This window comes from Petromyzon marinus, chromosome 21, assembly GCF_048934315.1.
Source record: "Petromyzon marinus isolate PM22_M1 ecotype Great Lakes invasive population chromosome 21, UKy_Petmar_22M1.pri1.0, whole genome shotgun sequence".
Classification (NCBI taxonomy): Eukaryota; Metazoa; Chordata; class Hyperoartia; order Petromyzontiformes; family Petromyzontidae; genus Petromyzon; species Petromyzon marinus.
In genome coordinates this window covers 12,397,162-12,461,405 of record NC_133687.1, presented here as the reverse complement: position 1 = coordinate 12,461,405, position 64,244 = coordinate 12,397,162, and the positions used below count along the sequence as shown (strand labels likewise).

Here is a 64,244-nt window from a genome sequence, read left to right as displayed (position 1 = left end):
GCCCGGGCTGCAATATTAATAGTAGCGGTCATTACATCTACACCGTTGGACCCACATTTTTATTTGCTTTAATTTTTATGCTACTTTTGCTAGCTAGCATTACATATCCTTTAAACAACATAGTAATATACCTTTTTAAAAAATTAAATAAATAGGTTTTAACGAGCAATAACATCGCACTTTTTTATTTCGTTTGTTCAATGAAAACGTATTCGCACGCGCGGAAGTGTTTGTGCCTTGTGAGACGTCACTTCCTGCGGGTCGGTTCCTCCCGGCACGTTGAGGAATAAATCAGCGCGTGGCTCCCGGGGCCCGCAGGGCGGGCAACGCAGAGCTGCGTGGGGTCGTCAACATCACCGAAAGAGTTGTGTGGGTTGGTCGTATCGGTGAAATCACCATTCACGTTCCTTCCGTCGACATCCTCTCGCCCCCCCCCCACCTCATTCTTTAAGCGGCGTGTCCTGCACAAATTCCCACTCGCTTCTCCTAGGTTTGAATGATGTCAATTCACCTCGCCTGTGTTGTGATCTCCAAATCCGTGGGGTTTGTTCTTTTCTACCTCTGGGTTACAATATGATGCGTGCATCTGCCCAAACATGTTGCATTTATTTATTTATTATACATTTATTGGGGCACCACGGTGGCTAGGATATGTTAACTCCCTCGCTTGGTGTACAGGAGGTCGTGGGTTTGACCCTGACACCTGCTGCTGTATATTTGGAGTTTGTGTGTCTCTCATCATCATCACGGTGGCTAGGAGATGTTAACTACCTCGCCTGGTATGGAGGTCGTGGGTTCGATCCCGACCCTGACGCCTGTTGCTGTATATTTGGAATTTGCGTGTCTCTCTCATCATCACGGTGACTAGATGTTGACTACCTCGCCTGGTATACAGGAGGTCGTGGGTTCGATCCCGACCCTGACGCCTGCTGCTGTATATTTGGAGTTTGCGTGTCTCTCTCTCCCCGTAATCGCGTAGATTTCTCTCCAGGTCCTCCGCTTTTTGCCTCCACATTTAGAATCAACATCACTCGTTTAGGGTATTTGGCTGCTATACATTTCCACATCATGATAAGCCACTTCGTTGAGCTATTATAATTATTTGTGGCCAGGTCCCTTCTGAAAAAATAGCTAATAGAGAGAGCTCAGTGGGCATTACCTGGTAAAATAAAAACAAGTTTATTGAATTGCCATGTTTTCTGCATTATATTATGGAGTTAACCACTGACTTAAAACGCTGCATATGTGTTTTTTCCTGCCTGTTATTACATTGGAATAACTTAGACAACTTTTATGAATGTACTTATTAGTATGCTAAGCCAATTACATCAGTCTTGTTGGAACCCACGTGTACGAGTTTGAACTGTACTCGCAGTGTTACTACTCGGATTGACTTCGTTTGCAGTACTCGACCGCCACCTGCAGGCCTTGGAGCTTGATGAGGAATTGCATTTTAAAACATGACCAGTTTGTAAATTAGCCTACGAATGATTACATATATGTAGCTATTGAGTAACAGACAAGCAATTTTATAGTAACAGTAAAATAGAAATGTTGCTCGCATATTTGTGCCTGTGAGCACAAGGTGCAATGGTCCATCAGAGTGCAGGGAAAACCCCAAATACCCACACCAGGGGATAATTAATCTGCTTTTGTAACTGCCCTGATTGTGTTCGGAGCCACTTCTGTAACACCCCCGGCTTGCCACTTTGATCGTCATTAATAGCTCGGAGTACACTACCGTGTTATCACACTCAATGGGCCTGACCCGATTGATTCGATAATACATTCTGTTCTCCCATCTCCTGGCCATCTCGCACCCCAAAGCCTACATCACCAGGGTTCACTTGGCTTTGAATTTGCACCATGGATCGCACAAGGAGTGACTGCAGTATTCTCATATTTAAAAACACAAGCAGAGACAGAGAGACTCATGGAGAGATCGATTCTTCTTCGGTTCCCGTCTAAGCAGCAGCTGCAAATCCAGGCGAATCTCTGCAGGCAGAGTACAGGGGGATACTGCTTGTCTGCTGTGTTGTGACGAACAAAGCTGAAGTTGATTGTAATCTGGTCTACCCTGTATCTCGAATCCACGTTTCCTCTATCTTAATGTAAAGTATGCAGCTCTCCATGCTTATTTTGTGCACTCTTCAGCTTTTGTTCCGAATAGGAGGTAGTGTGTAAATGATACGCTACTACAACTTCCATTACCATATCATTTATATTATTGGCATAACATTAAATACATCAGCTATAAACATGAATTGATTAGTTGAACTCCACCTCCTTACAGCTGTACCCCCACGTAAACCTCGTGCGATACGGCGAACATAGTTTCGGGGCCTCCGGCCCAAAGATCTGAAACACGCTACCAGCTCTGAGTCTGAGCTAGACCTGCAAGAAACTCAAAACAGTGTTTTTTTCAGAGAGCCTACTTCAATATGTGATCAATGCGCACTCGTGGTGTATTATTCTTACTGGTGATTACCCACTCGTGGCTGTGCATGGCCATTGTAGGCTCGAATGAGATATTGGGGTATATATACAATATACTGTATATATGAAATACTATTGTTATGCTCTATGCACTAGGGATTAGTTTTGGTTTTAAAAAAATTAATTCAGATTTTCAATCTTTGAATATTGTTACATTTTCTAAATTAATGTACTGCTGTATGCTAAACTAAATACCTTCGGTAGGCCACACATGAACACACTTTAGCATTGTCCAATAATGACATTTAAAATGTGCACGTCAACCAAAATACCGCATAGAACTTTGGAGTGACATGAGTGAGTTAAAAGTGTTACCAGAGTGAGAATATTCCACCCGATTAATGCAGCCAAGGTGCATGCAGCAATGGATGTCATTTGTGGATCGTTTCAAAGTTTTATGCCTCAATTTGCCGCGGGTGTATGAAGTGAAGTCACAGCCCGTATTTCGATCGTGAGCCGGAGATCCTTCCTAGTAATATTGTATCGAACATCCTCATTTGAAAAACGATTCACAATGAGGCAAAAGACAAAATAAAACAAGTAATCTGAAACCACAAAAATCACGGTGAATTAAAGTACAGTATGCTCTTAAAATGAAATGGCCAATGAATAGAACATACATAATTCTGTAAATTCATTAGAAAATATACATACAGACCCGAAACATGATTTGAGATAGGAGCAGGATCTTCCTGTCTCCTCTCTGAGGATTTGTAATACCCAGACCTGTGGTTTGAATATTCATGACCCATGTGCATTCATGACCCATGAAACTCACGAATCCTCACCTGCCATGGACACAGGACAGACCTTGTGAGCAACATAGTGGGTTTCAGGAAATTGTATTTATGAATGTAATAATCCTGTGTTATTTGTAACACTGTGACAAAATGGTGAATATGAATTCACCATTGTGTACCAATTAACACAGGATTATTGCAGGTCTATGGTGTGCGGTAAATGTTTTTCACATAGATAGCATGTAACAACTCGACACATAACACATAGATATTCACACAATCCATGGAGTGATATTTCAGTAAATGGTAATGTTTTATTTTGATACCCACGTTTGTACTGCAGAAATAATACTGTATTAATGAATTGTACATAATAAACATAAGACCACCACAATTAAGTGTGTTTTGTGGTTGCTTTATGTTTAGTTTGTTGTCCCTCCTCCACATCTCCAATGAACACGGATGGCTATGAATGGTACGAAAGAAGTCCAACATATGTACAAAGACAAAAAATATACCAGCATTGGGTTTCCTTTTGCTAAGCGCTGTCAATTTCTAGTGTATTAAGTGTTGCCATTTAGAGACATCTCACCACTTGCAACAGTAAATAAAAATTGGTTAAAAGGTATGAATACCATTTTTGTTTACTATGTTTCATCCCTTGTAACCTTAGAAAAAGCCCACAACTGGTAAAAACTAATGCGAGCATAACTGATAAAAACGTAAGATAAATGTTGGTGAAGGAATCCTGACACACCATTGTAATGTTCAGCTGGAAATGCCCACGCTGGATGTAAAGGCTCTTTAGTGCTCTCAATCTATCATTCCTCCAGAGACGAGTACCACTTTGTTGATAATCACCTGGATTCCCTATTGCAGGGGTGGGCAAACCATTCCTTACCGAGAGCTGAATAGAACTTTGACATGTAACTTTTTTGCATCACATTAACACTTCAGTCACTGCAAGATGCCATCGGGAATGTGGAATTACATGGGTTTCAAGGAGATCGTCACATATTCACCCCCATTGCTTGCTTGAGCAAGGAGACACTTTGTACGAGATTTACATCTTGGGTGTCAGTTTCTCAAATTTCTAGCAGTGGAGACATCAGAATGTTTTCACAAAAAATTGCACAAAAAGGGATGTTGACCAACACAAGAATTGAGCCCTTTAACCTCCAAGTGCTCTTAATGGCAAGAATTCCCACGAATAAATGAAGAAATCAGCTGCTTATTTGACTATCCTATAAAAAAGTCAATGCAACGGCACCACCCATTATACCACTACTTCGATAAGTAAAATGTGCAATATGATGTGAGTAATATTATTGTTCTTAGTAAGAATTTGAGCTCCATTATTTCAATGAAAAATATTGATTAAACTGTAAATCTCGTTCAAAAGTACATACACCTTAAAAAGCCCATGATATAGGAATTGTCTTCTATTCCAAGTGTTAATAGAGCAAATTTGACTTGCTGCAAAATCAGAATTGTTAAACATGGGGCATCTGGATTTGATGCGGCCCCAGCCACCACCATCCTTCAGCCGCCCTCTTCTCCTCCTACAGCTTGCGGAGGTCATCCTCCACCTTGGTGAAGAGGCCACGCATCTGCACAGGAGACACGAGACACAGGGCGCACACGCTCACTCACAGCGACACTCGGCACAGCCGTGCAAGGTGGACACCATCACGGGGTGGATGCCACAATGACGTGGACTGTCACGAAGTGGATGTCATCACGAGGTAGAGCGTGTGCTGTGCACCAGGGCTGTGCGCAGAGGGCTTGCAGACTTCAAGGTTCGTTCTATCATCCGTCAGCTCATGTCAATGTAGATCTCATTCCAGGCTCAGATGATTAATTCCATGGCACAGCTTTTAGGCTGCCCTTTTGGTGAACCCAGCGCTGGACTGAGACCCAAATCAACCCAGTTGGCAAGAGCAGCCCATAAGCAGTGTTGGAAAGTTTATTTTGGCAATGATTTTTAAACTTTGAATACCTTGAAATGTATGTGCATTATGTACACAATAGCAATATGACAATGTTATATTCAATGGCTGCCGTTTTAAATTAAATTACTAATTTCTGATTAGTTTTGTTTAAGTGAAAGTAATCAGCTCATATAAGCAAAATAGCTCTAATCTAATTACACTCTGAAAACAGAGTAACAAAAGAGTCATAAACCAGCCTGGGGTAGCCAGATCACATGACTGCCTGTGGCCCAGTGCAGGCTGGAAAAGAGTGTGGATTAGTCCCACAGGGGTGCGTGGGTCATCTCTACGATACACACAGCCGCATGGCGGACGCCCTCGCGCGGGCACGGGGACGGCGCTAACGAGAAACGCCCCGAGCCGGGAGTCGCACCTCCTGGTCGACGTTCAGCAGCTGCAGCAGCCGCTTCCCGTCGAACTTGGCGAACTTCTCGCCAAACTCCTCCAGGCCGTTCACCTTCAGCCAGAGCTGCACGTCGGCCCTGCTCCAGCCTAGGGGATGGGGGCAGCCATAGAAAGATTATCCCAACCATTGAACAAAGATGGTCACTGCATCGCGAGCTTTCAAATGCACTTCTGTGGCCGTCCGGAACGCTCTTCCTATTTTATTTCTGGGACACTTTTTTTCCAGGGGTGTACTTAACCTCGCGACTGGGGTACCAATCAATCTGAAATCAGTGCTACTCCGTGATGTTGCAATGCCAAACAGCATGAAAAAAATTCTGTTATCGAAAAATTCAACTTTGAATCGTGCATCGTGTACAGTTCATGGAGATGAGTCGATTGCCGCATTGCCGACCATCAACGGACTAAAAATTACTGCATCACGGACATTATCCTATGGTACCACGGGGTACTGCCATAAGGTTCATATTCTCTAAGAAGATTGCATTTTAGACTTGGAAAGTTTAAGGTAAAAACAAATTAAAGTTATAATCACGAGGCTCCAGTAAAATCGATGGATAATTCACAATGCACAGAGGCAGTAATTGCATAATATATTTTATGTAAAAAACTAAGTTACTCAACATGTACGTACAAATTACGATGCCAATACTTGAGTTATCGTCCAACTGGAAGTTACTTTGATCTTAAGATATGTATTGCAACCCAAAGACGCCTTGTAGAGAGGTACTTAGGCTGCATGCTCTGGGCATGTTCCCAAATTTGGCTTTCACCCTTTAGTCAATCTCGACCACCAGCCGTCATCCCTTACAATAAATAATGGCATGCCCTGCCCTAGACCACTTCATTTTGAAACTTGTGTATGCTCTCTAATCCATGTGTTCCTCTTTTTGTTTCAGTGTTATCAGTATATCCTTAGTTCTTTCGGTAAAGTCACGTTGAAGGGAAACAACAAAATAATAAAATATATATAAAACAATAAAAAATTCTCACGACGCTTCGACCATAACACAAACCTGAAGACGACCGTTTGTGTTATGGTCGAAACGTCGTGAGAATTTTTTTATTGTTTTATATATATTTTATTATTTTGTTGTTTTCCCTTCAACGTGATTTACCAAAAGAACTAAGAATATGAATTACTGCAGTCACGAAAGCTTTAAATCAGTGTTATCAGTGTCATTCTTCGCACGTAATTTAGCTGTTCCATTTTTTTATCAATGTCCACATTTTACAAGATGTACCCCAAAATCTATATGAGACAGAGAGTCAGACAAGGAGACACGCTTTTAGAAAAGCTGATACGCGTACTTCATGGAGAATAATCCCTTTTAAGTGTCGTTCTGGCACACTACAGTAACGTGTTAAAATGTAAGATCGAGATTGAGCAGTGACATCACTACAGCACATCTAACTGTAACTTAAAATTATGTTTTACTCACTCATGAAATGTATAACCTCTGCGTAGACAGACTGGGACACACAGCATAGGTACATATCTATCAAGTGAAAAGTCCGTTTGTGTTTTGACTTGTGTCTTTTAACAGGGCTATTAACTAACAACGCTGTGTAATTCACACTATTACCAAGCTAAGCTTTGCTCAATATTTGGCATGAAGGGAATTATTACCATTTCCAAGCTTGAGGAGTTGTCTCTTCCCATCTGTTATTTAAAGAAAGTAAACACGTATGAAAGGGCAATTAAAAAACATACAAATCAAACAACACTCAACGATTAACCCAGCTCAATACTGTGATTACCATAACATCGCTTTGAAGTATATTACCAAAGCAGAATAACTCGGGAAACTTAAAAAAAAACATGTGAATATATTTTTCTGATTATTTTTTACCTGGAGACAACTTTAGATTCTTGTTGGCAAGATGCTTGAGTTCATTTTTCTCAGCGTCTCCTTTGAGGCACTACAGTGAAACATCAATCAGCTCATTTAGACTTCATCGCTGGCAACAAAGTTGTCTGCATAAGCGACTATGATCTGGCGCCTACTCAATGTGGTTCTTAGCCTTGTGGTGTGTACCTGGGCTCGTCTGTTTTGGAAAGTAATGGTCACACCTCAGGATTGGACTCCGTTTCTCTTACTCGGCAACAGTGCTCAGCTACTGCACTGTCCGAGGTGTTGCTTTAACTGCCCTCACCTGGCCCATGATGTCCTGAGAATTGAGACCTCTACTTTAACTCCCCATACCTATTCTTGGTTCTTTCGGTAAAGTCACGTAGAAGGGAAATAATGAAAATAAACACTAAAATTCTCACGACGTTTCGATTGCAACACAAGCAATCATCATCAGGTGTGAAAACCACAGCAAGCACTCCTGATGATGATTGCTTGTGTTGCAATCGGAACGTCGCGATAATTTAATTGTTTTATTTTTATTATTTTATTATTTCCCTTCTACGTGACTTTACCGAAAGAACCAAGAATATGAATCCCTGCAGTCACGAAAGCTTTAAATCCCCATACCTAGCTCATGATGCCCTGAGAATCCACAGTGCTGTTTTACGCTCCCTCACCTGGCCTGCACTTTGCACCATCGACACGGCCGCTCTCTTGAGCCTCGCGAGCGGCCTGGGCTTCGGGTCATCCTCTCCTGAGGGACATCACACGCACGGACAAGGAGACACCACACGGACGCCATAACAAATATCAATGAGGGGAGGGAAAGGCGGCAAGTGACGTGTACTCATTGTAAAACCAAATGTAAATTGCCATACAACTCATGGCTCGCTCTCATTACGTACAAATGGGCTGAGTTAGCACGCGGCATTAGGAAATGTCACCACCCGCACCACCTCACACCTTACTGATGGAGCCAGAGTGAGAATGCAAACAGGCGTATCCGGGTTTTGACAGCTTATAAATATAACACGGGATTGTGACCAAGAGTGGCGATGCTGATCTCAGTCACTGGGGTTAACAGGGGATGAATCACACAGCATGATGATGGTTGTGGCAAATAGAGAAAGAGACGAAGGCAACTCAAGATGCAGATGACAAGCACAAGAGAAGATGCAAGCAGTGACTCGGAGAAAACTGTGGAGCTGACGATAACGAAGGAGCTGGACACGATGATTTTTAACCCGGCCCGACGTGAACGCTGCTCGCGGAGGATGTGCGCAAGTGCGGTGAATCGGGGCCGCGTCTGCCAACCTCCACGGATGATCTTGAGGATCTCGCCGTCCTGGGCCAGGTTCTGCAGGATCCGCGTCGCGTGGCTCTCGGCCGCCGCGTCCTCGCATTTCCGAGCGACGCGGCTCACAACGGGGACGGCGCCCGCCTCGTAGGTCTACATGGGGAGAGTCGCGACAGTCTTCTCTTCTCTGCACTCGACACACGGCCCTACGCTGCGTCCTCAAAATACTGGGCTAACTCTCAGGGATTGGGTGCCCTGTGCTGTTTTATTACCATAACCCCGTTACATCCATTTATAGCTTGTGATTATCTTTCAGCTCATCAATGTATATTCATAATACGCTTGTGTTTCTGTCCGTAACGCACCGGACGACATCACGCGAGATTGAGGTGAGGTGGAGGAGAGGGGTTCATGATGTCAGATACACTGGGGTGTTCAGAAGAGGAGAGGGATGAGATTGGGGTGATCTGAGGAGAAGAGCTTGATGATGTCATGAGACGTAGGTGGTGAGAAGGAAGGCGTGATAACGTGACACGACACTGGTGAACTGCAGTGGGGTGATGACATCACGCGAGATTTGGGTGAGTTGGTGCGAAGGGGTGATGTCACGAAACACCGGAGTGGTGAGGAGAGGGGGCGGGTTATGACGTCACGCGACAGTGAGGTGTTTCATAACGTGGTGAGGACATGTTGATGACGTCAAATGCAATATGGGGGAGAGATTAATGACGTCACACGGCATTTGTGAATTCGAGAGGGGTGATGACGCCATGCTAAATTGGGATAAGGTGAGGGAGAGGAGTGATTACATAACGCAGGATTGGGGTGATGTGGAGAAGAGGGGTTGATGACTTTAAGAGACGCTGCGGAGGTGACGGGAAGTAATGACGTCACGCGAGATTGGGGGGTAACGTCACGAGACACGGAAGGAGCAAATGGGGGTGATTATGTCACAAGACCTAGGGTGGTGAGATAGAGAGGGGTGATGACATCACGCAGCACTGAGGTGGGGGAGAGGTGTGATGACGTCAAGAGACGCTGGGAAGGTGAGGACAGGGGTGATGACGTCCTGTTCTTTCTGAGATAATAACCTGTGTGTTGGCCGTGGGACCACTGCGTAAAACCAAAAATAAACAAGTTTTAACACGTTTGGTCCTGTTTCTTCTGACAAACAGAAAGGCTGTGCGTCCATTCAGTTCAATTGCAGTGTCAGTGGGTAGAGCGTACAGCTTCAGTGTTTCCTTACGTTGTGTTGCATCCTACTCGAAGATTCTTGTTCGTGTCTGTTTCTCTAGTGCTCTTTTTCAATGTTTACTGAAAACAATTGGATGTTTTGTTTTGTTCTTGTTTACATTTTAAGAAATACAATATATTTGAATTTAAATACAATCTTGCATAATTGTAATTTATTTTCACCATATATAAATATGAAAAGTCAATATTCGAGTTTATGAACTCATCAATCTCTGTACATATTCGCCATTCCTTGTTCAATGGACGTTCCGTGGGTTCTTGCTTGTTCATATTCCTGTAAAAGGTAAGTAATTAGCAGGAACCCGCGGGACTTCCACCGTAAAAGGATGGCGAATATGTAGACCGATGATTATCAGATAATTTGACATGGAAGTATTATTTTTCATATATATAAAAGCCAAAAATAAATTACAATTTCGATTTAAAGCTTTCGTGACTGCAATGATTCATCTTCTTTGGTTCTTTCGGTAAAGTTACGTAGAATGAGAATAAAATAATAAATTGATAAAATAAAATAACACAATAATATTCTCACGACGTTTCGGCCACAACACAAGCGGCCTTCATCAGGTGAAGGGACGAGACTGTCTGGTAGGACAGCGCTGGAGTGAAAGAGCCACGTTCAGATCACGGCCTTTAAGCTGTGTGAGAGGAACAAAGCGCCTTGACAAAGTAATTAGCATATAATTTAGCATTGAAATGGCTGAATGATTAGCTTGTGACTGGTCACAGAAATAGCTATGTTAAAAGTTAAAGCATACACATCCGCAGAGGCACCCCTTGATAAAGGAATTAGCATAGAATTTAGCATTGAAATAGCTAAGTTAAAGCATACACATCCGCAGAGGCACCCCTTGACAATGGAATTAGCATAGAATTTAGCATTGAAATAGCTGAGTGATTAGCCTGTAACTGCTCACAGAAATAGCTACGTTAAAGTCAGAGCATACACATTCACCGAGGCACTTAGTACAAATCAAACAGGAGAATTTAGCATTGAAATAACTAGGCGAATTTAGCATTGAAATAACTGAGTGATTAGCTAGTGACTGGTCACAGAAATGACTATGTTGAAGTCAAGGCCTACACATCTGAGCTATTCACAGTACTATATAGTGAACCAATAAAAAAAACTAAAATATAAATTACCTTAATGTTATCAATAAACTCTATGAGAATAGGTTTTACCCTTTTAACTGGCACAAAAACTGACACCTTTATTCAAGGCATCATGTTTGCAATAACCACAACACAAGCAGTCAAAATGCAAACAAAAAAGACAACTCTGATAATAATATGCACTGTCCTTGAATTTGATTGGTCCACACCCGAGACAGCTTTTCTTAGAGCCTAGTCTCCATTGGTGTTGGACCAGAAGACGCCAAAAGGCGTACAAATCAAAAACAGCGCACTATCAGAGTAATGAGGGCTCGGGGTGAGCATTAACATTATGAGACCTCCTTAATGCTCACCCGAGCCCTCATTACTCTGATAGTGCGCTGTTTTTTATTTGTACGCCTTTTGGCGTCTTCTGGTCCAACACCAATGGAGACTAGGCTCTAAGAAAAGCTGTCTCGGGTGTGGACCAATCAAATTCAAGGACAGTGCATATTATTATCAGAGTTGTCTTTTTTGTTTGCATTTTGACTGCTTGTGTTGTGGTTATTGCAAACATGATGCCTTGAATAAAGGTGTCAGTTTTTGTGCCAGTTAAAAGGGTAAAACCTATTCTCATATCTTGTTTCTGGCAAAGGAGGTCTCATAATGAAAATAAACTCTATATTCTCCAATCAGCTAAGCTACCAACAATAAGTCGTTATATATCACTGCAACCCTCAAAAACGCTAAGTTGCCACCCAGCAACATCAGCAAAGACGAACGTTTTGAATTATCTCAATTAAAAAAGAGGGATGATATTGTCGTCCTCTCAGCCGACAAAGGCAATGCCACTGTCATCATGGACAAAACAGAATATAACAACAAAATTCAAGAACTACTCAACGATGGCAGCTATACAAAAATAAAAAGAGATCCCACCAACAGCCTGGTCACCAAAACGAACAAAATCATCTCTGATTCAACGGCATTAATTGATGAGATCAAACAGTTCTCGTTGAAACCCTCTGCTGCCAGACCACCAAGATTATATGGCCTTCCAAAGATACACAAAGAAGATACACCCCTTCGTCCCATCGTCTCTACTATCAACTCCCCCACCTACAAACTGGCACGTTTTCTTGCTGATATACTGCGACCTTTCACTGGAAAAACCACCTCTGCGGTACTAAATTCTACTCACCTGGTATCGACAATCAAAGGCATTTCCCTGTCCCCAGACGACCTGCTTGTCAGTTTTGATGTGGTGTCCTTGTTCACCAAAGTCCCGGTACCTGACACCATCGCTATCATTGAAGACCTGGTTCATCAAGGACTGCATACTGATGTACCCCCCCTGGTGAGACATTGCTTAACCAACACATACTTCACCTGGAATGGAACTTTCTACAAACAAACTGAGGGCACCCCAATGGGCTCCCCCCGATCTCCTGTTGTAGCCAACGTATTCATGGAAAAATTTGAAACTGACGCCATCCAGACTGCCACTCTACGCCCGACCTTATGGAAGAGGTACGTTGATGACACCTTTGTCATCTGGCCACATGGCCAGCCTGCTCTAGACCAATTCCGCGACCACATCAATTCCATACACCCAGCCATCAGATTTACCATGGAGGTCGAAAAAGATGGCAAACTACCCTTTTTGGATGTCTTAATTAAAAGGAGACATGATGGTTCAATGAGCCACTCTGTCTACAGGAAAGCTACCCATACAGATGCTTACTTGAAACCGGATTCCCACCACCATCCATCCCAAAAAAACTCCCTCATCAAGACTCTATACCATAGAGCCCAATGCATTTCCGACCAGGAACACATTACCAGTGAACTCAAGCACGTACACCAGGCTCTCAGGGCTAATGGCTACTCCGACTACACAATCCGCAAAGCCATCACTCCAGTCATGAAGAAGGATCCTCTTGTGGAGCCACTCAAAACTATCACCTTACCCTACATTGCAGGGGTCACTAAAAAGATCTCCAAAATCCTGAATAAACACAAGATCCAGGTCCGATTCAACACAGTACATAAAATCCGTGATTTAGTTCCATCTGTAAAAGATGCTGTTCCAGACATACAGTACCCGGGCGTTTACACACTAAAGTGCCTCTGTGGTAGTAGCTACATTGGAGAAACCAAACGACATATCTCGGACCGCATCCGCGAACCTAAAGCAGACTTGAAACACGGTAGGACGAACTCCTCTGCCGTGGCAGATCACTGTTATAATTCAGTGGGCTCACATGACATTGACTTCTCCAAGACGGAGGTTCTTTGCAAACCAACCGGCTACCATGAGAGATTCGTTCATGAGGCCATTCACATATACAAGCACAGAGACAATTTCAACCGAGAAGATGGATTCTGGCTTAGTAACCACTGGAAAGATGTTTTAAACCATTTCTGTTCTTAATTAATTGTATTTTTACGATGACCTTCAGACCGCAGCTCTTTTGCCAGCATTGACTCTTAATACCTCTCACACCACGGTTAATGGTATGGTTTTACAACATGGAGTATAATAGCGCCTCACAGCTGTCTCTCTCCCCCTCCTCTGTTCCGACCATGGATGAACTCGTCCGTCTGAATGGGGCCCGTAGCTATCCGTGGTGCTAAAGTTGAGAGTAAGAATCCACCCATTTTTTCGCCATATAGCATTGTGATATATAACGACTTATTGTTGGTAGCTTAGCTGATTGGAGAATATAGAGTTTATTGATAACATTAAGGTAATTTATATTTTAGTTTTTTATTGGTTCACTATATAGTACTGTGAATAGCTCAGATGTGTAGGCCTTGACTTCAACATAGTCATTTCTGTGACCAGTCACTAGCTAATCACTCAGTTATTTCAATGCTAAATTCGCCTAGTTATTTCAATGCTAAATTCTCCTGTTTGATTTGTACTAAGTGCCTCGGTGAATGTGTATGCTCTGACTTTAACGTAGCTATTTCTGTGAGCAGTTACAAGCTAATCACTCAGCTATTTCAATGCTAAATTCTATGCTAATTCCATTGTCAAGGGGTGCCTCTGCGGACGTGTATGCTTTAACTTAGCTATTTCAATGCTAAATTCTATGCTAATTCCTTTATCAAGGGGTGCCTCTGCGGATGTGTATGCTTTAACTTTTAACATAGCTATTTCTGTGACCAGTCACAAGCTAATCATTCAGCCATTTCAATGCTAAATTATATGCTAATTCCTTTGTCAAGGCGCTTTGTTCCTCTCACACAGCTTAAAGGCCATGATCTGAACATGGCTCTTTCACTCCAGCGCTGTCCTACCAGACAATCTCGTCCCTTCACCTGATGAAGGCCGCTTGTGTTGTGGCCGAAACATCGTGAGAACATTATTGTGTTATTTTATTTTATCAATTTATTATTTTATTCTCATTCTACGTGACTTTACCGAAAGAACCAAAGAAGATAAATTACAATTATTCACCCCCTCGCCCCACCTCACCCAAATTCTGCATGACGTCATCAACCCCTTGTGCTCATCACTCCCTCTGCTCCACCTCACCCGTGTCGCGTGACGCCATCAACCACTCTCACCACCCCCGTGTCTCGTCTCGTCACCCTCTCTCCTCACCAACTCACCCCGAGCTCGTGTAACTAACGTGTCTGTACAGTCACCAACTGGAGCTGCATGCCGTGTGATGTTTCTGCAGCGAGTGGAGATGTTGCGAGTGGCAAGTGAGCACCTTTGCGCGCTGTTCATGTTGAAGCTTTGGCAGCGCAATTTCCACGTGTTTTCAAATGAATTATTTCAAAATTTTAGGGCCCCCCCCCAAAAAAAAGCCGGTTAAAGTTAATGCGGGACGTGGTATATCAACTCACGTTATTTCTAGGGGAAACTTTGTAACGACAGATATCCAATGTCATTTGTCCATTTAAATAAACTCACTTTGTTAAAGTGGAGGTTGTGTATTTTGGCCTTTCTCCAATTAATAAAATATGAGCTGCCTTGGATTGTGGGCAATAATATTGCAAGGATCTGTTTGACTACCAAAATAATCATTTAAAACATTTAGGTTGTCTATTGACATGCTGAACCAATTTTTGTTCCAGCGAAATTTGTTTGAACCGCAAACACTGTTCTACGTGTGAATGAGCGATGTTCAGTCAAGGCTTTTAATTAAACATTGAACAACTTCTACACAGTAAGCAATTAAACAGTTATAATACCACATGAGGGTTGTAAATGTGTGGCACATTCAAAGGCTAGTTGATGATAATGCACATTCTGCAGTTATACCTTGGGTAACGAAGTAGATGAGTTTCATGCTGTAATTTCTTTATTAGAAGCCTTCGTTACCGGAGGTAAACACAACATGGGAGGCACAGCGATGGGCTCCATGACTTCAGAGAAGGGGGTACAATAGGAAAACACTGCTGCACAGCAGCCTTCACTTTGTCTGCTTGGTTTAAAGTGGTCTTTAAGGTGGACTGCGCTAACCCTAACGGACGCACCACTTCACTCTTCATCTTTTCCGCCTCTGGCCCCATAATCTGCATTTTCGTTTCCAAAGAGACGGATTTACTCTGCACTTCTTGGCCAGTAAGGCCAGCAGCACTGGATGATCGGTTGGCTGACATAACGGGGGTAGTAAAATCACTTTATCACTGCAAAAAACACGATAACATTTTTCAAACACGAGGAACTCGGGCAATGGCAGGCGGGAAAAGGGAGACCCGTGAAGCTCTTCGCTGATTGGCTACCGATAATGTATAGTAAACAAACCCCATTCGGTTGTGTTTACAGGACCTGTGCAGCGTTTAAAGCTTCTCTTTTTAATCGATTTGCATCATTCCCGAATATATTTTGCATTTTTGTTGTTGCAGAAACAGGGGGGCGAAGGGGCCCTCCATGGCCAACTTTGTTTCCAGAGGATTTTGTTAACTGAGGTATGACTATTTCACGGTAAGATTTCTCATACCGACGTGATTGACTCTTGCTTGCAGAAAGCAGTGTAAACGGATGCTGATCGTTCACTTGCCTTCAAGCGGATGCCAGGGATGGTGCTCAGGACGGCCAGGGTTTGGTAGAGGACACTTGTTACGTAGATGGCATCCTCTATTGGAGTCCACATCTTGTACGTGGGTTTATTCACTGCGTCGATCAACCCACTCACTGCATCTGTGATGGTACACGTGTAATATTACACTATACATGCACACATGTTTACATTATCTGTATTGCTTATATAATCGTGCGAGTGCATTTAGTTCAAAAGTAGTGAACTGTAAAATCACTCAGCAGCTCATGTAACCGTAAAAACTTTCTAAGATATTAACACAATAAGATATTAGATACTAGAGTAAAACACTCAGGAAAAGGAAGAAATACACATGATAGTGTCATATTTTATTATATTAGAAATGCACTAACTTTATTTTCATTTATTGATATATGGAAAGAAATATTTTAAAGTTTGTGACTGAAAAAAAACACTAGAGGCATCAACAAAGTTCAACAAGATTGTTTTAATTTGAAAGTGAACTGTGAGGTAAACACATCCACCTCCACTTACAGCAAACATCTCAGTTTAGCTTCCCCTGTTGAGGAATCCTCTTGGCCTGCAGAGCAGTGCCACTGAAGAGCCAGCGGAGACAAAGCGTGCCTCCTCATCCACATGGGTACCTGCGTTGCTGTTCAGCAGGTCCGTGTCCTCCTCGCTGACGATGCGAGCGAGCGTCTCGATACAGGAGATTCTGCTTGTCTTGATGGGGGCTTTAGCCACAGACACCAGCATCGCCGTGGCCTGCTCCTGTCTGAAGCACGACTTGAGGTCTGGATAGCCACTTACGTTGCCCAGAACACAGACTGCCCATGGGACAATGCTCCGTCTTTCCTAAAACAATTACATGCAAAATTATTATTTTGTATAGCTTCAAACAAGTGTCTACAGCAGTAAATATTTACATGTAGATATTTTATAGCCTGGCTAAGAGAACGTTTGCTTGTCTGTGATGGGGGTCCCCCCACTTCATAGAGGAAACGAGGAGTGTTGCTGGATCAATAAGTCACTTCATCTGGAAGTGGAACGCGTGTGTAGTCTATTTCCTAATTCTGCACCTGGCTAACTTGTGTAGTCAAAGATGATCGTACTCAGGATGTTATTTTAACAATAAAGCTCTTTAATAGTATTTTTTTAAAAGCGAACAGCTACAAAGCACGGCTCACTCCGCCTCACTGTCCAACAACGGCGGGAAGAAAACGGCTCCGCCGCTTTTAACATGACAACAAATGTAAGTTGTCTACACATGTTACATGGGCAAAGGGGCTCACATGTGTGTATTACACGAGTGTGAGCATGTGATTGTTCAATTAAAATTTTTTGGCGCGAGTTTTGTTTTTGCGTGTGAGCCAACACGTGCGTCTGTTCGTTTCTGTGGATTGTGTCTGTGTGTGCGTGTGTATGAGGCCTGGCACAAGCGTCAGCGTGACTTTACTGCTACTTAGTGGCGAATGGCGGTTGTTGTTGTGTATTGTTATGTTTTAATGTATTGTTATGTGAACAGTAGTGTGCGGTAGAGCCTGGTGTGGCTTACTGTATAGTGTTCGGTAGCGTGGTGTACTGTAGCGTGTGGTGTACTGTAGCGTGTGGTGTACTGTGACTTGTATAACTTTAGTGTGCGGTGCACTGCAGTATGAGCAGTACGGCGCAGGCGGTGTGCGTGTGGGGCAGGCGGTGTGCGTCTGCTACAAGCTGTGTGTGTGTATGGTACAGGTCGTGCTGGAGGCCTCATCCAACGGGCGTTTTAGAATCACGATATTTATACTGGAGGAATCCGATGAGCTATAAAGCGCTTTTGATAGATGACCAGTCAAGGCGGGTAAGAACGTTACAACAAACAGTACAAAAACACGATAGGAGTGAAAAGTACAAGCGAGGTAAACAAATCACCCAAACAAATACAACAAACCATCCCCAGCCTAGTAGGTAAATCCCAGAGGTATTAACTTATTTTTCAAAAGCGACCTGGCCACAAATGATAGCTCAACAATGGCTTATCATTTGTACATTCATAGCAGCAAAATCATCTAAAGTCTAAACGCACGTTTCTAAATATGAAGGGGAAACCGGAGTACCCAGAGAAAAAAAATCCATGCGACCATGGGGAGAACATGCAAACTCCAAATATACAGCAGGCGTCAGGGTCAGGATCTAAATACCGACCGCCTGCATACCAGGCGAGGTAGTTAACATCTCACCACTGTGGTACCCCTTAAACAAATAAAGTATATAAAAGTTCAAACTGCATCAATTCCACAGCTCTGGAAAGGCAGTAAAACCATAGCAAATACAGTCCCAGACCACAAGACAACACACAGTCACTTAATAAAAATTGTACATTAAAAGTGAACTCTCAATACAATACATTGCTAAGGATTACATTTAGAAATCATATTTGCAAATGTGGATGTATCCAACACTAATCTTCTATTTCAGATTGTGTCGGAGCAAATAACTGAAACACTCAGCGACAGTGGAATGCAATTGAGTACAATGGGGCTGCAGGTTGGGAAAACGAGATGCATATACACATAGATGCAAATGTGTGCACACAAAGATCCCCCATATAGCCTCTGCCGAACTGTGGTTGGAAAGTGCTGTTAGCAGGCACCTATGAAGGCCAGCACAGCACATGATTAGCATGGTTGGCTACGTATGGTGCAAAAAAAGTTCAACAACATACATACACACATACATGAGGATGGGTTGGCCTGTAACAAGGATGGCAACCTTTGTTTCCCTAATGCTGATACCTACACCTTGCACCAGGTACTCATTTAAATCTGAGTCAAGCTAGGGGAGCCCCAAGACTAGTTCAGATTTAACTTGCCACTGATGTTAGCTGTGGCCATGCTCACTGTCCAGTGCGCTTACCACTACGCCACTGTGTGTTACTCTGAAACACAAACACATCTATACAAACATCGACCGGGTAACAAAATACAACATGCACATGCATTGACACACGTACTCTGTTACACATGTGTAATAAGAGCGCCATCTCCTGTATTATTGCGGGGCGTACATTGTTTATACAGTTACGGTTTATCTATAGTAGGCATTATATATGGGGTAAAGGTGATGGGGTGGATCCACCAGGGAAGCCTCCGGAACGTTCCCGAAGGTTCCAGGAGGGGCGTGACCAGAGGTGGGGCTTGGTCGCCAGGGAGCGAATATAAGCCGGGGGTGCAGCAACATGCGGTTCATCATGGTCCGTCTGAACGGGGCTCGTAGCGGTCCGTGGTGCTGATGTGGAGGGTAAGAATCCATCCATTTTTTTGCCATATAGCATCGTGATATATAACGACTTATTGTTGGTAGCTCAGCTGATTGGAGAATATATAGAGTTTATTGATAACATTGAGGTAGTTTATATTTTAGAAGAATATATTGAGTACATTTATTATATTGATGTAATTTAGACTTGGGTTGTTTCACATTGGTTTACTGTATGATAGTTGAGTTGTTGCAGCCCCTTTGGCGTCCATGCACTAGGTGCCTCTGTGGATCTGTAGGCTTTGACCAATCACAAGCTAATCCCTCAACTGTTTCAATGCTAAATTCTCCTGTTTGATATGTAAACCCCTTTGTCAAGGTGCCTCACTTCTCTCAACCAGCTTAAAAGACGCTGCGAACCTTAGCAGCGTTCATTGTAGCTCTGTCGTCCCGACAGGTTGTTCCTTTCACCTGAAGGCCACTTGTGTTGTGGCCGAAACGTCGTGAGAATTTTATTGTTTTACTTTATTATTTTATTCTCATTCTACATGACTTTACCGAAAGAACCAAAGAAGATGAATCCTTGCAGTCACGAAAGCTTTAAATCGAAGTTTGTAGTCACTAACTCACTCAATCATTGAATGACCCTTGGATTGCAATCATTCCAAATGGAAAACTTAAGAGCCCAGGTAATGCGTGAAACCACAGCATGATCGATGGCATAGTAATGCAATCAATTGCCCGTGATAGAATTGCACCTACCGAATTCACTGGAAAGGCATAGAGTGCCTTAGATCAGTGATAAGGGAACCGACAGTCCATAGGTCGGAAACGGTCACTGACTTTATATCATAGTGCCCACGGCCATATTAAGGCCAGTCACTTGAAATGGCCTGGAAATAATATTTTTCCATCACTGAAAGCATCTTATTGGGTGCCAGAGAGGAATATTTCCATCCTGGAAACTGTGTTTATAATTTTAGTGTGCTCAGTCACTCCTGTCATTGCCAGGGCCCCTTGCAATAACAGAAGTGTTAATGTGTGGTGTGTAAAAGGTATTTACAGTTATATTCCTCCAAGGAAGGAAAAGTTCTCCACCCATGGCTTAAACCTTAAAAACTAACAAATTTAAAATGACATAATTTAAAGCAAGTATATTATCAAGTAACGGCCAATAATATAACATTAGCTATAGTAACAGCTATATGTGAAAAGTAACATTACCATTCTATGGAAGAAAGTTCAGGAGCTAAATACCAATGTCGAGGTCTGCTGGCCACAATTGGGCTTCACATTAATGTTAACTCGACGCATTCCTGCATTCAGTATTTGAATTCAAATGTTCAAAGTTCTCTCAGCATTACTAACAAGTTGATCTGGTGATGTGGTTAAGCCAGCTTCTCTGTGGCCGTGTGGTGTGACCCCTCCTCATGCAGGAAGCGTCCGTCTCACCGTCAGCTGATTCTTCTCCACAAGGGATCTCAGCAGATTCACCATTAACTTAATGGCTCCGAGTTCCGACAGCTTGTGATCTGAGAGGGAGTATGAGTTAGAGAATCTCTACTCCATCCAACTCAGCATTTAGTAACTGACAGACAAACGAATGTGATTTATAACCCAAACCAGTCGGAATTACTACCAAAATTTTTGGTTAAAAGTTATTTCAATTGGTTGCATTTGTGGCTTATACATCGCTATTTTAGATTGCAGAGTTATGCATGAAATGAATGAGCAAAGTGCATCTTAGTTACAACAGTTCAGAGCTCATGCAATTATAATGTTCACAGAGAACATTATATTGTGATACAATTCCGTCTGTCTTGGCAATTTCACCAAGTTTTCTAAATCTGTGTTAGCTCAGCACCTAGATTATTAAAATGCAGTTGAAAAATACATCTCATAATTGTTCGACGATCAACAAGTTTTTCTCTTGATAGGCCTAATGTGAGTGGCTTACCTAGATCATGATACCATCCTGTGTAATTTTGCAGAACTTTCACGCTGAACTCCACCACGCGGACGTTGTCGTCTCGGATATCAGATCCGCCCGGGCACACAGACTCCAAGATCTTCATGAGCAGCTCTGGGGAAAACGACACAGCGGTGCCTCCTTGTCTCAGACTAAATACCTTACACATAAATCAAATGTCAGATGTACAGACAATATAAAATTCGAAAAACAGTCTGTTAGCCTTACTGAACTCCACAATGCGGCCTTCTGCACCAATGTTTTACAGCAGCATTTGTTTAAAAAGTGGCAGCTCTCATTGTTTTGAACATACAACTCATCACGCAATCCCTCCATGATTTGTGTTTCTTTGTGCACTTGTCAGCTTTATTTCGATTCTATTTATTATTACATTTTATTGTTCAATGTTATACTCATAATCCATGTCATAGCATGTAATATGAATTGACTAAAAACTTTATTTAAATACACTACTACGTTGCTTTTCATTATGAAGTGCAGCTTTCCAAAATCAATCTAACCCACAGCTGTGTCCCTCCAACAGCTATCTTCAGTTGTCTAGCAAACTTATTGTACGTGACTCTAGTTTGGCTCGTATCTTGAGCCCAACGCTGCAGCCTTCTTTATTAGTTCCTTCTAACACGTCCTGTAGGTCATTCCGGTTGGATGATACAATACATGTCAACAGAAAATCTGATATTATTGTTGTTTCCATTTATATTTACGCCTTTGTTGCTCAAATACAATTTCTAGAATACATCACCCAATGTCGCAGTAAATAATGTTTGGTTAAGCGTGTCCTCTTGCCTCTCATGAGCGGTAATGTGGGGGACCAATATCGCAGATCCTCTTATCCGCAGGGTTATCTGTGATTGTACTCTTATTATCCACAGTTAAAAGAGGATATGTTTGCCAGACGACTCCTCGTATCCGCAAAGTCACGAATAATAGGAGTAACAATGCGCAGTGCATGACGGGAAAGGGGTCAGCCAATATTCACGGATATTACTCATTTAGCTTGTGACTCCGCTTTTCTACGCATACTACCCCCTCCCCGCTTATTCACAATAATTTGTGGATAACTGGGGCAGGGGTAGTCTTTGAAGTGCAGTGGGTATTGGCGAAACCAGTTGCGCTTCAAACACGTGACTTGTGGGGAGCGGTGGCGCAGTAGTTAGATCACTATGCTACGATTATCCGGGAAACGTTAATTCGATTTTTGTTTACAGCAAACATCAGTGACGAATATCTGAAACCAGCCCTCGGCTTCCCTCATGTCAATTCTGCATTAAATGAGTATCTGGTGTGGTGTGTACACATCGGGGAGACAAAGGCGGCTGGGCGTGGTGCTGTCTAAACACCCCGTCGTTTGCCGTGCCGACCTTCGTAGGTGTTCACTCACAGCACTTGCCACTTCAGTCTGTGAAAGGCTATCTGGGGGATCGTTGCCTTTGTATCTGTGTGCACGTCTCGATAACTTGCTACAGCATGCTAAGAGAGCAGCTGGGTAAATGTTACGTTGGAAAAACAGGACGAATGATCAGCATGAGACTAAAAGAACATCAGAGAAATATTAAATTACCCCAAATGCAACTGTCAGCAGTAGCAGAACACGCGTGCCAACAAGGAAACTCAATAGATTTTTATAATGTTGAAGTTTTGTGCAAAACTAGCTACTACTGGCCAAAACTAATTAGACAATCTATCGAAATTGAAAGAAATCAAAATAACCGTTCGGATAGGTACCGTCTTAGTGCTGTGTGGAAGCGAATAATCAAATAATACATTCTTTAAATGCATGCCTACAAAGGGCAGCGTACTTCAATAGGGATTACCGTTGGTACGGCTATTTTAATACACACAATAGACAGGAGGAACAAGTTCAAAGGGCTCACATAATGCACACGCATAATGCACATGCATAATGTACGTTGCCTCAGTAATCCCACTCTGCCCCCAACATTGTGCAAGAACACAGAAGGGTTGTCAACACATCTGCACCTCTATATAATGAACGAAACAAACTTCTCCACAAATCTGGCTGTCGCCTGATGAAGCTCGTTGTAATTACTGGCGAAACGTCGTACTCAGTTTGTAAATGTTGTGGCTTGGCTCTCCAACACACCGGTGTGCTGTACTAGTGACGAATTGGCATGTTCTGTTTACGTGACAACCCTTACTAGTTGGCTGTGTCGGGTGGTGGCAGGTTTTGACGACTCATATTTATATTGGACAGACGGGACGTAACATCAGCATAAGACTAAAAGAACACCAAAGAAATATTAAATTATCTCAAACACAACTGTCGGCAGTGGCAGAACATGCTTGTCAACAAGGACACTCAATTGATTTTGATAACGTTGAAACAGAAATAACTTTAATCGTTCTGATAGCTATAGGCTTAGTGCGGCTTGGAAGCGTATTATTAAATAATAGATATTACAATTCTTTATAGGGGAAACACATACTAATTAACGGATTACTAATGTAGCATATAATCACAATAACACACATTACAACTAATTACTAATCTACAACTCATTACTAATCATAACCATTGACTGATTACCAATCGATTATATAATTACTGCACCTGAAATGAGTTAAATGATGACGTCACCCTGCTGCTCTATTTAAGACCGGGAGCAAGTGAGGGCTTTACCATTCTGGCGAATTGCCCGATGATGCTGGATGTAATTACCAGCGAAACGTCGTATTCAAACTGTTAATGTTGTGGATTCACTCTTCAACACACCGGTGGGCTAAAGTAGTGAACTAATTGTCTTTTGTCAACGTGACACTTTTTTTTGCTGATTGGCCGTGTCGGGTGGTGGAGGGTTACGACACATTTATAAATAACGCGATCTAACCCACAAACCTTTATTAGGAACATATATTTACGCGATCTAAATCAAAAACCTCTATTATGGATATTGGTCGCGAAAGCCTACCACGTGTTAAGCTGGGTTCCTGTGCACCCTGGCGCCCCCTGTGGCGATGGTTACATCTGCAGCAGCCGAGCTGCGAGATTAACACGCAAAGATAAGCATCGAGAACGCACAGATACATAGATCCCTCGTATTGGCTTTAATGTACTGTTTAAATAAGTGCTGTTAACGAGCAACTATTAAGGTTGGCACGGCCCACGAGGGGGTGGGTGGCCAGTACTACGTCCGACCGGCTTCCTCTCCCCAGTGCTGATGTTAACAGGTACTCATTTGAGGCCGAGTAGACCCAGGGGAGGTCCTGAACCCGTTAAGATATTCGTCATCAATTTTGGCTGTGAGCGAGAAATAAACTCGGGTGACCAGGTTTGTAGTGCAGTGCGATAACCATGATCTGTTTGTCTCTTTTTCTGTCTTTGTGTACAAATGTGGATGACCCACGGATATTAGAGTATATTTGTAACGCAACTATAATCCGTGAAAATATCGCGACTAGAATGCTGCTTCACAAAGATTGAAGGGAAAGTTTGCTGTTAATAGGAAGGATTGGATCGCAGATAGGCGTTTTCATGGATCCTGTAGCTGCCACAGATAAGCGATGCTTATTGGAGTTGTCTTGCATGAACAGTATTTTGATACTGTCATCTCAGGGTTGCCGTCCCATTCTTGTAAATAGTTTTTATGACTGTATTTCTATATATATTAGGTTCTGGTCTGCGAGCGCTTGGATAATGCATAAATTTCCACCGAATAGAATAATCTCGTGTGTAGGGCCCGGTAGATTGTTACATCATAGGCACTTGAGGGTGACGACTTGGCAAGGCCTTCATCCAGCAGTGAATTGACCATGGTTAGATTATGAATGTTCATTTCACTATAAGTTTACATACACTGTACTTAAATATCAGGCATGTATCATACGTTATCTCTCGATAAGAGCAAGTACTGTGTTACAAATTGTAATTCTAGGTTTTTATTTAAACATTAGTGAATATAGTTGTCGCGTAATATGATTTTTATTTTTATTACATACTATATTAACACTCATTGGATGATTCAAGCCCATATTATTTTTTTGGGTGAAAATAAGGTAAATTCCAAGCTGATGGTACAACCCTATTAATTTCTGCAATATATAATCATGCATGAATGTTGTGCTGAATTGTATTGATTGCCTGAAGGTAAAACCTTTCCAAGCACAGCGGGAAGGCTATTGGAAAATAAATAAGTAAATGTGAATACTGTACTGTACTCACACCAGAACTCTGTTCCCACGTTAATTAAACTGCGTGTGGAAGGAGACGGGATGCTTTTGTGCACTAGCAATTCAGAATGTATTGAACGGTACTTATCTGTTGTATGGAATCAGAAAATGCTTTAGCTTGAATGACACGCTCTTTTAGTGATCTGACTCTCCCTCATTTGTTCCTCCTTGATTTTTCATTTATTTAATAAATACACAGAATTCATGCTTCCAGCCCATCAGACAACTCTTCATCCTTTTGATTTAAAGCTTTCGTGACTGCAGTAATTCATATTCTTAGTTTTTTCGGTAAAGTCACGTTGAAGAGAAACAACAAAATAATAAAAAATATATAAAACAATAAAAAAATTCTCACGACGTTTCGACCATAACTCAAACGGTCATCTTCAGGTGTGTTGGTTTGCATACATTTATTTTTAAACGGCGCCTTTATTTATTTATAAAAAAACGTTAGCGCCACGCACAGCGATTTGGCAGTTTACCCAGGACTAGTCCATCTATATTCTGAAAAGAGGAGGGGGGAGACGAAATTTTTTATAATGTATGCTGTCTGAAAGCCACTGTAAGCATGAACAATCAATTAAGAACTGAAATGGTTTATCAAATCTTTCCAATGATTGCTAAGATAGAATCCATCTTCTCGGTTGAAATTGTCTCTGTGCTTGTATATGTGGATAGCCTCATGAACGAATCTCTCATGGAAGCCAGATGGCTTACAAAGAACCTCTGTCTTGGAAAAGTCAATGGCATGTGAGCCTACTGAATTAGAACAATGATCTGCTACGGCCGAGGTGTTGGTCCTACCGTGTTTAAGGTCTGCTTTGTGTTCACGAATGCGGTCCGAGACATGGCGTTTGGTTTCTCCAATGTAACTACTACCACAGAGGCAACTTAGTTTGTAGACACCAGGGTATTGTATGTCCGGAATCACATCTTTTACAGACGGAACCAGATCACGGATTTTATGTAATGTGTTGAAACGGACCTGGATCTTGTGTTTATTCAAGATTTTAGAGATCTTTTTTTGTGATCCCAGCAATGTAGGGTAAAGTGATGGTTTTGAAAGGCTCCTCAAGAGGGTTCTTCTTCATGGTTTGAGTGATAGCTTTGCGGATTGTATAGTCGGAGTAACCATTAGCCCTAAGAGCTTGGTGTACGTGCTTGAGTTCACTGCTTATGTGTTCCTGGTCGGATATGCATTGGGCTCTATGATACAGAGTCTTGATGAGAGAATTCTTCTGTGATGGATGGTGGTGGGAATCCGGTTTCAGATAAGCATCCGTATGGGTAGCTTTCCTGTAGACAGAGTGGCTCATTGAACCATCAGGTCTCTTTTTAATTAGGACATCCAAAAAAGGTATCTTGCCATCTATTTCGACTTCCATGGTAAATCTGATGGCTGGGTGTATGGAATTGATGTGGTCGAAGAATTGGTCTAGAGCAGGCCGGCCATGTGGCCGGCCTGCTCACTGGAAAGACCACCTCTGCGGTACAAAATTCTACTCACCTGGTATCGACAATCAAGGGTATTTCCCTGTCCCCAGACGACCTGCTTGTCAGTTTTGATGTAGTTTCCTTATTCACCAAGGTTCCTGTACCTGACACCATTGCAATCATTGAAGACTTGGTTCATCAAGGACTAAACACTGAGGTACCCCCCCTGGTGAGACACTGTTTAACCAATACATACTTCACTTGGAATGGAACTTTCTACAAACAAACTGAGGGCACCCCAATGGGCTCCCCCCTTTCTCCAGTTATAGCTAACATTTTCATGGAGAAATTTGAGACTGACGCCATCCAGACTGCCACTCTGCGCCCAACCTTATGGAAGAGGTACGTGGATGACACTTTTGTCATCTGGCCACATGGCCGGCCTGCTCTAGACCAATTCTTCGACCACATCAATTCCATACACCCAGCCATCAGATTTACCATGGAAGTCGAAATAGATGGCAAGATACCTTTTTTGGATGTCCTAATTAAAAAGAGACCTGATGGTTCAATGAGCCACTCTGTCTACAGGAAAGCTATCCATACGGATGCTTATCTGAAACCGGATTCCCACCACCATCCATCACAGAAGAATTCTCTCATCAAGACTCTGTATCATAGAGCCCAATGCATATCCGACCAGGAACACATAAGCAGTGAACTCAAGCACGTACACCAAGCTCTTAGGGCTAATGGTTACTCCGACTATACAATCCGCAAAGCTATCACTCAAACCATGAAGAAGAACCCTCTTGAGGAGCCTTTCAAAACCATCACTTTACCCTACATTGCTGGGATCACAAAAAAGATCTCTAAAATCTTGAATAAACACAAGATCCAGGTCCGTTTCAACACATTACATAAAATCCGTGATCTGGTTCCGTCTGTAAAAGATGTGATTCCGGACATACAATACCCTGGTGTCTACAAACTAAGTTGCCTCTGTGGTAGTAGTTACATTGGAGAAACCAAACGCCATGTCTCGGACCGCATTCGTGAACACAAAGCAGACCTTAAACACGGTAGGACCAACACCTCGGCCGTAGCAGATCATTGTTCTAATTCAGTAGGCTCACATGCCATTGACTTTTCCAAGACAGAGGTTCTTTGTAAGCCATCTGGCTTCCATGAGAGATTCGTTCATGAGGCTATCCACATATACAAGCACAGAGACAATTTCAACCGAGAAGATGGATTCTATCTTAGCAATCATTGGAAAGATTTGATAAACCATTTCAGTTCTTAATTGATTGTTCACGCTTACAGTGGCTTTCAGACAGCATACATTATAAAAAAATTCGTCTCCCCCCTCCTCTTTTCAGAATATAGATGGACTAGTCCTGGGTAAACTGCCAAATCGCTGCGCGTGGCGCTAACGTTTTTTAAAAAAAAAAAAATGCGCCGTTTAAAAATCAATTTATGCAAACCAACACACCTGAAGATGACCGTTTGAGTTATGGTCGAAACGTCGTGAGAATTTTTTATTGTTTTATATATATTTTATTATTTTGCTGTTTCTCTTCAACGTGACTTTACCGAAAAAACTAAGAATATAACTCTTCATCCTTTCAACACAAGGGAAGCACAGCCTCCCACCTCTGTTTCATGGAGATCGTAAACTGTTCATAAGTGTAAAATGAGATATTTTAAGTGGTAATGACAATTATATCCAACTCTTAACCAATTGTTTCAGGCCTCTTCACACCATGTAAGTCAATGTTTTCTCGTCCATACTTAAATTCCCTGGTCACTGCAGGTTGGTGAAGGAAGGCAGAGGAGGACCGGTTCTGATATCACTCACCACTGATGTTAATCGTGTCGCTGGGATTATAGCGCAACGCCCTAACCACTGTACCACCGCCGGTATGAATGTAGTTCAATGTGAAATTCCTTCTATGAGTGTTTATCAACGTGTATTAAATCCTTTTATTATTTTCAGTATGCTGAACATCCCACAAAGCCAGAAAGGCTTTCTTCACAATTATTTTGGCTTTTTTTATTGCAGCTTCTTCTAAAGATCACTTTTGAGGTCGGTATCATGCCCACATTTTTTTAAACACCATTGAAGTCTCATTTTAAGTGAAATACTGGTATTATAAAACTAATGGGACAGAATGACTGCTGTTGCTGTCTCACACTCAGGCACCCACCTGCACCGCCCTCCTCATAAAAAACCTGATAAAGCACAATGGAGTCTTCAACGGTCAAATCCATATCTCCAGAGAGATCCATGAGACGAGACAGGAGGGGAACCGCGGTGTTGTCATATCTGCAGGACACACATGTACACATATGCGCACACATGTTTATACCACAAACAAGACAATTTCCACATACACACCTACTGATTTTGTTGCATTACTTAAAAACAATCCTACACGTAAGATCAAACAGTGCCTGTTGCGATCGTGATTCACGGTTCACGAGAGACATTGGTGATGCTCGTACACATTTGTGATTGCGCAAATTGTGATACTGTGCATATTCCTCAAAAGCATGACCTACAATTATGGAATAACCTAACAACATGTGTAAGGATCATGTAAGGACATGTTGGGATGGTGTAATGGTCATCTAGGCACACCAAACGTTAATAATTAATTAAATGTGCCTGGGATACAGCTGGGCAGGAGAAAGCAGGGAATAGGTTGAGGACTGGGTCAAAGAGAGATTTGGCAGGAAAGAGAAAGGAAAGGGTTGGTGGAAGGGAGGGAGAAGATTTGAGGAACCTGCTGGAAACTTCCAAAAAGATCGGGGAGAGGGTATATAAAGGGGGTGTGACGTGTGCTCGGAGCTCTCGAAGAGACGGCTTCCTTTGAGTGTGAGGGATTTTCAACAAAGCCCTTACCCGAAGATTGCCTTGTGTGGACTCTATTTCACATGCATGGCCTATTGCAATGAATAGCAATACGTACACATTGGAATACAGAGCAATGTACAGACCTTTGACCATACTTCTCCATGCTGGTCAGTAGTGTGAGGAAGCCCCACGACCCGTTTGGATATCACCTGCCACTGATGTTAGTCGTTGCTGGGTCGCAGGGTTCATAGCGCAGTGCGCTCACCACTGCACCACCGCTCCACCTCTCCATCCCTTTGCAATGTACTGCCTGATATACACAAGAGCTAGGCCTTGCCTATAGCAAGGGATGCCTCTTCTGAAAATCTGTGAGCAGCTATCACAGTGAACAGTGCTGTCTGGTCGTCAGTGCATAAGCGACACAGCGCACTGAGCAATATCGTGCAAAACAAGCAATGGCAATGAGTCATGAATCCAAGGTCACCACGCAAGGGAATCCACTGCTGTGGCTGTAACAATCGAGTATTTTATTGTTCCTGGAGAACTTCTCTTAGTGCACTCCTAATATCTGCAGCCCAGATCAGAGACAATTCCTATTATGTGAGAGAATTTCCTCCTATTATGAGTGTGTATCTGCGTTAAAGAGGAGTTAGCCGGTACTGGTTTCAGATGTTAGCAGCTGAGCGTCACATTGTTCTATTTATCAGTAGTAAAGAGCATAGGCAGAAGTAGTCGAAGGAGACTACCAATCTAGATTGTTTAGTTTATTCTAGATTGATGATGGATCAATGATAATTAATTGATGATTTGCCAGTAGCCCTCCCCATGATATCACTGTGGATAAGGAGTTTAATTTTACAGAATCATGATATCCGCAGGTGTTGCCAATTCGGATATTGTGGGAACAGATACGATAGCTGCAATTACCATCCAGCTCTCCCCACAGCCCCACTGAGGGCACACCTTGGCCCTGTGCATGCAGCTAACAGCGATTAAACCACATAGGGGATTGCATTTGATCAGATTTCTCTACTCTTTCATGTCTTACTCTAAAACTTAACCATAGCTGACGTAAATTAAGAGAGGTGTTTGCCCAATGGTGCCATGCGTACATGGTGTTTACAGCACAGGGAAATCTACAACAAATGTACACAAAGGTCTTGTTCTAACAGTTCATGAGACGTTTATTTGTGTGGCAAAACACAGATGACAGCATCAGAGCCCATATCTCACCTGGGTAACTTCTTCAGTCTGGCCAGTGAATCCCTGACGACAGCTTTCTTTCCCTCCATGGCTCAGATCTGAAAAGAGCAAAAACATAATTCCATTACTTCATGCATTCATTTCATGGGTCAGCATTGGAGACATTCAATCAGCTTATTTATACTCAAGAGGCCACCCCGTAGCCAACTGTGGCTTTAGACTTGGTTATCCCAACATGCCACACCATGGTAGAATGACCAAATACAGTGCATCCAGCAAGATTATCATTATTTAAAGAACGGGAGGTGAGTAGTAGAATTTATATATTTGCATTGAAAGTTAAAACCCAGCATATTTTTTCATCTAATATACCGTCCTGTAAATGCTGTCTCAATATTTACCAATAATCGTGTTCAAAAGTATATTCAGTGGTTGCACACAGCACACATCTGATGATTGGTATAAACATAAACGTATATTGTTGGGGTGTGCGAGGATCAGAGGTTGAGGCACACTGGTGTGTGGTTAAAAACTTGGCGAGTCTGATACTTATTGAGATTACTGTATACAGTATAAAAAAGAAATAGGGTGTATATGAACTTGAATGTAGACCTGGCATTTACATGAAATCCCCAATGATACTTCAAAAAGTGAACATTTCAAACTTCATAGGTAGCCCTGATCTTTGAATCCTAAGAGATGTTTATTTTGAGCTTGGTCAAAAATAATTTCCTGACAAAGTCAGTGTTCCTATAGGCTTTGTTCCTGCATGTGCTTGGACAGGTGAAAAACCATGCATAACAGGTGTTGTAGGAGCCACGGCAATGTGGTGGGCACCGCAATACAGAAAAATGGATTGTTGTCCTGTACTTCTATACTCCCACATCCAATCATATAATGCAATTTATAAAGCACGCAATATTTCACGGAGACGAATGACCTTCACTCTAAGGCGTGGAGCCAAGCTCAGTGTCGCTCGTTGGAAGGCCAGGCCTTCACCATCCCACACTGACCAGTATGGAGAAGAATGGAGAAATAACCCCCATGACCCACAAAGCATGGGGAGCCCTTTATCCAGCTGTGAACTGACAAAGGACTGTAAATTATATCAATAATGTATCTAAGCAGCCTACATTCCCAAATCCATGCATTCCTCTTGCTGTATCTCTGTGGAAGCACCTCCCTATGTATCTTTGCGCACTTATAAATATTTTTTTCGTGAATGTCCATGCTTCAGATCCACGTCATACCAGGTAGCACTCATTTATATATTTAGCTATGGTACTGTTCGTTAACGATGACGAGAAACCCCCATAACAGAAACTGATGGTGACCTCACACAAGAGGACCACAATGCACTTCTGCAGGAAATTCTGATGGTTATTGCAGAATGCACAAAAGCGGAGTGATATTTGTGTTGTTTGAAATGTATCCTAGATAAGACATCAGTGAGAGGGCCACCACTCATTTGAAACCACTTGGTGTTTGACAGCATGATGGGGGTGTTTTCACATTCGTGTATTGTCAACGGCCGCACGTCAGGGGCCGCAATCAAGGCCACCAGGGGCCGCAAGTGGCCCGCGGTCCTTGCAATGAAGAGCGCTACCCTAAACACGTGTAACATGTACAAACATGTCTAGGTTGAACTAAAATCCCTCAATAACATTGCCAGTCACGGACATAAAAGTGTTTTTTTTGTTCAAATCCAATTTCTTAAGGGGAAAATCCCTGTGTATACGGGAGGTGGACCTTATACCTGAGACGGGCCAGGTGCCCCCCTCGCCTACACACAATGTTTTTGTTTACAGAGAACCCTACCTCCTAACATAATAAGAGTAATTATCACGTGCAGCACATTGTTAATGACCAAACGGCGGAACCATGTCGTCTTCACCGCGACACCGGCATGTATATCGAGAGGCATCACAGTCTATTGCACGATACACTTCCCATTGAAGCAGCGTGGTCAAGTATGGTCAAACCACCCACTGCATGGGGAGGCCTTCATCCAGCAATGTATCAACAAAGAACATCATTAACTACTATTGTGATAGAATATAACCTTGCCTCGTTATTGTGCTCGCTTGTTCGCAACGACTCGCACGAACTCAGCCGGAGCCGACACTGCGCCGTCTCCTCCCAAGGTCTCTCTGTGGTCTGCCTGAGTTCGGAAATCACCTGAGCTCAGTCTTCAACAGCAGCAATACCCGCTGGGCGAGACTAGCTATCTGCACTCGCCACCACAGCACTCCACCTCTCGGATTTGTATCATAATATTTAGAATCTGAATATTTATTTATACCGCACTGGAGGAATCCGATGAACTGTAAAGCTGATTTTCACAGATGTCCAGTAGGGGCGGTTAAGAACGTTACAACAAACAGTACAAAAACATGATAGTGGTGCAAAGTATAAGAACGGTAATCAAATCACTCAAACGCATACAAATAAAACTAAACCATCCCCATCCGACCAGGCAAAGCCCACTGAAATATTAACTTATTTTCTAGAAGCGACCTGGCCACTAAAGATCTCAACAAAGTGGCCCACCATTTGTATATTTATAGCATATTTATAGCATCTAATCCATAGCTTTTGGTTCAGAAAAAAATCAGAAATGGTTCACTTGCCATCATTGTCCATGTTCGTGTCTTTCCATGTAAAACTAAGCCAGTGCTTGCCCCAAGCGTCTTAATGCACTTTTCAAGTTGTATTACATTTCCTTATTCAGGGTTTGTTCCAAACAACTTGGCGTCTGTGTGTCGGACATCCCTCAGAAGGAGGGGACGCAGGTTCCGTTTCTCAGATTAGAGGGGACCTCACAAAGGGCTGAGGGGACCTGAGGCTGCCAAGGGGCGTGGAGGGAGCCTCATCTGGCATTTACCCCGGGCCTCTAAAAACCTATTGATGGCTCTGCTCCGAAGCTACATTTTCCTAATTTTACCCAACATTACAACATATTGATAATTTACAGCCCTTCATCTATCCACTGCTGGATGAAGGCCTACCTCCCTCCCATGCCATGTTTGTCATCGGGGTTGTTTGGATATACTTCACCACGATGCTCAGTGCTGCTAGATGGTCCATGGAGGACGTGCAGAACGTTGTTGGATCTGTTTAACACGTAGGCTTTCGTGACCAATATCAATACAGGTTTTTTTTTGGGTTAGATCGCGTAAATGTGTCATTAAACCTGACACAACCAACTAGTAAGGTTTGTCGCGTAAACAGAACATGCCAATTCGTTAATAGTACAGCACACCAGTGTGTTGGAGAGCTAAGCCACAACATTTACATATTGACAAACTTTACTAATTGGCTATGTCGGGTGGAGGCGAGTTTAACAACACATTTATATATTTACGCGATCTAACCCAAAAAAACAACCTGCGTTATGGATTGTTCGATCTTTGCACTGCCCTCTGCTGCTCACAACGCCGACTACACCTGCTGTTATGCCTGCTGGTGATCACCCACCCCAAGCACTATCCAGGCTCAAGCCTACTCAGCGTATGTGATGTGACGAGATCGGGCGCATCTCGAGTGCCTCATCACATTGAAAATCTTGTTTTTACATAAATGTGTTTGTGTACTGGTTGCTCTCGCGCTAAGGAAGAAGAGGGCAGCACAAGGACCGCACCGGCGCCATAACGAGCGGCGATATAAGCGCTCCGTTCATTGGTCATAAGCTGGCCAGCAACAGCCGCTGTGATTGGACCAGACGTTTGCCGTCGTTGGGTGGGTGCGACCATTCGTGATTTAACAAAAAGGGGGTGGGACGGTGGTGGAATGCACGATTATTAATTGGTAAAGTTTAATTATAAAACACGAATAAGGCCACGATGGGTGGGAACTGGACCGTTTTTTTTAAATGAAATCTTGAATTGTCACGCGAGTAGGCGAGTCTGTGTAGAAGTTTTCAGCTCGTTAGGCTTCATAGATCCGAAGATATTAAGCGTCAAAGATTCCAAAGAATATAAACAGACAACACGGCAAGTTCAATAAAAGTGAGGAGTAAAAGATACAACGTTACCTGTAATCGTTTCTGAAAATTTAACTTCCTCCGTGAGGTGGACTTCTATTTAAAACGTTATCGAGTTAAAACTTGTCAAGTTGTTTTACATGACGTGAAGAACTTTGTATTGATTGAAACGTGTTTCTGTCATTAAAGGGCTTTTGAATCATATTAAAGCCGATACATTATTTTATTTTTGTACATTTGTGTGTATATATTGGCTGTCAATCCACTTGTGAATGGCCATACTTCACCACACTAAAGCATAAGCGTCGTTGTGGAGACTATAAGTAACAAACAAAATAAGACTATCCTACATCAATAGCTGTCTCTCATGAACAGGGGTCGACAACCTGTGGCTCTTAAGGACTGCTTCGTGACGTTACTAAGGACCACCGTCTCGTATTCACCACATGCATTGGGGCTCTTGAAATCTTGAGTTTCTGAGCGAATTAGAAAAAAAATGTCTCGTGTTATGTTGGTTGCCCGACTCCTGCTCTAGATAAAAAATAAAAATATCTTTGGTAATAAAGTGCTTTTGTCGGTTGAAAATCATCTTTTGTATCAAAATATATATCGATGGCAACAACCCCAAATACTGTACTTCACTCAAAAATCAATAGAACATGAAGTGTGTTGTATCACGGGGGGGGAGGGGATTACAAAATCCCCGACCCAGCGAAGGGGATTTCCGAGCGTCCGAGAGCGTGCAGGTAGCAGCAGCACGTGACAGTAGCACGTGACGCCCGCGGTGATGGTGGCACAGGGGGGGAGGGCTGTGGTTGATTTTACACGGGAAAAAAACTGTGAAAAAACACTAGCTTTTCAAAGCACACACTTTTATTTGCACTAAAAAGAAAAAAACATATTTTGACCCCAGAATGAATCACATTTGATGTGCTCAATAAATTGGGTGGCTTGCTGAAAGAGCATTAAGGAAGTGCGCAGTTGCTACCTGGGCACCGTCGTCACGTGCCGGCTCTTGATGCCTGCTCCAAAGTGGGTTCATCATCAAACATCCACGCACACGAGTCGTGTTTCACACAAAGATTCGTGTCAAAAATGGCAATACTGCCCCTATACTGTATATGACTAGGCACTGTTATTTAAATAAGACTGCCCCACTCCCATCTGCATCATTTGACTTTAATGTTTTGTCAACAATACAGAATCAATAAAAATAGGCATACAACATCCTCTGACCAACAGATACGCACATAATCGTATATTAAATCTATTCCGTGTAAAAGAAACCACAGCCCTCACACCCCTCTGTGTCACAACCACTACAGCTGTACCACCACCACTACAGCTGTACCACCACCACTACAGCTGTGCCACCACCACTACAGCTGTACCACCACAACTACAGCTGTACCACCACTACAGCTGTACCACCACCACTACAGCTGTACCACCACCGCCACAGCTGTACCACCACCACTACAGCTGTGCCACCACCACTACAGCTGTACCACCACCACTACAGCTGTACCACCACCACTACAGCTGTGCCACCACCACTACAGCTGTACCACCACCACTACAGCTGTACCACCACAACCACAGCTGTACCACCACCACTACAGCTGTACCACAACCTCTACAGCTGTACCACCACTACAGCTGTGCCACCACCACTACAGCTGTACCACCACCACTACAGCTGTACCACCACCACTACAGATGTATCACCACCACTACAGCTGTACCACCACTACTGCTGTACCACCACCACTACAGCTGTACCACCACCACCACTACAGCTGTACCACCACCACTACAGCTGTGCCACCACCACTACAGCTGTACCACCACCACTACAGCTGTACCACCACCACTACAGATGTACCACCACCACTACAGCTGTACCACCACCATCACTACAGCTGTACCACCACCACCACTACAGCTGTACCACCACCACCACTACTACAGCTGTACCACCACCACCACTACAGCTGTACCACCACTACAGCTGTACCACCACCACCACCACTACAGCTGTACCACCACCACTACAGCTGTACCACCACCACTACAGCTGTACCACCACCACCACTACAGCTGTACCACCACCACTACAGCTGTACCACCACCACTACAGATGTACCACCACCACTACAGCTGTACCACCACTACAGCTGTACCACCACCACCACTACAGCTGTACCACCACTACAGCTGTACCACCACCACCACCACTACAGCTGTGCCACCACCACTACAGCTGTACCACCACTACAGCTGTACCACCACCACTACAGATGTACCACCACTACAGCTGTACCACCACCACCACTACAGCTGTACCACCACCACCACTACAGCTGTACCACCACTACTACAGCTGTACCACCACCACTACAGCTGTACCACCATTACAGCTGTACCACCACCATCACTACAGCTGTACCACCACCACTACAGCTGTACCACCACTACAGCTGTACCACCACCACCACTACAGCTGTACCACCACCACTACAGCTGTACCACCACCACCACTACAGGTGTCACGAGCTGCTCCTGCAGCTCTCGGAAATCCCCTTCACTTTGACCCAGCAGCGGCGGCGGCGATTTAGCAATCGCCTCTGCCCCACATCCATCGTGAGACACCAAACTTTTGTATTCCATCGATATTGACAGTGTTTCGGGGTTGGTATGGCGACCAACACATCTTTTTGTTATAAATACTAACCTTTAATTGATTAAAACAATCATTACCTGATAAAAACACCCATTTAAAATGTAGTGCTCTTTTCGAAAGGATTGCGATGTCGGGGACTTTCTGGACCCTGCTGTGGTTTCACCTGAACGCGGAACGTCCTCTTCACAAGCATCACTACCCCCTCGCAAGACAACACAAGCTCCCCTACGGCCGCTCATTCACCACCTTCACAAACCCAACCTCGACCATAACATCCACAGCCCTGGTCAATCTCCAACACCCCCCTGCCCCCCATCAACAACGACGCAAACGTGAGGTGGCCCCTAATCCAGCAGTTAAGACTGATACAGGGCTGGGTACAACATCACTACAACACAGCAGACAGCAGCACCTGTGTCCCCCAGACATCCACACCAAGAAGGAAGGAAGGGGGTCTCAGCCGCTCACCTGTTGGGACGAGCACGCGAGTTGAGTCTCCTCCTGGCCTGCTCCCCCCACGTCTCTCTCACTCTGAACTCTGAGGAGGTTTGTGAAGGAAGCGCGCAGCTGCTGCCTGGGGCACTGCCGCCACGCCCCGGCTGCCTGCCCCCAGGTGGGGGTCATCGTCAGACATCCACGCAGCTCGAGTCGCGTTTCACGCAGAAATCCCCCGTCAAAGAGTGGCAATGCCCGCCCCTGCGCTGTGCATCGTTATGCACTGTAATCTAAATAAGACGGATCCCATCTGTAGCATTTTACTTGTGTAATGACACCAAGGCAAAGTGCAGCCTCACGGCTATTCTGAAATAAAATCACGAGGCCTCCTTTGCCAGTAGCAAAGTATAATAATAGGTCTTTATTTACCCTCTTTTCTGGTAACAAAACTGAAGTGTAAAAAAAACCTATTATTACATCCTAAAATAAAGCTGAGGTCTCCTCACGATTGAAGTAAAGAGGCCTCTCCACGGTGATTGGTCCGCGAGGCGGGGCTTTTGAGGTGATTGGCGGGAAAGTTTTGAGGGAGAAAAAGGCGGGAAAAACAACGGCGGTGGAACCCAGAGGCGACGGTTTGGATCCGTTAGAGGGAAAGGACGGGGATTGGCTGAGGGGAATGGGGTGGGGGGGGAACATTCCAGATAGGGGGGCTGAGGGGTATATAAGGGGAGAGCACGAGGAGTGGGGACGTTCGGAGGAAGATTCGAGCTGGAAGACGGTCAAGAAGCCTCGGGTCCCTCATTGGCGAAGTCTGTAGTAGGGTTCCTTACGGTGTAAACTAAATTAAAGTGGCTATTCTGATTCTCTTGTCGTCGGAGTCATTACAAAAGTATGACAACTGTTATTATTTTTTCATACTTTGATACTGACAAAAAAGTCCCATTTCGTTACCATATTAACGAAAGCAACCACAAAACACAGCCTTCTTTAGCAGCCAGCGTGGGGAACGCAACTCTCATCCCCTGGGAAAGTCACGCTCAGTGCAAGTTTCCTAGGGGCCGTCCATAAATGACGTCACGCGATTTTTGACCCCCCCCTATCGTCACACGGCGTTACAAAAAGTCACACCCCTCCTCAAATATGACGTCACAAAGCTCTGCCCCCCCCCCCAAAAAAAATAAAACATGCTTCAAATCGCTTTAAATTATTTAATTAAGTAGAACGTGTTGTCTATATGTATCTAAAGATGCGCATTTTGATGTGACGTCACATTTCTCAAACCCCCCCCTCATTACACATCGTCACAAATGTCTGACCCCCCCCCCCCCCCCCAGGTGCGTGATGTCATTTATGGACGGCCCCCTAGGGGATTGACAGCAGCACTGAGGCAATGCCCCATCCATGATGCTCCCCCACCAACTGTCTACCAGTGTGTATGTGCGCGCGTGTTTCTTTTTATTGTGTGCATGTGTACAGTATACTGCAAGTGTTTGTTTCCCTATGTTTAGAATGCATTTTGAACTTCAGAACTTCTTTCGCACCGTACGTAGTCAACCGTGTTAATCGGAGGTGCGGTGGAAGGACAAAACTGAACACAAAAAAGCATCAAGTGTGGAAGCATACACTGAGACGGTGCATCCCAACCTCTAAGGGTCCCCCTTTCTGGCAAACCTCCCAAGCGAGCTACCTCCCTATGCCCCATCTCAACAGAATGGTAAATCTAATGCGGTGAAGAGGATTGTGGTCAACCCCTCTGCTTCCTCCGTCCATGAGGTCCTCTCGCATAGAGAACCTTGTGGGCAAGAATAACTCAGGGGAAGCAAGCCACAAGCTAAAAGTGCCAGTCCATACACTCCCATGTAACGCAGGTAGAGCAAGCCTCACATCAGATTCCTATGGTTAGACCCCAAAGCCACCCATTGATACTCGAACGTTTTGCGAAAAGGTCTGGTGACAAAGAATCAGTTTTACCCCAAATTAGCACGTACGGTCGGAAAGAAGTTCAACATACATACTAATGATCCCCGGAGTGTCCAAATGTCAGCGCCATAGAACCAGAAATCACAGAAACAGTTAAATTAATGTTAAGCAAAGTAAGCAAAGTAATTACTCCGTAGGCAGGCTTTAATTTCTCACTCGATATTACTCAATGCCGTTTGGCACATGTCACCTGATTTGATATGGAAATTTGTGCGTCCTTATTAAAAGTAAAGTTTATCTTAATGATACACTAGTTAAATTGAAGAATGTACTGTCCTTAAAGGCATCTGACAACCCTGGGAACTATTCACACACATTCTTTTTCACACTATTGCACAACACCGCAGAATCATCATCAGCCATGATCAATCCAATGCGAAAGGCCTCCCCAAGCCCCTGCCACATCACTGCAGAGGCCGTCGGAAACTGAATTTCTGGTTTCGGCCAAAAACGGAACCAGTGTGGTGTCACAGCAGCGAAGCCACTCCGTCGGAGCCGTGCCTGCAAATGTGATGCCGCAGCAGCGAGGTCGTCCTGCCGACTCCGTGGCCGCGACGCCGCCACCTCCGAGCGACGGGGCCGACACTGCTCTTCCCTCACCACCCCCCACATGAACACACACACACACCCCCACATAGAGCCCCGAGGGCAGGTCAACTGGCCGACAGGTTTTCACCCAGAATCCCTCTCATGGGACCAAACTTCACGGTTTCCTGCGACCAGGGAATTGGGCGACCTCCCCCGAGGCTAACATGCACTGCGGCGCCGTGACTTGGGTTGTAATTACATGGTCACGACGGGGCTGCTGAGCCACCGCGGATAGAAAACACACACGGGTCAGCAGGCAGGTAGGGGGGGGACGGAGTCACGAACGGCGGGAAAAACAGAGCCTGTCCTCTGATTGGTAGGACAGATGTGCTTGTTTAGAGGGTGAAAAGCGGACGTCTGAGAGAGCACCGGTCCGGAGAGAGTGGCGGGAAATCTGAACCACCTGATTGGACGGGAGGCCAGCGGATCAGCGCCGAGTTATCTTTTGATGTAGAGGACAATAAAAAGGGTAGAGAAGGTGAGGATAGTTAGTTCGTGTTCGACTCAAGCCAGCCCTCGGGGCGGTCGACTTCCCAGCCACTCGAACGTCCGTGTGACGAGTCGAAGTACAGCGAGGATCCGACCCAGCAGCTCCGTACGAGTCGAACCGTGAGTACCCGAGAGTGAGGTATTGAGGCCATTGTGAGATTGTCTTAGGAGGGTGATTTGAAAGAGGCAACACAGATCGGGTCTTAGACGATTGGGAGATAGGTTAGACCTGCCCTGCTGACTCAAACTGACTCGGGTAATTTAACCTCGGACTCGCTGAGAATAAACTGCTGGGGATCAATAAACCTTGTCGTGTGGTTTCTGCGAGGGTGGGACGGATGCATGTTCGTGTGCGTCGTGGTACCCTGTGTTTGTGCATGAGGGTGTATTTACCCACGTGTTTGCGCTCGCCCATGCGTGTAGCTCGTGGTTAGCGTGTGTGTGGTGAGCGGCGGCAGACTCGTACAGGGGCACGTGAGATTACTCATACGTCCTTTCGTTTAACGTGTGCGTGAGGCTAATGGGCGGCGTATACGCGAGATTATTCGTGCGGCCTTTTGTTTAGCGTGTGCGTGGGGTGAACGGGCGGCGTACCTGCGAGTTTGTTCATACAGCCCTTTAAATAAATCTCCGAGACAACGCCCTAATCGGCTGCACGTGTGCGAGTGACGTCCCTGCCCTCTGACCCCCGACCCCGAGTCCCGCGCGCGCGATTGGTGCATGGCACGAGAGGAGCGACGTCGGATTTCGAGTGAGTGTGAGTGTGCGCGGAGATTGTGTGAATTGATCTCAGGTGGCTAAGTGCCAGCCACGAATCATGCCCCAAGGGGCCGCAGGACAGCGGGGGGGGGGGAGTCGGTGAGCAGTAACCCTCCCCAGCACACGGAAGAGGGAAGCAGTGGATCGCACCTGAGCGAGGAGACGGGGGTCAGCCTCCCCAACACTAGACCGAAAGTAAAAAATTTACTTTCGGCCAAAACCCAAAGTAAACCAAAAGTAAACTGAAAGTTAACTTTTTGGCTTCAGCCGAAACAGAAACTATGTCGAAAGAGGCCATTTGCCAACTTTCGGCACCAAAACCGAATTTCGGTTGGCCTCTAATTGTCAGACTTCGAATCTTGGTATCAACACGCGAGTAGACTGAAGCGAACGCAACACATAAAAGTCAAGGCGGGCAGGCGGCTAGGAACAGACAACAGAGGCACTTTGTTGTCGTCCCGCCAAAGAGACTCCACCCCCGGATGGAGATGCAGGCTGCCATCTGTTGACCGGTCGTATATACATTAACAGACCATGGTTGCGGCTGTAACCTCGCTCCCAAGCTGCTGCTGCTGCTGCTGCTGCTGACGTGTGTGTGTTTGCAGCTTATCGCATATGATTGCCTAGCACCGACTGACCGGCCGATAGGCAGAGTGATAGATGTAGCACTAGCGTTATATTCTAAAAATAGATCTTCGGTTGACGAATGACGAGCGAAAGTCAATATCAATTTCGGCCGAAACCAAAACCAGACGGAAAGTAAAAAATTGACTTTCGGCCGAAACCCAAAGTAAACCGAAAGTAAAAAATTTACTTTCGGCCGAAACCGAAAGTATGCCGAAAGAGGCCATTTGCCAACTTTTGGCGCTGAAACCGAATTTCGGTCGGCCTCTACCTCAAAGCCACTTGGAGTGTCGAAGGCTCGTTGGCAGGTCACTTGGCAGGTCACGGGACAGACCCACGTTCCATGGGTTGACTGAAATAACTGGCAGATGCATTCTCGGACAAAGGATGTTGTGGATGGCGGGAGTTGGGTCTGTCACTTTCTCTCAGCTAGCCAGAACACCTCCTCTGTCAGTCAGGATCATAGCAAGTGCATCAGTCACAGTACTGAACCTCACCCATTTCCCATTAGCATCAGGAGGGGCGATAATGCCAACCCCAGCTGTAAGAGACATGGGCGGGCGAGTGTGTAAGAGTGTGTCTAATTGTTTCAGTGTGTTACTTTGGGTGGAAATGCCTTTATGTACGTGTTTTGGCAGTAGTTTATTTTATCGTGTGCCATGCCATCCTTAATAAGTGTTTGCTTTGAGTCTCTTAAATGGCCAAATGGGGGCTCTTTATTTATGACAGGAGAGTTTCTGTATGCATTTCTGCATGCGTGTTTGGGTGTGTGTAGGCACCTAAGAACCATATATATTATATACTATACATTTTAAAACATGACTGTTCTATGTCAAAGTTTTACTGACATTGCAACTCACAGCAGAAAAAGGCACAAAGTTCACAGGCTATGCTAAAACATGTATTTCTACGTTTCACAATCAACTTTAATATTGCAAACATATGACTATATCTCACCCTGTACTTCCATCCAAATGTAATCGACAGAGCAGCTCCCATAAATCATCGCGAGGAACACTGCATTCGCATCCTTGGGCCTAGTTGATCGATCAATTGATCGGTCAAGTGGGCATGCACAGCGGCGTGGCCTCAATGCTTGCCCTTCTTCTTGCGGCCCTGCGTGCGGCGCCGCGTCTTTGCTTCGATGATCTGCTGGGACTGTCGCTTGAGTGTGGCCCTGGTCAGGACCTCCGTAGCATCCTCTCCACTCGACTCTTCATCTGTGAAGTTGGCGAGATGTGGCATCACCACTATCAAACATCATCATCCAGTTCGAAAATGATCTGCCTTATTTGATGAGTCAGTCCAGTATGGCTCTCCTCTCACTTTCCCATTGTCCTATATAATCATGTGTCATTGTGGAGAATATAAGTAACAACAGATAAGAAGACAATGATTTACAATCGATCAGCCCCACACGTAAGTGTCTCATCAGCAGTCAGGCTGGCTTGCATCCATGCTGGTGAACTGTCAGATGTTATCGGCATATTGGATCCAGTTCGACAGGGCCAGTGGGTTGTGTAAGAATTTTTTTTTTTAGAGAACATATGAAAGTTAAAGACATGATTAAAACTGTTAACAAAAGTAAGTGGACTTGAGCAGGACACATCGTAAAAGGGACGATGGCTGATGGTCAAGAATAGCGATGGAGTGGCAGCCAATGGAGACGTCCACCAAGGGGATGTCCACCGGGAGATGTAACGATGGAATCCGTGTGCAGGTGATTGGATGGATTGTTACATTGGTTGATTTCTTGAGATGGCTGTGGCTTGGGGAGACCTTCATCCAGCAGTGGATTGACCACAATTGACGATGATGAACAATAGGTGTGGGCTGGGAAAGGGTGGGAAAGGGCAATTGCTGATGGGAAATGTCAAAGTGCGATGCGATAGGCGAGCGAGTGAGCGCAGTCGGAAAGCTGTGGGTGCGGACATACCCTCAAAAATGTCAGCCTTTTTCTTGGATGACGGTAGTTTAATCCGCACGTTGTACGTCGGAAGGTTGCCTTCGATTCTCGTGTAAAACTGCAGGCGCAAATTACACAACACAATCACAAACGGTGATGCTTTTCTCTCAGCTCTTTCTTTCAAGTAAAATTCATCAATTGACAAAAATAAAAAGTGTCTCCGTGCTCAAATGGGCTTCAGGGGTGGTTGATGTTGTTGAATCAGTTATGAAAAAAATCCACATTACCTTGGCAGGGGCCAGTCTTCAAGTTTGAATTTCTCATCATTTACAGAAAGTGCTAGAATGTGTTTAGAGGATACATTATAACTTTTACTTGTCATATTAAAAGATAATTGGGTTTCATGTAAAACAGAATATATTGGCTCAATGTGAAAAGAGGTAGAGCACAGAGTTTGCAAGGGCTGTGGCCAAGGTGAAGCAGACGTGCCGCCGCACCTCTTCATCACCAATTTGCTGCAAGATCTTGGTCAGATCTTGCCCCTCAAGCTCCTTCTTAAGAGCCAGCAGCCTGTGCTCGGCTACGGCCAGCATAGCCACCACCCCTTCATCTCCATCGTAGGAACCGACCTCGGGCAGCTCCTCGTCCTGCACAAACGCGCACGTGGAGAGGGTGTGATGAGAGAACATGAAGACTGAATAAGAGAGAGGTGGCCACGTGGCTCAGAGATCAGAGCGCTCAGCTGGCACCACTGAGATCCGGGGTTTATATCCAGACTTTTGCTACCCGTGATTAAACCGGGTTCTCAAGTTTAGTGAATTTAAGCTATGAGAGTGACAATTTACTGTACACAATAAAACCCCTACAAAGTTTGTATCTGCACCCCATTTGGATATATTTTTAAACACATGAGTTTGACCGTCAGATAACAACCATCACTCTCTGTGGAAGAGCGGGTGGATAGTGCTGCACCCCTCCAAATGTATGGAATAAAGGTCATTGGCCAGTTCGATTCCGGGCCATGGCTAACAGCAGTGTTGTGCGATATCCGGACCGATATTGAGCTTCCTTACCTCTTTATCAACCCGCACTGAGTACCGTGTGTGGTGTAGTATGGTCAAATAGCCCCCAAAACCAACCGGTTGCCTTAATCCAGGAGTGGACAGGTGAAAAACCACGGAGCAACATTGCCCCCTACTGGCAGACGAATACCCATTTGCAGGCTGGTGCCATGTTCACCTTGTCCCACACAGGCACAGCTGCCACTGGAGGGGACCCCCCTTGTATATACTGTAGCAGGGCATTAGAATGGATGGTATGAAATATTTATTTACATGCCCTATAAATGCAAATCCTCATCATAAACCCTTAAAGAAGTTGCACACTGTGCATGTGAGTGCCTGCCGCACCGTCTGGATGTGCTGCAGCTTCTCATAGAGGTGCTCGACACCGGCACGCACGCCGTTCATGAGACGCGTGCTGCGCTCCAACTCCTCCCGGGCCACGTCACGCTTTTTCTCCTCCTCCAGCGCGAGCTGCTCCAGCTCTTGCAGGAGGCGCTCGGCGCTGTGGCCACATCGCAGAGGGGATGGCATCAGGCACACCTCACGGGCAGATCCACACACTACATCCACGAGTGGTAAAATTATAAAAGCAGCCAAACGTGCGAATGCAGAAGCAACGACTGGACCATGGACCACATAGTGAGCCACTGCTCAGTGTCGTAGCTATGGATTATGCGGATGGTTTGACTGGACCGTGGCCTGTGGATCAAAGGTGCCCAGCAGCTGGGCTACAAAGAGGGAGGAAATTGGACAGGTGAGGCCCTATTTCACATCCTTGCACCAGGGCCCATGCCAACTACGCGATGTTACTATGAACTCTGAAAGTTTAAAGAAGCCATGGCAGCAATCCAGCGCACATCAACTTAATTAATTTAGTCATCTGGATGTAGATCGTCTTGTGTGTAAGACACGTCTACAGGGCTGTCCCCATTAGTGTGTGGGCTTTATCCATGTTTTCCAATTCAGCTTTCACATCAACTCAGTAAGGAAGTGGTAAACACCCCAAAAAGGGCCCACCTGACTGTTAACTTGATTAAGGTTTTCATGTGTAATGGACTGTTAAAAGTCGTGCATTTGAATCCGTGTCTTTTTTCTCAAACGAGCAATGGCCGTGGGAAATTGTCAGAAATTCTATATTCACAGGGTGGGCTTTTGGGTCTCCTATTTGGAGGATCACTGTTGAGTTTCCACAATGTGGTACTCACTTTATCAGCCCAGAGTTACAGACTGAGTCAAATAATGACCAAAAATGTTACTTGCACTGAGTGTGGCACCACTGAGATCCTGGGTTCAAATCCAGGTTTCAACCACCTGTGATTAAACCGAGTTCTCAAGTGTCGTGAGTTGATGGTGTCAGGCTGGTTAAAAATCACGATTAAAAAAACCCATGATCTTACAATTTGAGTCTGCACATAACATTTCTAAATTCCAGCTCTGATCATTTATACATTGGATTCACTGTCATTCGATGAGCATTATTATCAGTGGCAGAGTGGGTGGAAAAGTGCTACTTTGTAGTGTGTGGACAAGAGGACACTTGAAGGGATCTTAGAGATAGCTCTGTGATATCCACTTCAGTGGGCCGTTCTCTAACACGAAGGGTTGCACTGCTCTGCGAGAGATCTAAATGGATACTGATAGCATAAGGTAGACAACAAATCTGAATGAAATTGGGGGGGGAGGAGGGGTGAAATTACATTTTTTTTCAACTTGTAATCTCTAAATATTGACAGATTTCAACAACAGATTCCAACCCATTCCCACTCTGCAAACTGCTTCCCCCTCACTCTTACCTCGACAGCTTGGCTTCGCCCGAGTATTTAATCTGCGTGTACTCCTGCTTGAGCTTTTCATGTTGCTCCTTGAGGCGAGCCAGCTCGCGCTTGTTGGAGCTCTTCATCATTTCCAGATCCTCCTGGGTCTTGCCCTGCGACTGGAACCTGCTGACCACCTCCTGCGGTCGGTCACATGGGCACGCGCAGCCGATGAGCCTCATCATGACTCCGCATTGTTTTGTTTTCTTTGCACAGAATACTATGAAAGTTTCATGATTTGCGATGAAAGAATGTGGGGGAACGAGATAGGAAGATGGTGGATATGTCATGAGAGAACAGACACAGAATTTAAGCACTTGGATAAAGAAAATCTCACCAGCCTACCCCCAATGCGATAATGAGATTTTTAAGAAGACGAGGGGGTGGGTGGTCAGCACCACGCCCGGCCAACTTTGTCCCCCCAGTGGCGATGTTCACACACCACACCAGTTACTCGTTTGAGGCTGTGTCGACTTAGGGGAGGCCCAGGACCGGTTGAAATAATCGTCACCGGTGGTGGCCGTGAGCGGGAATTGAACTCGGGTCGCCGGGTTCGTAGCGCAGCGCACTAAGCACTACGCGTGCACAGGTCACATGACAGATGTGACGTCACAGCTGACTTGCCGTGCAAAATATATGCATTATTGTGCTCTCCCCCCCCCCCCAAAAAAAGTCTATTTTTATAATTTTTGCATGGTGTACAGTCTGGAAAGTACCCACATGGCAATTTTTTCAGTTTGTTGCATGTCGGGAAGTACGCTAAACAGACACACATAATCACAAATTTCCCATTTATATATATAGATTACAGCAGTGACCAGTGATTAACACATCCGATTATGCATAGCAATGAGATGAATCAGTCAGCAATGTCCAGGTGATATAGCAACATCCAGCCACTTTTTAATCAGAGTGATAATTGCGGTGTGGTGGTGTTGTGGTGCAGTGCCACTGTGGTTCGGCCTTAGTTGCGGTACCATGGCACAGTGAGATGACTGTTGTGCCGCGGTTGCGGTTTATTGGTTCAGTGCTACAGCAGTGGTACTGTGGTGGTGGCCTTATGATGTAGTGCCACGTTGTACCACGTAGATGTGCACTGTTGCGGTGCAGTCAAATTGTTGCGGTGGTGTAGCGGGTGCAGTGCCATCGTGGCTGCAGTGTAGTGATTGTGGAGTCGTGGTTTTGTGGTGTCTTGGTTGTGGTATTAAAGGCGCCGTGCCCCCTCGGTGAGCAGCGTCACGTTGGCGCTGTACCTTTGTGTCGGACACACCGGTCGCCTCCTTGATGCGCTGGAAGGCCTCCTCGTAGGACCTGATCTTGCGCTCCTGCTCCTCGGCGGCCGTGGCAGCGCGCTGCGTCTCTGATGCCGGCTCCTCCTGCGGGATGAGGGCTCGCTGAGGTCGCCACGCACACAAAATCAAAGAAAAAGATCCGCCATATAGCTTTGACAGACTGTTGGGGCAAGTGCTGTTAGAGAGCACCTATTAGGGCCAGCACGGCACACGAGGGGGTGGGTGGCCTGCACCACGCCCAGCCGAATTTTGTCTCCCTGGTGGCCATGTTTACACATAGCACCATGTACTAATTAACACGTGTGCACAGACACACGCACGTGCAAAATGCACGCATTGACACATGCAATCACACACAAACGCAATCATAAACACAATAATACATGCGCGCACACACACGGCACGGACACACATTCACACACAGACACACACGGAAGTGAACACACATGCACACGCATGCACACATACACATGCACACACGCGTGATCACGCACATATGAGAAATATTAATATGTACAAGTGTACAACTCGGGTCGCTGGGTTCATGCAGTGCGCTAATCACTACACCAGCACTTTACCCTCAGGTGTCAGTGTAGTTCTAGCTAACACGGGTTTGTCAGGGTCATGCGAGTGTTAGTGCTACTCTAGGTCAGGGTTTTTGTTGTGTGTAGAATACTAACTGATAGTGTATTGGTTAACGTACTGCACTACAATTCCTGGCCATGCTTAACATTGGTGGCGAATATCTTAACCGGCCCTCTGCCTCCCTTAAACGAGTATCTGACGCAGTGTGACAAAGGTGGCTCGTGCGTGGAGCTGGACACAAAATCCTCTTGTGCCGCCGGTCCAGCCTTCATAGGTGCTCGCCAACTGCACTTGACCCAGCAGGATTTTAAGGCTACACGGGGCACCGTTGTCTTTGCCTGTGTAAAGTGAACCAGGATCGTCAAGCGGGCCACTCGCCTCACCTTGCGGTCGAACAGCATTCTGGTGCGCTCTTCCACCTGCCGCTTGTACTCGGCGAGCGTCCGCTCGCGCTCGCGACGCTCCTTTGCCACCGACTCCTCCTGCTGCTGCAGCTCCAACTGTGGTCAGCGGTCACACGCACAGCACTTTACATGCAACAACAAGTACAACCTTAACAAATGTTGTTATTTACCAGGTAAAGCTCGCTGAGCTATTAGCTCTTTTTCATAAGTGAGCTGGGAAATTTTTCGCAGCCATTTCATCTAAACACATGTTTATAAATGTGGAGGGAAGAAACGGAGGGCCCGGAAAAAATATCCACTCGACTACAGGGAGAACATGCAAACTCCAAATATACAGGAGTCAGGGTCAGGATCGAACCCACGAGTTCTGCAAACCAGGCGAAGGAGATAACATCTCGCCACGTAGGACTATATGGGAGGGAGAGAAGTTAGTTAGCTGAGTGGTCAGTGAGGGAGGATAGTGAGTTAGATGAGGGAGGGCAGTGAGTTAGGTGAAGGAGGGTGGTGAGAAGGTCAGTGACAGAATTGACAGAGGTCAGAGAGTGATGTGAGGGAGGGCACTATCCAGGGTTGTGTAAGTGCAGCCCTCTGAAGCATTTGCTGTTTGGTACCTCCCATTTAACCAACTTAAAAATGTACTATTTTGTTTTGGATATAAAATTTTGGCAAATACCTAATTAGATATTCAGTGCAATAGTAAAAACTTGCTACTCAATACACCAGTTTTTATTGTATTTTTTTCTTTCATTTAACTCCAATTTTTCTATCAGGTGTCTTTTCTCGAGACGAGAATCAATTCAGAACACTCGCAGAGTGATACAACCCCCAGTGTTAGTGAAGCGGACACCAAAGCACTTTCTTCTAAAATTAATGATCCGGTAAAACCCAGATGTGAACCCAATATCTAAATAATAATTTACATTTATTTGTAAGGCGCCTTCCACTAATGTCTCAAGGCGTCTTGAAACATCAGAATCTTAGCGATTCAGGGTTTGGCGCTCTGACCTCTGAGGTACCCGGCCACTTCCCGTTGCCACACTTATCATTACAATTCATGAAAATGGATAACCTGTGAATATATATTATACATATAAATACAAACTGATACTCTCCAAACTAACTCACAATTCGATGCAAAGCTGTTGAATCTTTATAACTTCACTTATAATTGCATTTCACATCTATCCTTCTGATTATATATTCATGCAAGTGACCCTATATCTGTGTAATGTTTCTGTAAGTTTATTGTAATTTTAATATAAGTCTAAAAATAATCTGTGCGAGCCGAATTATGTTACAAGGAATGTATTACTTAACATTGATTTATATTCGTGAAATTGTTTTTAATTATCACAGTTGTTTTTGGTCCGATTTATACCTGCCTCATTTGTTTATTTTATTTTTGTTTTTTGTCAATTTGGTGTGGCCCATGTCACTCTTACAAATGAGACTTACCCTGGTCTCTTGAGTTCTCAGCTGGTTACACAAATAAACTTAAAACACTCTCACAAATATTCCCCATATAGCCTTAACAGTGCTGTTAGGCGAGCATCTATGAAGGCCAGAATGGCACACGAGGGGGTGAGCGGCCAGGACCACACCCGGCCGCCTTTGTCTCCCCAGTGGTGATGTTAACACATTGCACCAGGTACTCATTGGAGACCGAGTCGACCCAGTGGAGGCCCAGGACCGGTTCAGAAAATCGTCACTGGTGTTGGCCGTGGCCGGGAATTGAACTCAGATCGCCGGGTTCACAAGTATGCACTTTTAAATCTCGATTTAAAACGAATTTCTTGAGAACTGCTTTTTATGTTTAGCTTGTTGTCCTTTCACCGCACTTCCGGTGAGCACAGTTGGCTACATACCGCTCCCCACACTCGCACACTCTCACACTTGTGCAGCTGTCACCTTGGCCGTGTCCCGCGCAAGCTGCGCTTCCTTCTCCATGGCCTGCAGGTGCTCCAACTGCTGCCGCTGCTGCAGGATCTGGGCCTCGAGGCCGTCGAGGACCGTGGGGAAGTTGAGGCGCTCCTGCTGCAGGTGCCCGCGGATGCGCATGTACACGCCCGCCACGCGTTCCGCCTCAGCGCACTTCATGCGCGCCTTCTCCAGTCGGTTCTCCAGCATGCGCAGGTCCTGCAGCGGGGACCGCGGCAGTAGCGGTTTGAGATCAAGAAGAAAAGACTTCCATCCCCGCAGAGGCGGAGCAAGAAGAATGACATTGGGTACTACTGTCCCTAACCGTAGACCCTAATCATGAACTTAACCTGCACCCCGGAATCCTAACTTTAAACCCTACCATTAATTCTTACCCATAGCCAAAGCCACAACCTTAACCGTTATTGACTACAAAATAAGATAAGATAACCACTAACCACTTAACACTACCCCTAACCACAAAACACATCCTAAGTTTAACCCATAAATGCTATCCAGAATGCAAACCCCTGATCCTAAACCAAAATCCTAAGACCTTAACCCTATGCCTAACCATAACCCTAACTTGAATCCCTGAACCCTAATCCTAACTTTAACCCCTTAACTCTAACTACAGAAGCAGTTATCCTTCAAAATTCAGAATCTGAAAATGACAAGGAAGGTTTGTGATTGAATAAAAATGGAGACTCAGTTTCCTTCTACGGAACAGTACTACCAATCCAGGTTTCAGAAGAGCTGTTCCGGTGTCACACAGCATTTCTTAAAAACTGGATTTAGTCCCAGTTTAATATTTTCTGGCTTCCAAGTTTCACTCCAAATAGAGGTGAGGCGACCCAAGCGTTGGGGCGAGTAGTGGGCAAGGACAATGTCAGAGAGACATTGGGCGCTGCGATGGATATTAACTCCCTCGCCTCGTATGCAGGATGTCGTGGGTTTGATCCCGACCCTTGACGCCTGTATATTCGGAGTTCCCTCTACATCTAGAAATATAAGTTTAGATTATTTGGCTGCTATAAGTGTCCACATGATAAGCCACAGCTATCATTCGTGACCATGTCGCTATATAGCTCAGTGGGCCTGACCTGTAAAATACATGTTTAAAACCTTGAAATAGTTTAAGAGCTAGGATGCTCACTCTTTGGGCAGGGCTAGTGTTTTAGTGTTCGAGGAAGGGGGTGTATATACCTCACTTATTAAGTATACAGTAGTACAAGTGTGAGCACAGCAGACATGGGCCTAGCATTGCCGTTGCTTAAAAGCCATACACATAAGTGTGCGAGCGACCCCTAGCCGCTGTATTTAGAGCACAGGATAACCACTTCACAGCAAGTGGTGGGGCCAGCCCTATCTTGCACATGTTTACTCGGGGCTAGATTGTTTTCACATATGAGTAAGCGGCCGTTGCAAAATTGCTTTTTAGCAAGTGCAAAACGAAAAGAAAACCGTGTATGAACCTTGAAATGTGCGTACAAGTATTGTAAATGTATTTTCATTTTTTTACACACGTAAAAACATTCTTTACTGGTCGAACCCAGATTCAGCAGCCCCTCAGGACCAGCCACCACCAGTTTTACAGTACAGTACTAAACTGTGACTGCCCAGCATGTAGCATTTCTGCACAGCATGGAGTTAACAACAGGTCACCATTGCTTCTCGTGCTGTTCAGTTTTTCATCTTTGGAAGCATTCCCTGGAATAATAAAAAATAACCCCTTCTCTGTGGGACGTGCTACACCCGCTCACGTTTATTTCGAGGAACACTACCCTCTGTTTGTTTAACACGTAGACTTTCGCGACCAATCATCCATAATATAGGTTTTTTTTAGTTAGATCGCGTAAATATATAAATGTGTCGTTAAACCCGCCACCACCCGACACAGCCAATTAGTAAGGTTTGGAACGTAAACAGAACATGCCAATTCGTTACGAGTACAGCACACCGATGTGTTGGAGGGCCAAGCCACAACATTTACAATCTGAGTACGACGTTTCGCCAGTAATTACAACTAGCTTCATCAGACGACAGCCAGATTTATGGAGAAGTCCTCCTGTTTCGTTCCTCAAATAGAGGGGTAGATGTGGAGACAACGCTTGTGCGCTCTTCTTATGTGAAGTGGGGGGGGGGGGCTTAATGAATGCATATAAATGACTGGGTATCCTGTTCCGTTTGAGTTATTATTTATAGTAATCAACGTACTTTATGCATGCGCATTATGCGAACCCATTGTTATTGTACTTCCCGTCGGTTGTCTGTACTAAAATATTTTCAGTTAACTTTTCAGTTTTTTCGTTTTTTGGCATGCACATCGTCGCCACCTTGGCCTGCTCGGAGTTCCCGGAGTGCGTGGCCTCCTCGCGGGAGGTCTCGGCTTGCAGGAGGTCGCGATGAGCCTGCAGTTCCTGGAGACGGCGTTCGCGCTGCTCCGTCTCGTGGTGCAGCGCGTTGAGACGCTTAATGCGCTCGCACACCCTCTGGTCCAGCATCTCCACTGCCGCCTGAGAGACGGACAAGAGATAGAGGGGGCAGAGGCACAAAAACGCAGAAAGAGAGAGGGACAAAGAGAGAGAGAGGGGGAACATGACAACCGAGGGGAGGCCCAGGACTGGTTTATATATCACTCGCCACTGATGTTAGCTTTGGCCGGCGCCAGAACCAGGAATCAAACCTAGCTTGCCGGCTTTGTAGAGCAGTAGGCGAACCACTATGCTGATGCTCCACATGCACACGGGGAAATTAAGACAAAATTTTTTGCTTTTTCAATTTTGGTTATTCTCCTTTGGTGTGTAAATTTCCCATGTTGTGTTGATTTTGAACATCGTAATGGGTCTGCAATCACATCCTTACTGAGTAATTATCTCAAATGCCGCTTTGGTGACTCGATATGTGCCTTGAGATGTACTGCATGGGATGGGTGGTATAAATAACAAATGGCGGTGACACGTGCACGTGCAACAATGCTGATGCGCGTCCACGCACGACGGCACGACCGTATCGGCAGACACAGAGCAAAGTGTGGCTGGACCCACCTGGCCCGTCTTGTTCTTCATGACCGCCTTCTCCGCCTGGTGGTTCTGGAACGCCTCGTTGATGACCTGCTCATCTCCCTGACATCGGACGACAAAGCACCGCTTTACTCACGTACGCATAAAAACCCTTTTGTCAATGAGGGCCTCCCCACGCGGGTACAGGGCGTGAGGTTTACATGATCGTCGTTCACCTCACCGGTGATTGCGGGTTGGTGAAGGTGGGAAAACACAGGATACGATGGTAGAGAATCACGGTACAGGACAATGCATATTGTTGCAACGCCCTTGGCTGCCCAAAGCACGGCACAGCCCCACGGCCGCATATGACAACCTGGAGTGCTTGGTGGTCACCTACCCAAACACTGTGCATATTCTATCCTGCTTAGCTTTAGAAGGGGTGAATTCCAGCTGAAATGGTCATAGGCATTACTTACGCAGGATACATCACATAGACAAGGGTTTCTCAAACGTCAGTCCTCACTACACGCCTCAGTGCGTGGCTCCGAGTTTAGCAACTTACTTCAGTTCAAGTAAAAATTACAATCGAAATACACCTGGTGATTGCGAAAAACATGTTCCACGTGCCAAAGAGAACTGATTAATGCAATTAACCTAATTCACGCGGGATACACACGATGTCTAACTTAATTTAAATCAGCGCTTTCTACGCCACCAGGGGCTATTGTATAGAAATAATGAGGTGCGTGCAAGGTATAACGAGTGTGTGTGTAAACCGAGAAGTTTGGTAAACACAGCCCTGACCGTTGCGAATCACGAAGAGTGAGAAACACCACTATGGACTCGCCCCTGCCTGCTTCTCTCCCCTCTCATCTCACTCTACTCCCCTCCACGCACTCTCCTACCTCTCCCCTCTCATCTCACTCCACTCCCATCCACGCACTCTCCTACCTCTCCGCTCTCATCTCACTCCACTCCCATCCACGCACTCTCCTACCTCTCCCCTCCACGCACTCCAGCAACTGAAGCTGTCTATTGGATCCACATTGTGAACCTTCAGTTTAACACGTAGGCTTTCGCGACCAATATCATCCATAACGGCGTTTTTTTTGGGGTGAGATCGCGTAAACATATAAATGTGTCGTTAAAACCCGCCGCCAACCGACACAGCCAGCTAGTGAGGTATGTTACGAATTGGCATGTTGTGTTTACGTGACAACCCTTACTGGTCGGCTGCGTCGGGTGGTGTCGGGATTTAACGGCACATTTATATATTTACGCGATATAACCCAAAAAAAATACCTCTTATGGATTGTGAGCCTTGGCTCCGTGGGAGGGTTGTTCAATTTCCTCTGCTACCGTCAAAGTCTAGAACTCCCTTCCTCTACCCATCCACGATGTCACATCTCTGCACCTTTTCAAGTCCAGGCTCAAGACCTTCCTCGTTTCCTCTGCCCTCGAGTGACTGCCTCTCCATATCACATTAACATACTCACTATTTCCGTATATCATGTTATAAGATCCGGTCGCGTTTAGGCGATATGGTGCCGTCGATAAATGACGTCACTCGATTTTGGACGATTTTTGACCCCCCTCCCCCCCCCGTCGTCACACGGCGTCACAAAAAGTCAGACCCCCCCACAAATGTGACATCACAAAGCTCTGCCCCCCACCAAAAAATATATATATAAAACATGCTACAAATCGCTTTAAATTAGTCATTGTAGTGCGTATTTAATGTGGCGCTGCACTCTGATGTTGTAGAAGAAAACATTTATTAAAAAGTCTATTTAATTAAGTAGAACGTGTCGTCTATATTTATTTAAAGTTGCGCATTTTGATGTGACGTCACATTTCTCAAACCCCGCCCCCGGCCCTCGTCACGCATCGTCACAAATGTCTGACCCCCCCTCCCCCCCCCAAGTGCGTGACGTCATTAATGGACGGCCCCTATGTTAATCCGAATTGTATCGTGAATTGTGTTATATTGGCAACGGAAACGCGTGAATTGTATGCGTCATTCAGGGTGTTATCACTGCGCCGACAATGCGTGCGTTGTGTCCGGGCCCTGTTTACTGCGATGGAGGTGGCCAGCTTGCGGTGCAGCTGTTTGTTCTCCTGGCGAATGTGCGAGATGGTCTCTCGGTTCTTCTTGATGGTGCTCTGAGAGCTCTCGTAGTACGCCTTGCGCTCACCGTCTGCGGGTCGATAGCCGTCAGTCACACACAAAGGTCAAAGATTCCCCCGTGTTAGCTTTAACTTTGCTGGGTTTTTTTTTCCCCTGGATTTTTTTTCTGTCGCGCGTAGTCACTTTAAGATGTCTCTTGTTCCTGTTATAGTTTGTTGCGGTTACACCCGAATCAAGAGCCGAATGGCTCACAGGGCTATTCCTAATAAATGAAATGACAAAAAAAATGCAATGTAAGCAGCCACCACGGATCGCCGAGAGAATTCGTTCTTGTTTTTCGTGGTGATGGGTGGTGGTGATGTTTGGTGGTGGTGGTGGTGGAGCTGTGTGGATCGTGCATTGAGCTGTGAACTCGGCGAGATCTGAGCTCAGTTGGCGGCCACGGCTGACAATCAGTGGTTCAGCAATCGCGTCTCGCTCCGGCACACGAGCTGAACTCACGGTGTTTTCGTGAGACACCGGGAGGATTGTTGTTGTTGTTGGAGGAGCGTGCTGGCCTGCCACTAACCGGACATCTGTGAAAAAGAGCTTTATAGCTCATAGGATTCCTCCATTATGAACACTGATTCTGATTCTGAACATGGGATTGGTGGGGCGGGGGGAGGGGGCACAATATTATAGGTGTCATCGTAATCGTTACCACCACCACTATCTTCATCATCATCATCCTCATCAGCCATGACCTATCCACTGCTGGATGAAGGCCTCCCCCAAATCCGCCCGCCATCCGTCACGATTCTCAACTGCAGTGTTGACTGAAACAAAGCGAACTCAACAAAGTTGCACGCAACAAACGTGTGTCCGTAACGACCAGTTCGTGCGCATGTATATTTGCTTCTAAATGTATATTTTATTAAGTGAAGTGTGTACGATTACACAGTGGAATTTAACAACACCGCATACATTCGACACGTACTGTACGGCTGTTCGTTTGGAGTACAGTAAACGGTTGCCATGGTTATTTGGGAATGTTTTATTTATATTTTTGGTTCTTTCGGTAAAGTCACGTAGAAGGGAAACAATAAAATAATACTTTTTTATTGTTTTATATTTTTATTATTTTATTGTTTCCCTTCTACGTAACTTTACCGAAAGAACCAGGAATATGAATCCCTGCAGTCGCGAAAGCTTTAAATCAAAATTTAATGTTTTATTTATTTATCCCAATACGTTAATGTTGTAAACAAACGCTGTAATGTATATTTTATCCATTTAATAAACAAAAACGCCGAAGCTTTAGTGTAAGATAAACAAACCTGTCAACCCCTTATCAGTTCCCTAGCTTATTACAGACTAATTCAGACATTATTGGTCACCCCGTGCCCCTTATAAATCTCAACGTTCATCCTACAAAGTCCCATCACAAGTAGAGAAACACAAATACACAAACACAATGTGTGCCCGTACTGAGACGGCTGTACGTCGTGTGCACCTGAAAACTCAATTTCCCTGTACAAGAATACGAACTAAACTGTATGGGCTGACAGTTATGGATAAATGTTTAAATGCGCGCTAAGTGTTGGTGTGTATTTGTTGATTTTACCCACCGAGGAGTTGGATTTTCTTGTGTAGGTCGCTGATTTGCTCGTGAACCGGCGGCTTCACGACGTCTTTGACGATCGGCATGTTTTAAAGATGTAGTTATTACTCGATCATGAGCGGCCACTGCGAACGTCCTATGAAGATCGATTCGCTACTGGTCTCGTGTTGTGTTTACAGCCGTCGCCATGGAGACCGCGGCGCATGCGCAGTGTGGGCTCTGTGAGCCCCCTCCCTCCACCCCCTCCCTCCAACCCCCCTTCCCTCCACACCCCACTCCCTCCACCCCTTGCCCGCCACCCCCCTCCCTCCACTCCCCCTCCACACCCCTCCCTCCACCCCTCTCCACCCCTCCACCCCCCTCCCTCCATCCCCCTCCACCCCCCTCCCTCCCTCCCCCCTCCATCCCCCTCCCTCCACCCCCCTCCATCCCCCTCCCTCCACCCCCCTCCACACCCCTCCCTCCACCCCCCCTCCACACCCCTCCCTCCACCCCTCTCCACCCCTCCACCCCCCCTCCACCCCCCCTCCCTCCACCCCTCCTCCACCCCCCTCCACCCCCTTCCTCTCTCCACCCCCCTTCACCCCTCCTTCCTCCATCCCCCTCCACCCCTACAGCCGTCCATTGCAAACCCAACGGAGTTTGTGTCCACGGGAAGTGCAAATTCACCTGCACGTCTATTCACAATGGCTTTATTCACCCGTCTATTCGTATGCCCCATTCACTTGCACGTCTATCGAAACTCACACGTACACAGCACTCAAATTGCACATTCACTCAAGTCTATTCAAAATGCCTATTCACTCACTTGACGTATATCCCAATGCTCTACATGTATATATTCAAACGTGCATTCACTCACGTGCATATTCACATCCGTATTCGAGTATACGCATGTCCATATGTGCATTTACTCACATTAAAATGCATATCCACTCACATGCCTTTTATTTAATTTCCCATTCACTCACATGGTATATGTGTAGCGTCGGAAATTCACATCTCATACCGTCGGTATATACTTACCTGCAGTTGCGGGCACAGGCCCATAGGGGATGCCACCCTGAGCTGGGGAAGGACAGAGAGAGCCGGACCGTTGAGGGGCCGGGGTCTCCCCCCCCCCCCCCCCCACCAGACGAGGGGTTGGGGGGTTCTTCCAGAGCCCCCTGGAAGGTTCCAGAAAGGGGGCGGTACCGGGGGTGGAGAGCCCCCGAGCGGTGTATAAGAGGGGCACCTCTGGGACAGCTCGGGGCAGTACTCCGAAGACGAAGAACCGAAGACCAGCCTAGCTAGGACCCTGGGACCCCGGGACCCGACGTCCTTATAAGGGCCGGGGCCGAGCGCGGACCAGTGGTCAGGACCCGTACCTTGGCTAGGTCGGGTCAGTTAGCCTCCCCTAGGGCACAGATAGCCGGAGGGCTGAGAGCCAGGTTTACCCAGTGTGAGGGCACGCTAGTCCGAAGGCTGTACCTCCCTAGATAGTGGGAGTTAAGGGGAGTATTGTTAAAGTTTATAATAAACTATGTTGCCTCTAAAGATGTCTCCAGTCTCCGTGGAACCCACGACACATGCGAATATGCATTCGTTCTCAGGTCTATTTAAATGCATACAATATTCACTCGCATCTGTTCAAATACACGTTCACTCACATTCAAACGCGTATTCACTGACATGAATATTCATGTATATTCGTGTCTGTTTAATTTCCTATTCACTCGCATTTATGTTCGGTGTCTGGTCAAATGCTTATTTACTTCAGTGTCCGGTCAAAATCTGATCGTTTAGCTGTACCAAAGTGCCAATCCACTGCTGGATGAAGGCCTCCCCAAGCCACCGCCACCTCTCGCGATCCTGCGATATAATAATCCACCCGGCACTTGCCCACGGGCTGATTTCATCGCTCCAGCTCAGCGGCGGACGTAGCTCTCGTGAAGATTTATTTTCAGGAAACTTTTGGTCAGGACTGGGAAGGTTTGGACACGATGTAAAATTCGAGCACAATGGCAATTGAATAATATTTCAAGTCAGTTTATACATCATACAAATAATTATAAAACAAATTTGAGAAATAATTGGTGAATCATTACATGTCATGGTGCATAACAATAATACAATTACATCATACTTGAACAAAATACATTCGTACCATTTAAATGTAAGCGTTATTATTCTTTTTTTGCATTCGCATACCAGTAATACAATCCAACGCAATGTAAAACGACTAGGGGTGCAATTGCTATATATATACCGAATTATCAACCCAGCGAAATAGCTTCGATACCCGGCCACTTATGTTGGCCGTGGCCAGGAATTGACCTCAGGTTATTGAATTTATAGGATGATGCGCTTACCATCGGTGCTACCACTCCACTGTCACTCGCACTAAAGTCAGATAAATTATAAATGAAATTTAAAATCATAATATTAAACCGTGCTGCCTTGTTGCACGCACATTGCACACGTGTCTCTCTTTAGAGCTACCGTACCTCTGGGAGGCTCAACCAGATCGCAAGGTGAGCTAGCAGGCGGCTCTCCTCGGTTAACCCTTCCCACTGTGACATAGCTACACCCACTCCATTACCAGTCCCCGTCCTAAAGAGTCGAACGCGAGGCCGGAACATTTTAAACCGTGATAATTTGGCAATTTTCACTCATGCTTCGAGACACCGGGACAGCCTTCATGAAACTGGGACTGTCCTGGGAAACTCGAATGCTGTTGCTTGGCCGTGCTCTTTTATATGCCTTTTCCACTGCAACATCCGATCTAAGCCAGCGTGAGGCCAAACCACGCTACGCTGGCCTCGGGGCCAAGCCGGGCCTTCAGTGAAGTGAGTTCAACTCAGACACAGTGTCACCGCGTCATCTACGTGCATCTCGACTTGTTCATCTTGCTTGTGACGTCACGGCACTGCAGTAGAAACACAAACTGACGCCTGCTAACCTGCATCCAATCCGCCTCGGCATGGCCCCTGGCGCGGCTCGGTTGTAGAGTAGAAAAGAGGTATTAGTTGGGGGGGGACATCTGGCCAAAGAGGATGTGTTCCTGCATGCCGTCGCTGTCTGCTCGCTTGCAGGTGAGGGCGCTGAGGGTGGCGCGGGTCGCTCCGTATAGCTCCAGGGCGAAGGTGGCGAACACGAGGCAGAAGACGCTGAACGCTGCCCACTCGCACACGGCCGCCACCCGCAGCAGCCTCGCCTCCTTGCGCACGTACAGGAAGCCGTCTGCCCAGCGACGGGTGCGGGAAAGGTGACGGTCAAGGAGAACTGGCGGACGTGCAAAAGGATGGACCAGCAGACAGACAAAATGATGGATGGATGGATGGACAGACTGATGGACATGCGGACAGATGAATGGACCAATAGACGAACGGACTGACAAATGGATTGATGGATGGGACAGACATACTGATATATGGGTGAATGGATGAATGTACGCACTGATGAACAAACAGATAGGTGGAGTGCCTAATAAATGGATTCATGGATTAACGGATGGAAAAACAAAAGACTGGATGCAATTAACAGATTGGCCAATTTTACAGACCCAAATGGATTGGTTAACAGACAGATAGATGCAAAGAAGGTAGAATGGTTTGACAGGCTCTCAAGAATGTATATATATGAATTATGAGCTGGCACCACTGAGATCAGAGATTCTAATCCATCCTGTGATTAAATGTTTCTCAAGTGTAACATGTTAATGGTCTCAGCCCGGTTGTCAATGACCACACACACAAAAAACCTTTCAATTTAGTTTTGCACTTGATTTGTATAAAGTCCAGCTTTCAGAATCGAAAATATCAGTTCGTCCATCACACAACAAACATTACTGTCAATGGCAGAGCAGGGGAGAAAGCGCTGCACCCCATAAAGTGGATAATATGTCACTTGCAGAGATTTCAGATATCGTTCTCTGATATCTCCATTTATGGGCCGTTCTCTCACACGGAGTCATACACTACTCTGTGGGATGGATACGGGTGAATGTGGCTGCAGGATTAGTGACATGGACATGGATGGAGGAACACAGTTGAATGAACACACAGATGAGATGGACAGATGGACAGACGGACAAGGCCCGGGTGCCTCTAGCCCGCGGGGCCCCTGTGCAGTTGCACCACCTGCACACTGGATAGCTATGCCACTGCTCAGAAACTCGAGATGCGAGGTTAGCAGTAGGATACACAGGCCCCCAGTGAGCAGCAGGAAGAGACAGAGAGCGGCTCGCATCCCGGCCACCCAAGGCTGCACCCACGACGCCACCCCGCCCTGCAGCTTCCACGACACCAGCGTCTGCAGCCCGGCCGCCACCTGCATCCGGAGAAGCAAAAACGGTGATGGGGGGATTATGATGCAGCAGTAAGAACCAGGCGCAGCAGAGGTGGCCCAGGGGATGGGAGCGTTTAGATGGTGTGGGTGGGGGTAGGGAGGGGGGAGGTGGCTCAGCCAAAGGTTAATGTGTCTCCGTGAAAACTACCATATTTCTGGGAGGCTCAACCAGGACACGTGGTGAGCTAGCAACCCCATCCCTCCGTCAGCTCTGTCAACACAGCCACACCCACTCGAACACGAGCTAGTTAATGCGTTTCGAGGGGACTGAGCCCTCTGAGTCCTCGCCACCCACCACTGTTTTACAAGTGGCGAGGAAGATTGCTGTGACGAGTATGGTGGGCACTGGGGTGCTGATGTTAGGGAGGAATCAAAATCCTCATCTCCTGCGTGGAGGCGCTGTAGCCGAGGGGATCAGAGGAGTGTACAACAGCTTGGTAGGGAGATGCTGTCTCCTTGGCGACAGCATCTTCCTACCAAGCAACTTTATTTTAAACGTTAGCATACAGTTGTGTATGCGTACTGTGGATGTAATATCAACGGTAAACAAAATGCTATGATATTTCATTCATTTTACTGCAAAAATTAAGTTAATTGGCTTCTACCCCCTGCCCACATGGATTTTATGTGTGGGACCAAAAAACTCGAATAGAGATATCTGCAGAGCTCCCTCAAGTGGAGGCCCTATCGCAATGAATGTCGTGAGCGAGCAACTTTGCAAAAAAGGCTGCATGTACCCTTCCCGTTATCATTTATGTGGGCCACCCCTGGCTATAAACTGAGACTGACCACTACCGCACCGTTCCGGCGGCCATGCAGATGGCGGCGGAGATGAGGTGGGCCCAGCGGAGGGCCTCGCCGGCGCTGGGGCAGCTGCCGACGAGGAAGGCCCCCACGGCCGCCAGGCAGGTGCAGGCGAGCGCCGCCCGGCTCATGTGCTCGAGGCGGGACGAGCCACACGCCTGCACCGTCAGGCCGTGCAGCAGCAGGGCCACCAGCGCCACTGCGGGGGAGGGCGCAAGGGTCGCTCTCTTAAGTTGGTCTGCACGCGACTGGCGTCACGGGCCGTGGGGCTCGCGAGGTCCACGAGGGCATGGCCGCTCGGCCTCCGTCAATATCGGTGTGGAATGCACGCGCACGCGAGATGGTCGTCGCGGTTGCCACGCGCTTCGGAGAGAGGGCGGAGGGGGAAGTAGGAGAGGGCGGTAAGCTCGGTGAGAGAGGACAAGTGAGTTCGGTGAGAGAGGTAAGTGAATGAAATGAGGGCAGTGAGGGAAGTGGGAGAGGGAAGTGGGAGAGGACAGCTAGTGAAATGAGAGAGGGCATAAAGTTTGGTGAAATAGGCCAGTGACAGAGGATAGGGAATAGGGCTTTGCAATTCTGGCCATATACATACATTATAGCCTTCATAGTTGGCACTTGCCAGTTTATACATTTCAAAACATGTATATATTAAACGTTACCGCTGGTGGCATCTCCCATCCTCTGTGGTGATTAAGTTATTGCTATGGAGAGCTGTCTTCTAGAAGATAATTCAAGAACAACTAGACTAAATCACATTGTCTGGATTGCGATAAAATTGTGGAAAGT

The 64,244-nt window shown here is 45.5% G+C and overlaps 3 protein-coding genes across 9 annotated transcripts in view; all 3 read right to left on the bottom strand.

The window, feature by feature from the left end:
* Positions 1-3,525: 3,525 nt before the first annotated feature.
* Positions 3,526-38,666, bottom strand: LOC116944391 (uncharacterized). Of its 3 annotated transcripts, none has more exons than XM_032957972.2 (13): positions 38,204-38,666; positions 31,101-31,168; positions 29,218-29,336; positions 21,353-21,478; positions 20,848-20,927; positions 16,803-17,013; positions 16,159-16,298; positions 8,803-8,938; positions 8,166-8,242; positions 7,486-7,555; positions 7,263-7,295; positions 5,601-5,719; positions 3,526-4,846 (listed from the first exon to the last, which is right to left on the bottom strand). In XM_032957972.2, exons 2-13 carry the CDS (start codon positions 31,157-31,159, stop codon positions 4,799-4,801), a joined length of 1,218 nt encoding a protein of 405 aa, XP_032813863.2. In that variant the 5' UTR covers positions 31,160-31,168; positions 38,204-38,666; the 3' UTR covers positions 3,526-4,798. The 3 variants fall into 3 exon arrangements, with proteins under 3 accessions (XP_032813863.2, XP_032813864.2, XP_075924715.1); XM_032957973.2 differs by lacking the exon at positions 38,204-38,666 and adding an exon at positions 33,138-33,245; XM_076068600.1 differs by lacking the exons at positions 20,848-20,927; positions 21,353-21,478; positions 29,218-29,336; positions 31,101-31,168; positions 38,204-38,666 and adding an exon at positions 17,714-18,009.
* Positions 38,667-43,303: 4,637 nt separating this feature from the next.
* ODAD3 (outer dynein arm docking complex subunit 3) lies at positions 43,304-58,534 on the bottom strand. 2 transcript variants are annotated; one of them, XM_032957946.2, is made up of 12 exons: positions 58,333-58,534; positions 56,674-56,795; positions 54,640-54,717; positions 53,929-54,108; positions 51,584-51,811; positions 49,655-49,771; positions 48,648-48,770; positions 47,374-47,534; positions 45,926-46,082; positions 45,014-45,163; positions 44,547-44,634; positions 43,304-43,830 (listed from the first exon to the last, which is right to left on the bottom strand). In XM_032957946.2, the coding sequence occupies exons 1-12, from the start codon at positions 58,409-58,411 to the stop codon at positions 43,700-43,702; spliced, it is 1,614 nt and encodes a 537-aa protein (XP_032813837.2). In that variant the 5' UTR covers positions 58,412-58,534; the 3' UTR covers positions 43,304-43,699. The 2 variants fall into 2 exon arrangements, with proteins under 2 accessions (XP_032813837.2, XP_032813836.2); XM_032957945.2 differs by having other exon boundaries at positions 48,648-48,788; positions 58,333-58,533.
* Positions 58,535-60,003: 1,469 nt separating this feature from the next.
* The window catches only part of LOC116944388 (transmembrane protein 150A-like), a 23,159-nt gene continuing 18,918 nt past the window's right edge, over positions 60,004-64,244 (bottom strand). For all 4 annotated transcript variants that reach the window (XM_076068603.1, XM_076068602.1, XM_076068604.1 and 1 more), the window contains exons 6-8: positions 63,455-63,657; positions 62,510-62,636; positions 60,004-61,547 (exon numbers count right to left, since the gene is read on the bottom strand). In XM_076068603.1, the coding sequence (XP_075924718.1) occupies positions 61,330-61,547; positions 62,510-62,636; positions 63,455-63,657 (548 nt within the window). In that variant the 3' untranslated portion in view covers positions 60,004-61,329. The remainder of the gene's footprint in view (positions 61,548-62,509; positions 62,637-63,454; positions 63,658-64,244) is intronic.

Coding starts and splice junctions, on each gene's coding strand:
- ODAD3 (XM_032957945.2), bottom strand. CDS start 58,411: ATGCCGATCGTCAAAGACGTCGTGAAGCCGCCGGTTCACGAGCAAATC. Junction 48,789..49,654: donor GAATGCTGTTCGACCGCAAG/GTGAGGCGAGTG, acceptor TGGCGACCTCAG/CGAGCCCTCATCCCGCAGGA. Junction 43,831..44,546: donor AAAGGCTGACATTTTTGAGG/GTATGTCCGCAC, acceptor CCAACTTCACAG/ATGAAGAGTCGAGTGGAGAG.
- LOC116944391 (XM_032957972.2), bottom strand. CDS start 31,159: ATGGAGGGAAAGAAAGCTGTCGTCAGGGATTCACTGGCCAGACTGAAG. Junction 17,014..20,847: donor TGGAGAAGAATCAGCTGACG/GTGAGACGGACG, acceptor TAATTGTTTTAG/GAAAGACGGAGCATTGTCCC. Junction 7,556..8,165: donor TGGTGCAAAGTGCAGGCCAG/GTGAGGGAGCGT, acceptor GTTTCACTGTAG/TGCCTCAAAGGAGACGCTGA.